The sequence below is a fragment of the Salarias fasciatus genome, chromosome 5 (assembly GCF_902148845.1).
Source record: "Salarias fasciatus chromosome 5, fSalaFa1.1, whole genome shotgun sequence".
Taxonomy (NCBI): domain Eukaryota; kingdom Metazoa; phylum Chordata; class Actinopteri; order Blenniiformes; family Blenniidae; genus Salarias; species Salarias fasciatus.
In genome coordinates, this window is record NC_043749.1 from 22,483,120 (window position 1) to 22,553,890 (window position 70,771).

Below are 70,771 nucleotides of genomic sequence, written 5' to 3' on the forward strand. Positions count from 1 at the left end.
AAATGATACATACGTTGGAAACGAATGGAAACTCCGGACACGAGCTTTAAGTAACACACCTAGGTATTTTATTGTTTTTGAGTTCCATTTGAATGTATATATGCTTGTTGGGTAGCATGGGAAGGAGTATAATTTATGGGTAATACTTGTGTCTTTGTCACATTGAGTTTGTAACCTGACAATTTTTTTAAGTACTCCAATTTTTCCATGAGTTCAGGGAGGCAGATGTCTGGTTGTTTCAAGCTAATCAAAATATCATCAGCGAAGAGACCGATCTTATGTTTCATTCCCTTCACCTCTATCCCTACTATGTCCCCGCCTTCCCTTATTGCTTGAGCTAAAGGTTCGATAAAAATTGCAGAGTGTCGGTGATAAGCAGCAGCCCTGTCTCGTGGATCTTTCTAGTTGGAACCAATCTGTGAGATTACCATTTATTTTTATTCTGGCAACTGGATCTTGGTAAAGTGTTTCTCTCTGTATGTCTTTGTAGACGGAGCTACAGCCTGTTCACTTCATACAGTCACTTTTCAAAGTTAGCAATCCGTCATGTTTTGTTTGCTGTGGCGCTCTGGTGCATGCGTATACCGGCGCGACCGGCAACCCGGTTCCAAAATCTGTCCTGCGCACGGACGTCCACGGACAGGAGGTCATGACGATTTTCACATCACAGTGACCAATGCGCACCCACGCGGACGTGTGAAGCATGGACGAGGCTCCTGGCAGTAGCCATCACGCACGGGCTGCAGGTGTAGCTGCACATGTTAGCAGCAGAACGTAAACACACACAACACCCGTGCACAGCCCTGTACCGAACCGAACGTCACACACCGAAATGGTTCAATGCAAATGCATGTATTGTTACATTGTATTGTACACTACAATGTAACATGTATGTGAAACTCCAAATGTCTTTTTAAAAATTAATGGCTAAACAGTCTCCAGCAGACTGCTATGTGTTGTTTCCCTTTGTCTTCGAAAGTCAATGACAACCTCCTCATTCCTGCTGGTGTTCAGGAGCCAGAGAGTTCTGTCATGCTGCAGGGTGGAAGGACCCATACGCAGGCGGTACAGGTTCTCAGGGCAGGGTTGAGCTGGTGTAGACACGGGAAATAGAAACACGCGGACAGACCCACAAGGAGCCAACAAGGACAAGTGAGGAAAGCAGGGCTTAAATAGGATAGACACAGGTGTGGCACATTAGGGCGATAACGAGGCAGGGGACCAGGCGAGAGAACATGAAGAGCAGACAGAAACAGGTGGGACAGGGCATGCGCAAACACAACACGGCCCCGAGCACCCCCATCTGGCCGCAGAGGTCCGGGGTATGACAAGTTCAGACACCAGCATGTGAGGACCCGGGCCTCCTCTCTGTAGTCGACCGCCTCCTCACTGTCGCTTATCAGTCCCACCACAGCTGTATCAGCATAGCGGGATTCAAGAGCACAAACTAGCATGGACAGTTTGCGTTGTGATTGGGAGCCTCAAGTGGAGTGAGGACTCAGCGCTGGGTGGTGTCAGTGTTGAGGACAGAGCAGGAGGAGACCAGGTCTAAAAGTCTCACATATCGTGGTCTGTTGGAACGGGAAATCCTTCACCAGCTGCAGAGGTGTTTCATGGAACTATCGCTACTTTTTTCCCTCATGGACTGAACAATAACATTGAGGACATTGCTGATTTTTGAAGAAGTATTTCCTGAGAACCTTTAAAGGGGCTGTATCATGCTTTTTTAGCTAGTCCAAACCCTAGAAATGGCATTAACATGGTAATAGTTTATTTTTGGCACGAAGGAAAAGTAATTTTGTGTGAAATAAAAGATTTTCTGGGGCTAATTCTGAAACCCGGAAGAGAAAACGCTCCGTTTCACTGAAAATCCCGCCTCTCCCCCTGTGGACTTTGACTGACAGCGTACTTCAACCAATCAGCGCTTCAAAACAAATACGCTAGCTAGCTTTAGCTCTTTAGCTCTAGCTTCTCCACACGCAAAAACGTCTTTTCCTGTGAGAAACTCACCAAGCGCAGACCCATCAGACCCTTCAGACACTTGCTCTTGCTTGACTGTTGCTTTCAGACGATGGTCAAAGTTTATCCTCGAAATCGGAGTTACGAAAAGCAGCAACGCTGATTGCCGAGGGCCTGCGGGAGGGGGGCTCGGGGGAGCCATCTTCACCGTGTGACGTGAACGTGGGAAAACAGAGCGTTTTCACAGGTGCGGGAGGGGCTGCCCCTCTGAGCAGCACAAACACTGGGAAAGCTGAAACACGCGGGCACAAAGGAAAAAAAAACGCTTTGGGGGTGTTTTCGGTGAGTACATAACTATATAACAAGGTTAAAACATACAAAAAGTGAATTTTGCATGATACAGCCCCTTTAAGCGTATCTCATGATCCCCTCCATCCCAGACAGTAAACAGTTAACAGAATGTTTTGTGAATTTGAGAGAAGCTGAGTGAATACACCACCTAGAAAAGTTTCATTGTGGTATTTTTTTTTTAAATTTGAAAGTTTTCAGTTTCACTGCTTCATTTCCACTTATGTGACTTATCTTTTATCTTGTACTTCGTTGTCCCTGCAGAGCTCCTTCAGCACCAATACTGTAGGGAGGAGCAGCTCTTTAAACAGGAAACAAACTACTGTCTAGAACAGGAGGAACCAGAACCTCCACAGATCAAAGAGGAACAGGAAGAACCAGGATTTCTGCAGTTTCCAGAGGACCATAAAGAACCAGAACCTCCAGAGACTGAGCACAAGGATCTCGGCACCAGCAAGATGGGAGAGCAGCATGTACTGAAGTTTGAAACTGATACCTTTAAGATTCCTTCTGTTGAGGAGCAAAGTGACCTGAGAGAACCAGAACAAGAAGCAGACACTGAGCAGATTCAGGACTCTGAAGTCCACCATGAGAAAAAAAGGATTGATTTTCCTGTTTCAGAGACGCAAGCTGGATGTGAAAAGCTTCTTTGTGAGGAAAGATGTGGTGAAATTGTCCAAAAAAAACGGATATCATGTCGGAATGCAGGAAAAGACACTGGTAAGAAAAGAACATGTGAAACATGTGGGAAATGTTTCAGTAAACAAAATAGTTTGTTGGTCCACATGAGAACTCACACAGGTGAGAAGCCGTATCCTTGTGAAACGTGCAAAAAGTTTCAGTACACGGAGTAATTTGTTGGAACACATGAAAACTCACACAGGTGAGAAGCCATATTCTTGTGAAACGTGGGAAAACCTTCAGAACGCAGCATGATTTGTTGGTCCACATGAGAACTCACACAGGTGAAAAGCTGTGTTCTTATTATTAATGTAGAAAAAGTCGTTCATTCTTGTTCCTCGTGAGAAGACATGTAGAGTTTTGTGAAAGAAGATTTAGAAATTTCATCAATTGTAAATAAAATGTTGACATGAATTCAATGAGTTCAGAGTTTCTACTTCAGTCAACACAACTGAGCCATAATTTAGCTTTTCATTCTTTTTCTGTTTCACAGAAGAAGAAAAAAAATTTTTTGCTTCTATGCAACACATGACTGCTGACATACAATGACTGAAAACTTGTGTGGAGAATGTCTTTAAACTGATTACATTCGCCATTGTATGTCATCCACTTCTCAAAACAAAAGTTTTTTTGAAATGGTCAACTAAAATGTCCACACAAGAAGTTTTCCAGACATCTGTCACAGAATCGAGAAAGCAAGAGGATATGAGAGCGATGACACAGAGGGAGTGGTTTATGACAATCAGAAGGAGCATGGAGGACAAGATGGAAAGAGCCAAGAGGAGAGCAGAGTGAGATGACGGAGGAGAAAAGACACATTTCTCCAAATTAATTTGATCCAACCAGCTACAGGAAGAAAGAAAAGGTAAAGCTGATGAAAATAAGTCGTTTAGCTTAAGTTCAGCAGTTGTAACCCTAATTATCCCAACTCAAAGGCTGTTAAAAAAAATAAATAAATAAACCTCGCCATAACATGAAGAAGGAGGAGGATTTCTACTTCAACTGGCTTCATCGTATCTTATTCACAGCACCATACTGACCAAAACACACAGTTTATTACACTCCACCAATAAAAATAAAGGTTCTGAGAGGCTAAATGTGAGTAAATTGAGACAATGATCATTTAAAGAGGACACACTTTCTCATCTTTCTTCACAGCAGGTACAGGCTCCCATAATCCAGTGCTTCACGTTTTATCAAGTCTTAATTATCATGTAATTGAAAAGCAAAAACATTAAATATGAAAAAGAAAACTTAAGATTAACATAAAAGATTAATCGTCTGCATAGAAATAATTGGGTCATCAAAGAAATAAAATAACATGCCATTAAAATTAATGTAATTAGAGCAAATAGCACAGACAGAAATTAGAAATGGTTCTTTCATGAGGAGGAGAACAGTAAAGTAACTCTCCATTTCTTCATTTCACTCACATTACAACAGTCTGAGGTTATTTCACAAAGCAAACATGGCTGAAAAATGTCCTTTCAGGATCAGAGAGTGACCAGTTTTTCTTGCTTGATGACACAGCAACACATTTATTCATTTACATCTGATTTTATTTTTTTAATTTAGTATATTTCAACGCATTTTCCAGTCATAAACAATATTATTCATTCATTCAATATTCATTTACATTTGACTTTATTTTAAGGTCCCACTTTTGGAGTCGTTTCGATAAGAGAGGTCAGACGTTGCTTCACAAGAGATCTCTGACCTCTCTTGTTGAAATGACTCAGGGTGAGGCCTGGCAGTTGAGAATATCACCGCAGTTATGACGAACTGGTTGACACTCTTGGAACTGTATCTCATTCATATATGAAATTATCATAATTTATTGAAACTTTCAGTTGTCACTCTTGATGCCCTGCAGAAACTGGCCTTATTTTTGGCATAATGTATATATTTTCCATTGATAGGGTTTTCTTTGTAGTGCCATGCTGTGTTATTGGTTATTAATATGTGCGGGCTGAAGATCAAACATGCTTCCACTTGTTCACAAACCGCGTGCATACATCCGTACCATTACTTTGTAAGTAAAAAGAGTCTAAACTCGGTCATTATCTGAAATTCAACCATTTAGTTTGTCTAAAGTGAGTTTTCTTTGCAGCTTTTCAAAATCACCCAAGACGGCAATAAGTCTATTATTTCCTTTGCATTAAGCGAAAGTATCCTTTGCTTCATGGAGGGGGAGTGTGTTGACCCCACTTCTCTCCTGGCTCATCCTGACATTTTTGTGGTGCTTCCCACTGTCGGTCGCTGCAGCAGGTGGAGCAGAGCGAAGATGTTGGAAACACAGAGAGAGAGAGATAGAGAGAGAGAGAGAGAGAGAGAGAGAGAGAAAGACACTTCATTACTTTCTTCACCAAGATCTCCTTGTCCAGGTCTGGTATTGACCCATGTGAACACCGGAATCTCAAACATGTAGACCAAAGTCAGTCAATATGGTTTATGGCCCAAATGTTGTATAATGAACCCAGGAGTCGCAGCCATGGGTTTGGCTCCAGCTGCTGCATCACTCATAACTTCTACTGTGATTGTCATTGACTACTTGATATCTAGAAGACTGCCAACAAGCATGTATGTGGTTTTTTTTTTTTTTTTTTTAACATATTTACTTGTACATGTTCTTGAATATGCATTGTCAATTTGTAAATAAATAAATGGAACAACCTTGGATTAAATTGGAAGTACAGAATAAATTTAGTACTCTATCTCTGAAAGTCAAAAAAGGAAGAAGAAGATAAGAAGAAAGATCCAGTGAATTGAAAGAGATATGTTCATTAAATCAAAATATTCAAGACAATCATAACAGCGATCCTTATTTTTGTATTTTTGAGACAGATTATCTTATAAAGAGTGAGGAGACTTGCGATAAACCTTATATCCTAATGTTATCTGAACATATTTTTGTCTCAGGCACAGCTGCTAAACCACACGCTGTGCGTGCAGTGCATTTTAAAAATAGCATTATGGAGTAGTAGAAGCTTTTCTCAGGAATAAACATAAAGTCCTGATATCTATCGGCCAGTATTAGCTCAGATATATATTGGGCACCTGAAGAAGCTGCGAATACAATATTTCTTACTGTGTTGAACATCTGCAGTGCTGAAACTCACATTTTCTTCGGAAGCCTCTCTGGGGATTGTCACTAATGTAATAACAGAGCTGACAAATTGAGTTCCTTTTATTGCATCGAGCCACAATGGCAGTGAGTGAGCGTGTCCTTGACTCCATGGAATCACAGGTGTGAGCCTGAGGATGTGTCAAACCTGCATGCATGCAAGGCTCAGGAGAGGCAGCCCAGCAGCTCCATATTAATCAACAGCTTGTTGAGGTGCTGGCCATACCTTCCTCCTCCTCCTCCTCCTCCTCCTCCTCGTGCACCTTCACGCCCTCCACTCTTATCCTCCATTCTTTGGTGCAGCCATAGCTTCCTACATCCATCAGGAGCCCAACGCTAAAGAATAATTTACAGAGGTTACCTATTATTTCAACGTTCTGTCCGACATTGTCACAGAAGTGAAGAAAACGTAACAATTTCAGTTACGAAGATGTGAAAAAAACTTTCGTAATGTGACTTTTGGCTCAGTCCGAACAACCACATGTATCTAGCTTCCAATTACAAGAATCCAGTCGAAGATGCAGAGAAAATCATTTTGGCATGTGAAACATGCAGGGTGAATCTTCCACATTTATGCACTGCTGTTGGCTGACACAGTTACTGGCTGACCTACAGAATGGCAAATAACTGATTTACTATAAATGAGAAAACATGCTACCATAGCTACCGGGTTTGGATAACTTATTTATTGAGCAGACCATCAATCATTTTTCTTTCGAGTGGATGATTAAATGTATCTAAATATATTTGTGCAAATTGAAATCTCAAGTCATATATATTTAAAAACGTGAGATATTTTTATTGAAAAGAGAATGAAAAGTCACAGAACAATTTCCACACTTGTTGATTGTTGATTTACAGTACAAAGTTCAGAGTATCAGGGAGGAGTAGAAAGTGACCAGCCATCCTTCTTGTTAAGCTCTAGCTTTATGTTTTGACTTAGGGTATATGAGTAGAACAGTAAAACCACTGAAGATGTGCAAATAGACACAGATATTGATACTTTCAATACCACCTGTTCCCTCTCAGTCATCCCCATCACACGTTCGGAATCAACAATTACACCAACAGTGATTATAAACTTCTTCAAAACTTTTTGACAGCTCCAAGAGGGTTTAGATTTTAGAAGGTTTGGATATTAAAGTTCATCAGTTTCGCATAGCACATTTTATTAATTCTAACACTGATCGATCTCCAGCTTGGAATCGGGAGGAGCTGGAGCCGACCACAAATTATTCAAGACACACACCTCAAGGAAATTTAGAGTGATCCATTTGATCTGAAAAGTGTGAGAGAAAGTTGGAGTGAGTAGAGGGAACCCTCATACACGGGAGAGGATGGAAGCCTCTGAATCAAACCACCACACTACTGGGGATCCCTTATTGATCGAATTGACCGGTGAAGAAACATGAACTTCCAAACTCAATGTTAAAAGGTGGAGAGTTCACTGAACTGTGTGCTGTGTTGAAGGCAAAGGCGGTGCACTGCAGCACAAGATATGTGTTGATGCAAAACGGGTGATAAAATTCCCATTCATGCTTTCATTTAGGGCCCAAGAGGCAGAGCGATGTACAAACAGATGACAAGGATTTTACCTCAAGGGCTCGGAGCCAGGCAGCCCACGCACACGAGGACAATGCACCATTTAAACTATCCACGGTTACAACTGCACCATAATGAAAGCCTTCAGGGACACAAGCCTGGAGTGCAAGTTCACACTCTGTATGTGCACGACTTACACATTTCATGTCATATACAGAATTCCACTATTCTGCAGGGGGTTTACATTCCAGCGTGTGCAGTTATTGCTATCAAAAAGGGAACAGAGAGTAAATCTTTAACATTTTCAGTCATCTGGATTTTATTAAATTCAGGTGGATGATGTAAGTTGTTTATGGTAAAAATGGGTTTTGTTGAAGGTGGGATTTGTGAATATGCACATTGGGGTGCAAAAAAAGTTCACAGAGGAAAGAAATGAGATAAATGTCTTGTTTGGCTGCAAAAACAAAGCTTAATATATCAGTGAAAGATAAGGCAAAAAAATTAAGAGAATTAAAGAGAATGAGTTGAATCGTGTCATGGTCGATGTGCAGTTAGACCCAATTGCAGAGACAGAAGCAGGATTGATGATTGAACAGGTTTATTCAGTGCAGGAAACCCACGAGGGCTGCAGCTTCGCAGCAGCACCACAGGTTAGCTCGAGGCGAGGTCTTGGTGAGACCGTGGCAAGGTTGTGGCGTGACGAGGTCCTGGCGAGATGAGGTCGTGGCGTGGCGAGACAAGGCAAGAAAAGTCAAAACAAGGCAAGGCAAGACAAGACAAAAACCTCTGCATCAGCAAGGGAGCCTGGTAAGGGTAAGGATCGGCCAAGGAGCAGGTGGCAGGGGGAGGTTTGTATAGGCAGGCAGAGGGGCAGTCCCCAGGTGAATGCGATCAGCAATCAGCGGGACCCAGGGAGACTTCGACTGCCTTCCCGACCAGGGTCCTGACAAATCGGGCTGAATTTAATTTCAAATCTTTTTCTTTTTTCCCGTAGAAAACCCAAAAGTATTTCTCATTCTTCACTGAAATAGAAGTAAAAAGTTCTAAAATTTGCTAAAAAAAAACCCAACAACTTCATTTTGTTGCATTTTTCACAACAGCTTAAACCTTTGTCCGGTGATTGGGGTCATAGTCACTTACATGTTTACACATGTACATAATGTGTGTAGATAATCATTAGGTAATACACAGATGAAATTTAAAAAATAAATAAACAGATATGACTTGATAGAAAACATTGGTTCAATTTCAAACTTTCTTATTCTTTTACTGAATAGTCTCCAGAAGCTTAAGGAAGTGACATCTTATAAAATGTGATTTGTGGTCATGATTCACTCCAAACTCCATTAAAGGACAGACACCGCCACCCCCAGCAAGGCTTCCCTTCGAAAGAGAGTTTTCCTTTCCGCAGTCACTTTTGCTTGCTCATGTGGAACTGTTGGGTTTTTATCTGTAAAAGTGCTGAGACATGACTGTGTTGTCTTTGGCACTATATAAATAAAACTGATTGAATGGTGGGTTGAGTTTTACATATTACAATGTCATAACTTAAATGAAAGTGCATAATGTGAAACAATATTTACATTAAATGATTATAATTAATTTAAATATCATGCATTTAATTATGTTTTGTAAAATAAAAAAGTAATGTTTATTTTAAAACCGATACATTCTTGCCAACTCCTCAGTCAGGAATGTTCTAAATAACTTCATCTAATTTGTGTAGCTGTTCGCTTGAAAGAAGGAACCATATTGGTGTAAATTGATGGGGATACCGCCTTAGAGCTCGGTCATTCAAAGGCAACTTTTAAAGGGAAGTACAGACATCTGTTGGCATACATTTATTGTGTTTTATTATTCTTTTACAAATATAGAAATGCTATCGTACAGTTACAAATCAAATTTTGATGGCGTCTTGTCTCAAAAGATCACACAGCAACATTTCAGTAATTTAGCTTAATGTAGAGTTTCTTGTTTGTAATTTATTCTGTAAAGTGTCCATTTATTTAATTAATCATATAATCAGCTTTATAATAAATAATTGAACATGAATCTTAAAGTTCCATTAAGAGGAGATCCAAATTCTTTGACATATTTCAACATGCTTTTTTAAAGTAATGCTGATAAAGTAATGTAATAGTTACTCTGTCAAGAAATTGGTTACTTTTTAAAATATTGTAACTCAGTTACTTTGTTGAAGTCCCCAAAGCACTTAACAATGTAAACTGCCTTCACACACCAGTGCAGGCGTTTGGCATGCAAGGCACTCAATACATCCACAGGGGGCAGTTCATTGTTCAGTGCCTTGCTCAAGGACACTTAGACATGCAGACAGGGGGAGACAGGGAATCGAATCAACAACCCCCCAATAGCGGGATGACCACTCTACCACGCTAAAACTTGAGCTGGCACACGCTGAACAGCTTTATTATTTGTTCTTCAGGTAAAAATTTGACAGAAAATTTCAAATGAAAAAAAAAGTAACAGAAAACAAAAGAAATCATCACACTCAGTCTGGAGTTAAAACAATATATTTGGTCTGACATTGTTTCAATACTCTGACAACTAGATGTTATGAGTAGAAGAACTTAAAAGATTAAAAAAAAAATTGTTCCAAAATTCCACTTCCTTCAACATTGATGTTCCAATCTCTCCAGTTCTTTAACAGAGCTGCACTGTGAACACAATAAATGATTTTAAAGATTTTAAGTGCCAATGGCTTCATGAACCCACGAGGTTATCCACTGGATTAAGATCTAATTTGAAAAAGAATAGACGTCAGTAAAATGCCTTTCATGAGTCATGTGGGAGTAATTTCACGTGCTTAAAGTGTGACAATAACAGTTACGACAGCTCTGCTCTGTCACGCAGATCATCGGGACCGTGGATTGAGGAACTGTGAAGTCAAAAAGGTTACAAAAGAGAAATGACTGTGAAAACGTCCAAATGACACAATGACTCAGTGCAGATTTCAGCCCCCAGTGTCCACTGCCTTCAGATCTGACAGTTATGACTGTTTGCACACTAAAACTGAGGACACACTTCATAAAAAGCCTAACAACCGACGTGAGATACTGCCGTTTTGCTCTGCGCTGTACTGACAGAGCGTCTATACACATTCAGAGGTTTAAAACATTTCATTTAACATCTAGAATGGGACCACTCTGTCATATGGACTGTACTTATGATGCTGAGGCAGACCGCTGGTCGTCTCAAGCTGTTCAGTAAGAGAGCTGTGATTCCATGTTGTAATACTGTGATCAGCTCGCTGTTCAAATGACAATATAAATGTGTTGCTTTTGTGACGATTTGCAAAATGAGCACTCAGGATGGCTTTCTATTTTTGATTTGAGAACTCACATCAGCTTCTGGAGGAGGACGTAGGTTGATGAATAACTTCGCTGATGTAGAATAAATTATTACATCTGTTCAAGTTATTACATCTTCAGTTAGGTTTTAAGTTTTTTTTTTTGTTTTTATTGAAAAAGCACAAAGTAGTTTTAAAGACACAAAACTGGAAATGAATTCCAGCTTGAGGAGAGTTCAGTGTTTTCAGTAAATCTAAACAAAGAGGAGTTGCAAAATATATTACGGTACTTTCATCCTGCAAACAGGGAGAACACATCTTACAGGACACACGTAAACATGTACAGTGCCGCATTTGTCGTCAGAAAAAAAAAAAAAAAAAAAAACTTCCGGGTAAGAAGTAAAAGCTGGCTACTAAAAATAGCAGGTCTAACAACAGCAACACAGCATGGGCCTGGTGGAAGCACATTATTTAGCAGGAAAGTGCCAGCTCAGCAGAAAGCACCGCCAGCTTTGAACTTAATTTGAAATTAAAGTGTTTAATTATGCCACATTTCTCGCTTGAACACAAACCGATCACGACTGAGGAGTCTGCTTTCAGTGTCGCACTCTGCAGAGGGGTACCTGCAGAAAACACACGTCCAACACAAAAACTGTAAAACTGCGTCCCTGTGCACTGCAATGCTGCACAGGAGGTGTGAGGAAAGGCGGTGTTGTCCGGCGCCCGCTGCGCTCAGTATGTGCGGACTCCCGGCTTGCTGTCCTGGGCCTGGTTGAAGGGATTTGCCGAGGAGGTGGACTCATCCTGGTTGTCGATGGACTGATAGGCGTCTCTATTTCGCGATACGGAGGGGAAACCTGCAGGGAACACAAAAGATCTTAAACACACACACACACGCACATATAAAACACCCCCCAGGCAAATATGTCATATTTATTCATGTGTAATCATGGCTCCTGTTTGCCTGGACTACTGTTTGTCTTGCATACTGTATGTGAAATGTGTTTTCATATGGAAAAAAAAAAAAAAAAATCCTTGAAAAGCTTCCAAACTCAAATGTTTGTTCTTGGTCTTTCACACTCATTTCCCCTTCAAAAGCAGACTCATAACACAGTTGGGCAGATTTGTTATCTCGACTTAAGCATCTGGCTGCCTCTGGATAAATATACCCTGTGCCTTTGGAAGCAATTTCTCCCAGCATATAGTAAACACTGCTCTTGATGAATGTTGGTTTGAACAAACATAAAATTCTATTTTAAATTCTACTTTGAGTGGTGCAAAAAAAAAAAAAAAAAAAAAATGCTGCTTCTTTCATCGCCGGTGATTTTAGAACCACCGCTGTCTGACGGGAGAGTTTATCCAGAGGAACTGTGGACGGCGGTAGTCAGGTGATACGTTTTCTTTTGGGATAGTTGTACGAAAAGTTAATGCAGACAAGATTCTGTTGCATAATGCATCATGTAAACATAGTAAATATGGAATTATATTAGGCTAAAACCATCTGAAATGTTTTATAGGACTGAATGTGCCACAAAACGCTCCCACTCTGACATGGTCAGAATAACAATCGCATGTTTTTAGAGGTTCAAAGTCCACTCTCCTACCTCTGCAAGAATGACTGTGACAACCAAACAAAATACAAATCAAACAAGCCATTTACATTCAGCGCAGAGGGTTTGGATTATGTGCTCAAAAATATAAGCAGGTTTTTCTTAAAACTATTAAAAACAAACAAACACCTAAATTAATTAATTAAGTCAAACAACCAATAAATGGCACCAAGTTAAGTTCAATCAAGTGTTTGCATATAACCAGGTCACACTCATTGTCTCATACATTGAGTTTAATTAGGCTGATTTTAGGATGTGTGCCACCGAGCAGCTCTGCTTTAAATACATGCAAACAGAATACAACTGCACAAATGAGGTATCTGGAGACTAAAACTCTGAATTAAACATACAGTAGATGCGGGACTTGTGAAAACATCAGCACATATAATGCTAGAGAAGCAAAGACAAACAGTTTTACAGGCAGGTATGAGGAAGATGATGACGATAAACAGATGGCAAGAGACATGACTAAAGAGATGTGAACTACGACGTGAAAGACAACAGAAAATTGACAGAATAATGATTGAGAATGAAATATCCTGCAGCTTGTTTGTTCTGCAGCTTGATTTGCAATCTTACTTTCATCATGGAAGGGGGGTGAAAAAGGATGGATGGAGCAGAGAAAAAGCAAGAGGAGGGAAGAAGAAGAAGCAGCCGGGGATCAATAGCGGCGGGCAATAAAGGCACTGTCAGCACTGTCCGTAGTGCATCGACTGTCCACAGAGGTCTCTAAGTCTGAGAGGTCAAAGATCAGAGAAAAAAAAACAGACAAATGATCAAATCACAAGAGGAAAGAACAGAAAACAGCATGGATATACAAAAACAAAACAGAAGACAGTGGAGTGTGTCTCATGGCGAGGTCACACACACACACACACACACACCAGGCTGGGTTCAAATGAACAATTGTTTCTGGCGCGTTGGTGTCTCCACTGCGCTCAACTCCAGTCATTTTCAAATAAGCACAAACAAAAAAACAAAAACCGGCTGCAGAAATGATGTAATCCTGTAGCAGATGGAGGCTGTCAAACTTACTGTTGTGCTAAAACAGTCCAGTGACAGAGGGACGTGTAAAAATGACAAACAAGACAAGGGGAGGGGGGCAGGATCAAAACAGCACAAACCAAGAAGTGACAAGCAGAAAACGACAGAGATGTGACAGCAAAAGCAAAATGGCATCAGCAGTAGATCAGAGCGTCAGGTTCAGTTCCTGAAAACATGCTGAAGGCTGTGAAGACCATGCAGCTACAGAGGCAACAGGCTTCGTCCACAGAAACACTGTAGAGGAGAGGATTTTTTTCTTTTCACAAGAAGCAAAGTCTACAATTAATCAAAGTGATTATTTTCAGGATGTATCAAAATTTATGGAAATATTTAGAGTTTTCACAAGTTAAAATCTATTATTGACTGTTTATTTCTTTGAGATCAGACTAAATGGCCACTGATCACTGCTTGTTTTATATTTTACAGCTGCTTGGTTAGTTTGTAGCTGATAAAAAAAAAAAAAAGGAAATATACTGGTGGCAGCAGTTCCACTTATTGCATTTACATTCACAGTTCCCATTGCTGTTGGTGTATCATTAACTTACACGGCCAAACATTGCAAGTACAAAGTACACAATATTTTGTTTTATCCAGCTGATCACAGTACAAGTATGAATGTGTTCTAAGTTTGACACATATGCTGCAGTTTAGCGTTTTGGAAAAAAAGGTTGCACAGAATTTCAGTTTCCTTTACACTCACTCTGGCTTTTTTTTATGTTTGACCAAAATTATTCACTCTATGTTCTGTTATATATTGTTGCAACTTATATTTTGTTGCTCGTCATCCACAGCAATGCTGTGTGTTTGTCTAAACAACACAAAACATTCGGCGTTTTTTAACCAACTAAAAAGCATCAATTCATCTATTGTGCTCAACTGCTTCAGTACGCTACGAGATTATCAAACCGCAGGACCCTTTGGTCACGCCGGCTGTGTTCAAACTTCAATGGAACAGACCGGAACGTCTGAAGATGTCTGCGAGCTGCTTTTCAGACAGACGCCGTTCACTTGCTTGTTGAGCACCAGGATTATCAAAGTGGAGTTCACACTTCCAGAAATAGACCGCACAAAAAGCAGGGACGACTCCGGGGTTTGTTTTAATCAGAATGAACATGACAAGTGTGAACACACCCTCAGACGGCCATTTCTAGTCTTGATCCAGATACTCTGCATGATACCAACCCGCCTGAATATATTACACTTTTACAATAATTAAAGAAAAACTACTTCATGTAGCATACATAGCGTTTAGGACTGTAAGTTTATATGCTGAAGAGAAATCCTGAAAATATCTGAAATGACAGATGCTGCTGTAATCACCACCGGTCAGATTGGAAATGTAACCACACAAAAACTATGGAAATGAAACAACTTGGTGAGAACATATCGGGTTTGGCTTTAAATTGTACAGGCGGCTTGACATAATGAGACACTCAATTTCAGGCTTTTTTGGAGGCAATTTGAAAGTTAAACCGAATCCATAAACGCAAACCACCATAAAAAGGCCTGAACAGCTCCCAGCATCAACAGTTCACTCACACACACACACACACACACACACACCTGATTGTCTGATTCCCAAAGCGCTCTGTGCAGCAGGGAACCATATAAATGCCAGCAATGCAATCAGGCTGCAATTAAAACAGACATTGTCTGAAGCTAACATTTAGCTGCTTTCATCAGTCAGTGCAAAGACTAATGGCTGTACCTGCTGTGTCAATGTGGCAGAATGGCAAAACCACGGAGAGAGCACATTCATCAATATTCAATTATCCTTCAAACGGTCGGGAGATGTTCTTTGTCAGCTGCACGTTTGGGTTGCCATGCAGGAGTAATTTCATTACTTCTCCCAGTCTGCAGTCAAATAAATGAACAATTTAGCTGATAATATTCTAATAGTATGCACATAAGGCCAATTTTTACTTTCCTGTATTGGCTTCTGGTCTGTTTTAGTGATGATTTGATTTTGCTGTTTACTTTTCCACAGTTCAATCCAGGAATGTCGATTTCTCCTGAGCTTGGCTGCAGCCTCAGAGCCTCAGATCCTCGCTGGCTGTGCAAGAGGCAAGCTGAAACTAAAATATGACCAAGCTTCTGCTCCCAAAGCCTGTATCCTTTGGAACGGATTGTTTGAGGAGAGAAACCTGCAAAAACACATTTAAGGAAGGGAAGGAAAAAAAAAAACACTGCAATTTTTATTTATTCAATAAAGCTGAAGTGTTTCGGAACGGTCTCGAGCATTTAAGTGTCCACTCCACCTCACAGCTCTGCTGGATTTCTAATGGAAAACCTCTCAGAAGAGTAAGTTCAAGCCTCCAAATCAATGTCCTCACGTGGCCCATCGAAGTGAATCCTTGAGAGTAGCCAGCGCACTTACCAGACACACTTTATAAGAATGCCTGTACTGTTAGAAAGAATGTTTTTAATCAAATTATCACATGAATCCAATTGTAGCAGCAACACAAAACCCATTTCTTTGGCCCTTTGACTGTCTTTTGATATTTTGTTTGTTCCTTTTCACCCGTAAAGCAATTTATAGCTCTGCAGTTTCACATCCCTGCTGTCCTATTTCTGTGCCATCATGACAGCCTGCATATGTTTAATATGTTCCTTGATGCACTATAAAGTGGCGGCAGGGATGACACACAAGTGCTAAAAACAACTCATGGAAAAAGGGCTTCTTCGCCCCGCTTAGACGTTTCACTGTGTTTAAAGTCTTGTGACTGTAGCTAATTAGTTTGACGGAGGAATCATCTGCCAGTGGTTTAACGCACAGTCTTCCCAGTTTGTGCTGCGCTTGGCATGTCTTTTGAGACGAACTGCATGAAACAACTAGGGGAGGGTGCAGACGTGCCTCTGGAAACATGCGACAGACCATACCATGTGCTTCAGTCACACTTACATCTGTAGATCATTTCTGCGGGAAGCCAATTTCTCACTGGTTTTGAATTTACACTTATAACAGAATGTATGCATACAAGATGTGTGTTGATAAATGATTGAAGTGTGCGATTCAGAATGGAAATAGGAAGCACTGGACATATAATTTTTTTTTTTTTTGCTGTATAAATTCCACATATTAAAGTGAAAAACGTGTGATCTGTACTCGGGAACAATCACACCGGACTCACCAAAGTTGAAATTGTAGTCGCCTCCTCGCTCGCGGTACATTTGGTAAACAAAAAAGCAGGAGGCGGGTTTGAGGAGCAGGTTGAGGATGGCCATTCCGGCGCTGAAACGAAACGCGTCACGTCCCCTTTCCGCAAACTCATTGACGGGGTAATAGATCCCGAAGTGGATGATGTCGGTCAGTATCGTGACGACCATCCCCATCAGAAACTGGAGCGAGAAGAAAGGAAGAGGACACACATCAAGAGGGGAGTCTGTAGCTGAACTGTCCATCCATGGTTTGGACGCAGTGACCGTGGCATTTAGGGGAATGAACGTCTTGTTTGTTTGATGTTGATGAGTTTGGGTTTAATCATAGCGTCCACCACACCACTTGGACTTTGTGTGTGTGCTTTGTTTTTACAATGAAGACATGAATACAGTGCTGAGTATTTGAAATTCAGACTCTGAAGGGTGTTTTTGCGCGACGGCACATTGGAAAAGACTTCTCAACGTGCCAGATGACTCTGTTTCTTTAGACTGCTACAGTGTAAAACATTGTTTGGCTTGTGATTTCAGGGTTTCTGTGAAAGAGGACACATTCCTCTTGAAACCAAAGTTTCTCTTAAAGCAAAAAAAAACAACTAATTCTCACATATCAGTGGACACATTGTTGTGTATCTGTCAGTCAGCCATCTTTGAAAAGGATCACTTTCCTTTAACAACTGAATTAAGTAGATGTAGAAGTGTTGATGCCTCATTGCAGGACAGTTCCTGGCTAAATCAAATCAAACCAAAATGAATGTATGCAGATCAATGTATGAATGAATGGATGTTCTCCTGTGCCTACAGTCAATGGTAAAAGTAGAGAAAGCGTTATGTGATGCCGGCCCCCGCTGCAGCCGGAGAACTAAAGGCCTGAAAGGACTGCTCGCAAATTGTCCTAGATTCCACACACAAATAGGTTATCACGGATGCACAGCGCTGCGTCTATAGTTAGGCTCCTGCGTGTGTCACATGATGTGAAGATTGCGTGAAAAAAGAATTAAGGCAAAACACTCACCATGAGCACCGCATCAATCGAGTCCCTCTGCGCAATCGCCCACACCCCAACGGCTAAGACGCCAAAGTTGCCCCAGGCAAAAGACTCGGGCAGCCACGCCATGCTTCCCCTGAGGAGAAGACAGTTTCACACAGGTGAGACGTTCACGCCTGATCTTGGAGTGACGGAGTGTCTGGCTGTGTGGGACGTGAGGGTGCGGCGGGGAGACTGGACGGATGGAGACGGGGAGAATGTGTGTCAAAAGAGGAGCTAAATTCCTCAGGTTTGTGGAGAGAAAAAAAAAATTCACACTCACCACACTGTGAGCAGCCAGTGCACCAGCACTATGGCCTAAAACAGAGCAGAGAAGAGATCGTTCCATTCTCAAATGAATAAAGGTTTCCCCTGTGGTCTCAGATTAGTTTTGTCATGGTTGATCAAACAAGCCACAGACTGAGTTACTACAGTTTTCTACAGCAAATGTTTAAGTTACATGTTGTCTTTTATCTTAACCATTTTTGGGACACAAAGTGACTTGATTCACAAAATCACTGTGAATGCAATCCACGACAAATGATCAAATCAAGTAATTAAATGATGCTGAGTTCCATCAATTTGAGTTCACTGACAGTAAAATTAAGCAAGAAGCATGTGATCACATTAAACATTTAGTTGGAGTTTATAATTAGAAAATATAATTAGAACAAAAATATTACAGTATGAGCCCCTTGATATACTTTAATCTTTGAGGGTTTCATTTTCCATATTTTTCTTTTCCTTCAGCAAGTCAGTCTGGATGTCAACTGGAGGAAGTTAATAAGAACATTTATTGCAAGACAACGAGCACACCTATTGGAAATGGCATTTAATAAAGCTAATGAAATGTTTGTTAACCAAATATTTATTGTAATAAAGTTTGTTTTAAACTATGTTTCAATGAGCATTTGCTTGATGTAATCATCTAATCCATTTAGTTCTATGAACAGTGTTCATTCTTTAATCCTAAATCCCCTCTAACATGTTTTATTCCCTTGATAATGATGTATTGTCTAACTTTGTGAAAAGCAACTGTTCTTCGAGATCTGTGAGCTAAGTAGAGGAAGCTGGTCACACCACAGAGGAATTACCAATGAGAAGTGGAAGAAAAAAAACACCCCAAAACAACAGCTTCCTATAACAGATTAAACCCCGCGTGCAGTGACATTCTCTGATAAAACATTAGGAGCAAGCCTCACCTTCAGATTGATGGCAGGGATTTCCATGATAGGCCGTCTGGTCTCCAGCAGCTCCCCCTTGATCCGACTCGTTTCAACTTGTTGAAAGACTTCATGAAAAGCTGAGGCGGCCTGTGTGTGTGACTGTGTGTGTGTGTGTGTGAAACCCCTCCTCCCCTCAGCTCAACCTGCAAACGCGAGCCATGTGACTGCAGCCTGACCGCCGCCATGTGACTCCCTCCAACATGACCAAAACATTTCTGCAACAGTTCACAATTACTCATTCCAAAAGTACTGAAATCTTTTCACTGGTTACTTTTTTTTCAATTTTTATTTTTAATTGTCATTCAGTTTCATCCTCTGCACCTCTTTAATCAACTCAGACCTGCACTCCTGCAGTCACCAGTCCACCACAGACACAAACATCTGTTTTGATCTTTTTTTTTTAACTTCAAATGCATTATTTTAGATTGTGAGAAGAAAACTTAACACAAGAGGGAGAAAATGCAAACTGCACAGGGAGGCCCTCCAAAACAGTCCAGTTATCTTTAAACCATTAATGAGGTAAGTTACCTCAATAAAGATTAACTTTTCTTTTAATGCAATGCTAATTTAAACATCTGCGCTTTCAATCATAAGTCAAAAGTGAGACATATTTAGATTCCCATGAGCACATTATGTTGAAAGACAGTGTCATCCAAATACAGCAGAGGGAGGCAACTCTGTATGCATGTTTAAAACGTCTCCATCCTCCTGCATCTCCAAACTGAATGCAGGTGTTGCCATTGAGCTTTTCAAAAAGCCAGATAACGAGCCTCTTATTGCCATCAGGTGTGCTGCAGAGACCTGAAACATGACTGAAATCCAGAGAAGATTTCCCAACTTTTCAGGGAGAAATAATGACAACTGTGTAATTTTGGTGAGTTTTACACTTCTTATTCTAGATCTACATGATAAAAAACTGTTAATTTAAGCCTCAGAAAGTGGAAAAAAAAGTCTTAGTGATGCACTCTGATAATGTCAGTCTGTGTGAGTTTGTCAAATAATCAATACAAGGTCTGATATTATCAACTGCAGGCTCTCCTGCTTTGCATGGCAGCGGAGTTTGACAGAAACTGAAGGATGAACGACCAACATGTGGAGACGTCAGCTGATGTTGAGCTGAAACTGTGAGTGCATTTCAGGTACAGTAGAGGCAGGTGAGTGCAAACAGAGAGAGACAGCAGCTCTGCAACTGTTTTTACAAACAAATGTAAGAAGTAACTGGCACATAGAACATTTATTGACAACAACTTCATTTGTTTCCCCACAGTAATCAGCTACTGCTTATCAGTGTATCAACTGAATTTTACCTAGATATACTTTTACACAGTATCACAATACATGTACATAATTATTGTGTGTGTGTGTGTGTGTGTGTGTGTGTGTGTGTGTGTGTGTGTGTGTGTGTGTGTGTGTGTGTGTGTGTGTGTGTGTGTGTGTCCTTTGTACCCTCACTGAGATAAAAATAAAATATCTACAGAAGATGGATGAACGGATGGAGATGATCCATTTTTATGCCTCAAGTCTGGCAGATGGCTTCTGTAGGAGCCAGTGTGAACCCTGACCTCCGAATGACCTCTGACCCCCGTGGCAGCAGATTTCTCCCTCTAATTGAAGCGTTGAAGCTTTAAAATCTCCCAGAAGTGAATTTGGGAGCTGTGTGGTGTGGAGATGTGATTAGACTGTGGGACATGTTACTGAGTTTTGAGCTAAAATGTCTTTAACCAGATCGATCACTGAGGAAAGCTTCAAATTTTGGTGAACAAAAACACTTTAATTTTACATTCTGACCTGAAGAACTTAGTGTTTTACTCAGTTTATGAATATAATGTTAAACAGAGTTGTTTTCTTGAGTTCATTTCGATCCGTTATGTCCAGATGATTTATGATCGGTTTTAGCTGAAGTCTCGTGGCTCTTTGTTTGTCCTCATGTAAAATTCTCCTCAGTGCCGTAAGAGTTTCCCTTTGAGAGTCCGCTGATTGAGAAGTCGTTGGATTAAGACATGAACTTTTCGAATTAATTTCTTCCATGAAGCCTGGAGAGAAGTGGAGGTGCCGCTGTTTCAGCTGCAGCCTGCCGGGACGTGGTCGTGCGTAATCTATCACTTCGCTGGCGGCGGGCCAGGTTTCACCAGGAAGCTCCGCCGGGGCGCTCTGTCGGGGGCCAGGACCAAAAATAGATCACTGCTGCTTGTATTCCGTGGCCCCAAATCAGGATGGCAATCTCAGTTCCAGGAAGCTCAGGAAAGCAAAATCAGTTGTAACTTTCTAATATTGACATGGATGAATTTTCAGGGTGTGTGTGTGAGAGTGTGTGTGTCCAGGTCCAGCTGATTTGTCTTGCTTTAATGTGTCATAAGCTTTGTAGTGTTGGGGCTGGTTGTCGTATATTACAGGCACATAATTATTATTATTCATAAAAAATTAAATTTTACTGTTAAGATTATGTCTTTCCAGCAGATTTGTGGCACTGAGTCTGTTTTAAAAGGTGCTCATAGCGCTTGCAAGAACTATTAATTATATAACTTAATGAATAGGCATGGATGAAAGCAATGGGGTATTTCTTTTATCATATCCTGTACATGAGGACAGTATTGCGGCAGATAGCTCTGCCGATGGATTGGGTCAACATCCAGTCAGAAGGTTGGTAGTTCAAACCTTCATTTTGGCCTCTCCATGTGACAATGTTTCCTTGGGAATGAAAGTGAACCGCAAGTTGTTCCCAACAGTGAGCAAGCATGTTGCATGGCAGCCATCAGCGCCGGTGTGAGAGACTGTTTACTGCTGGATCATTGGGACAGATCGTGTAAAGAGAATTGACTCTGCCAAGTGATGAATGTATTGTATGAATCAATCCACTGCCCACAACGAGACTGTATTGCACTATTTGAAGTAAAATCCATGTTTTTTTTCTGACAGATTTAACATTTAACCGATTGATTTCTTTTTAACATTTATCTTTTTCTTTTTGGAGGCATTTCCTCTTTAAAATTCTGGAAATTTTCCTGAATTCAGATCCACTTCGATTCCAGCGATGATAATATAGAGTATACTGATGGGATGACCATTACTGGACAGTTGGTATTGGTCTGTGAGTCCACAGTTACCCTGACCAAAGCTAGAGAAGCAGTTGAATGTCCAATTGTCCCAACTATCAAGTATTCATCGGGATTTTTTTAAAACAATTTTCTGAACAAAGTTTAAACCAAAACAAAGAAAACTTTCAAAACAAATGGATTGCAGCTCACAAAGTACTGGTTTTGAAATATGTTCAAAACGTTTCGACGTCAGGAGGGAAGCCAAATGCCATAATTTATACGTGCAATCCATCAAGAAGTGATTTTGTCCCATTTGTATTGATCCTGAATGTGTGTGGGTGATTGCCTGTCTTGTGATGGACGAGTCGTCTCTCTTGGCCGTGCTGCCTTGAAGGCAGGCGGCACAGCGAGCAGCAAGCTTTACACCACATCACACTCGTCGTTTTACTAGCAAGTGTTTAATAATCAAAACAAAACTGCAGAAAAAAATACAGCGGCGAGACAAATGTGAGAGTACAGAATAAATAAAACATTTTAAGACACGTAAAACCGGAGGTCAAACAAGCATCTCTGTTTTTAATACTACTGTTAAGCACATTTGAAAAATGACGTCAATTAAAAAAAGGGCCATTGGAAACTGAAAAACATTCATATTTACAGCGTGGGGCAGCAGACCGGTTCAAACTTTTACAAATATCATTACGGACAAGTTCAGCTCAGCAGCCCAGAGGCTTCATCTGGAAGAATGTCTGGACCGTTCATGTGTTAGTGGCACTCAAATCAATCTGATCTGTCTCCAAGCAGAAAGAAAAAAAAAAAAGAAGATTGGACTGAAATAATACAAAAAAAGGTGGGAAAAATCAGTAGTGTTTTATTCAGATCAACAGCATGAAACGGAACCAAAATGTAACATTTACTTGAATTAAAAGCAATAACTAGAACGTAATATCCGAGTGACGTCTACAATTGTCGTCGATCATGTACTATAAACAAATCCACCAAAAAAAGAAAAAAAAAAACAACAGAACTTTTCTCAAAGCACCTTTTCCCTGAACAGTTCATTTTAGAGTGGGCCCATCGAGGAAAGTCTCTCTTTCTGTGAAATAAAACTGAATTCACACTGATTAAATTCTTAAAGCTGTTGAGTCACTGGCTGCTTCCCACAATACTAAACTCAAACTGTATTGTTTTTATTTCTGAGGCTTTAACCCTCCACATGTTGGCATCTGGATGATCAACGCCGTGGGTTTGATTTGCACCGCCAGCGACCCAGCACCTTTAACAACCTGATCCGTCAGCAGAGTCGTGCGATGTCTCCGTCGTCCTGGCTTTGATATCAGAGTGGCGTCCCGTCCTTCATGTCCTCCTCTTCCTCCTCCTCCTCATATAGTGATGAAGCCGCCCTGGTCGCTGCTCACGGAGTCCGGCACCACGCAGCGACCCCTCCTTCTGGTCACGCGTCGTTTCCGGTGGAACTTAGCATAACAGCGAAGCCCTGAAAGATCACATGGAGCGAGACGCTGACCGTGTGAATCAGATGAGCTACAGATCTTTAAGCTACCAGAGGAGGAGCTTCACTCCGCAACAACACAAAATTTCAACCACATTAAAGCCACTTTTTACTGTTGAAACTTCTAAGAAATAAAAAAAAAAATAAAAAAAAATAAAAAAATTGATTGATTCACTTTCAACACTAAAGTCGAATCATCAGTATGGCGCCATGTTTTCCTCACTCACCTTCCTCACACATGCAGTCATCGTAGCATTTGTTGTTCAGGCCTCTGTTGTGAGGTTTACACTCGTGTTGTCTCAGGTCACAGCAGGAACCTGGAGTGAAAGAATGAGTCCAACTTTTAACAAACACATTTGATGTGGCAGTTCATGACAGACGAAGCATGGTTGTGATTTATTACTGAGAAAAACAGTTCAACGATACATGAGACCAGCGTGGTCTTCTGCTGTTGCTGACCTGGGAGACAGTCGAGGTGGTGATCACAGGGCTCAATCACGTCAACGTCTGCAGTCACGTTTCCATTGCTGAGGTTTTTACTGCGCCTCTTATCTGCAGGGAATAAAAACTGTTTAATTTTTCTGATCAACAACAAAAGTATGGATTACATTGTCATTCAGCCGCAAAGCTCTCTCTTTTTGACCATGTGTTCACATACAAATATTCTAATATGACAGTGAGGATATAAAGCTACGACTGCTGCAGATCTGAAAACAGAGTCCTGTGAATTCCATTGTTTTAAAACAATCTGACTCGATAACAAAAATGAATGAAAAAAATTCTCATCAAAATGAAAAGAACGAGCCTCATTTCGAACCTTTCTTCCGTGAAGCCGGCCAGGCGTCCACAGGTTTCATGTCCTCGTAGTCTGTCCAGTCGAAGAGGGCCATGTCCAGCGTCGGCATCACCTCGCCTTGACCTCTTTCTCGTCCCGATCTCTGAAAACAAGCACTTTATCCGAGTTCTGGGGCACATGTTCATACAGTTACATCCTCTACACAGGAAATCCACAGAAACTGGCTCCGACATGCCGACGTGCTCGTCCGTAAGTCAGCATGCCACCTGCTATATTTCTGCAATCAAATTGTGATCAGAATATGAAACTGTGCATTAAAAAGTAATCCTGAATCTGATTCCATCCGAGTTGCGAGCTGCAGCAGAGAATCCATTAAAGAGCTCGCCTCGTCTGACGTCTGCTCGCTTCAATTAAACCGCGGTAACGACAGATGACCGCGGCTTGATTTGTTCTCGGTGTTTTTTCAGGTATAAACGCATTCTGGGGACTCGTAACGAAACAAACTGGACCACTGTTGTGACCAGCAGCAGCAGCGTCGCCTCATTGATTCATAAAATCCCCCTCCCGGAAACAACAGAGACGACAGCAGGGCTTTAAAAACCAATCGATCGGTAACTGAGAACATCAGCAGCCGGGACTCGCATACAAATATACATTACACATAAACAGCAGAGATTACAGACGTAGAAATCGATCTCACAGTTTATTACCAACAACCGCGGCGCTTAATCCTCGTGAGTGAGGACAACAGGCCTCTAACGCTGCCGGCAGGTTAGAACGTGGACGTGTTCCTGTACCTGCCCAACTTGGTTCATGCCGTCTTTATGGAAACAGTGAAAATTGTATTTGTAGCGCACTGCCTAATTTATTTCAACTCAGAGTTCAAGTTCAAATAAAAAAAATAATCCATGTATTTGTGTGTGTGTGTTTTTTTTTTTTTTTTTTTGTTTTTTTTAAAAACTCTTAAAAGTCTGTATTTCACAAGCTTTGTGATAAAACAGTTTTTCAGCACAGGACTGCTGTTAGGAAGAGCTCCAACAAGTATTATGTTTAAAACGGCCCCAAACTTTTTCCAAGGACATTTCCCACTCTGGACACACACACACACACACACACACACACACACACACACACACACACACACACACACACACACACACACACACACACACACACACACCAAACAGACTCAAAAACAGTTTTTATCCCACCATAATAAATAAAAAAATTCAAAACAGAGCTGCTGACTTTCTCTGTAACACTGAAGGGATCAACTGTTCTGTTACTATTTCATTAAACAGTTGTTTCCTGGATGAAGCGAACCTCTCAAATCCTGAAAACACCCAGTTTTCAACAAGTAAAACTGTGAATAAATAAAATAAGCAGCAGCTTGCGTCCATGGCAGCGATTCATTTGGTTTATGAGGATAAAACTGTTGTGCTGCCGTCTGCCTGTTTGAAACAGAAAAGCTGTCCCACACGGTGCACCGCCCACCGATGTAGCAAAGGTATGTAGATTTTATTATTGCATTTATTTAATTTACCATAATGTTCGTGTCACTGGTGACTGGTGCTGATTGAATATGGCTCAGGGTTGAATATTTCAAAATCTTTACAATAGACTACTGAATGAGTTTATTTCAATATGAAAATAAATATTGCTGCAAATATGAAAACTTCTAACTATTGCCATCATAAGTGTCTTTTACAAATGACCACTTTTCCTCCTCTCCTGTCACGGCTGAGAGTGTCGACGCGCATGCTTCTCGTAACTCTTAGTTTATGAACTACAGAACATTCACAAACTTCCAGAAAGTATATAAACACAGTTCTGCATCCAGATACAAGTCATTAAAGAACACCTGCAGAGAACCTGTGTCTCACATTTGTACGAGACACTCAAAACAATTAAACAGAAAAAGATACTGAGATGTCAGACTCTCTTTCCCATAGACATATTTTTGGACCCAATTTAATTCTGTAGCAATCACGTGTGTATTTGATATTATTTTCTGTTTTGTTATCTGTTGTTTTCCATGTTGAGATGACAGAAACGCAGTGAACCAAGTCAATTCCTACCTGAGCTCTTCATAGTTAAAGTCTGTATTTTTTGGATCCTTTTCATGAAGCCATAAATTCCTACAAAATACGGGTGCGTCATAACTTTACATATTTCACCTCAGTAAAATGTGATATATTCCAAGTGACTGCTTTATGGCGCTGTTGTAAAACAAAACTTTTGGGGTCGCATCCTTGTGGCAATAAACGGCTATAAAAGCCGTAAAGACACGGCTGCTGTCGTTTCCTCACACCAGGGAAACAAAAAAAGAAACATTACACAGTATAATGAAGCCAGCAGGAGTCTGAGATGTCTCTTCAGGAGTGCTTCATCCATCAAAAAAGAAAAAAAAGAGGCTCGTCATGGAAACCTGTGTTTGTTTCTTTTCACCCGCAGGAAATAAGTTTATGGAAGTATCAATTAGATTAATTGCAGGGAGCTCCCTGCTTCTGCTCTGCTGCTCATTAAACCATCAACAGAAGATCGAACATTAATTAAGGGGCCTTGCAGTGCGCTCACGCCACGGAGTCGCAGTCCAGGAAAGGCCATCATTTATTCCTTCTGCCATCCAATAATATCTGACTGCTTTAACACATCTTCTCCCGGCGTCTTTACATTCTCAAGACATCAAACAAACACACAGAGCAGAGCGGAACGGAGGACTGTAAAGCATTCGCCATGTCATATTCCAAATGGAACAATGGATTATCCTCTTTTGGAGACTGTCCCTGCTTCAAATAATAACAGAAGTTGGAACTTTGGAACCATAATTACACACACACACACACACACACACACACACACACACACACACACACACACACACACAAAGACCGTGAAGACTCACTATGTTGATGAGCTGCTTCTCTCCTATTCATCATGTGGAGCTGCTCCTTCCATGGACGATGAATATTTGCGGTTATCAACACTCTTGATTAGTATAAAATGAGCAGATTTTCATAATCTGCTCCTAATTAGTGACGACTCTGAGTCTCAAGGAGACATGTATGACTTTCCCTGCTGAAGATCTGGTTAAATAGCATGCTGGGTGGATGTGACAGGTGGTGAGTGGTGCCTCACGGACCCCCGCAGGTTGTTCACACCATGTGCCCACACACACTCGTACACACACTCATGCACACACACAAAGGCAATCTTTGCTCACTCCGATTTTGTCCTGCCACGGTTTCCAATAAAGGAACCAAAAGGTAATTACAGCGAATGTGCTGCCGGACTCTGGACTGTGTGGTTTTCATCCCGGAGGCGTCGTTTCATTATTCTGAACGTGGTTGTATCTATCACGCGCGCTGTGACCGAGAGCCGGCGAGTTCGGCCTGCCGGAGGACATTCTTCAGAAGCAGCGGTTTACTGTTCGCACTGCCGAGCGTGAGAGTGCCATTGGTAAGATGAGTCATGAGGTTTGCGGCGGCGTAACGGCAGAAGCGGGGCCCATTTTCACTCCATTCCCCCCACCCTCCTCGCATCCTGGAATCACACTGAGGCACAACAGACCCGGCCTTTAATAAGCGCTCCAGTCTCGCCGGGGTTACCTGGGGTTTGGTGGAGGCCGGGGGCAGCGTTGGGGGATGCTCGTTCATCACCGTGGTAACCATGGAGGAGCCGGAGCCAAACGCACCAGAGATGGGGGAGGGGGATTCGCCGGGTGGGGTCAAACCGAGGGAGGGGGAGGTGGCGGAGGAGGAGGGAGGGTCCTCCAACATGTCTCTGTCTTTCAGGGCAGAGCTGAGCTCCAGCTCAGGAGGGAAACCTGCAGACACAGACGCATTTATATCTAAAGATCCCATCAAGAAGACTTTCCAGGATTTGTCAGATAAAAACACATGCAGTGGTTTTCCTTTTTTTTTTTTTTTTGATTAAATTTTAGAAAAATTATGAATTGGCGTGTCGGGTTTTTTGTCACAGGTGTCATTTCGTTTTGAAACGTGCCATGTTTCAGGATCTGTGGAAATTTCACCTTTCCTGTGTCGGCCTTTGTCACGTCTGCTTCCCTGTCTCCTGTGCTCGAAGTGGTGCCCGTGGCCGTGACCTCTGCCCTTGCGTGTCCCCAGAAGGTGGTTTTCCCGCGGTTCGGACGGACCCTTCACACCCCCGCGGCCCCGGTCCCTCTCCCTGCCCGGGCCCATCTCCAGCCTGACCGGGCTCAGACCTTCCAGGCCCGTGCCGTCGTCCTCGGGCCGGGCCAGCGGGTGCAGGGGCCGGTGAGACAGCAGTCCGGCTCCGCCTTTGGCGGCGCGGCCCCCCTGGCCGCCGTGCGCCCCGCGGTCCCTGCCGTATCCGTGGCCCTGCAGAGGGTGTCGAGGGTACTGCAGGGCGTTGCTGCCGCCCGCCGAGGCCTGCGCCTGCCGCCTCTTGCCGTGCGGCGATCCGGGCTCAGTGCTGCGCGACAGGGACAGGCTGGCAAGGAGGAGCGCCAGCAGGACACTCCAGGACAGAGCCATCATCTGTCAAGAACAGCGCCACCTGCAGAGAGGAGGGGCCAAACACACACATGAAATAAATCAACACAATGAGCTGTTTTTGGAGAAAACCAGGCGTGTATCAATCTCAACAAGTAGACACTGACTTAAAAAGGGTTTGTCTGGATTATTTATCTGCAAATCAAATGGAAAAAGTGAATGAATACACATTCTTTGATGCTTGAATTTTATAGAAATTACTGTCCTAATAACGTTTAATAGCTTTTTTTAAAATCAGCAATTAAAATTTAAAGTTTTTTACAAAGTAAATTGCACCTACAGTTTAAAAACTCAATGTTATTTATTACATTTTCTTCCAAATAAATGTCATGGTTGTCACTCTCACCATGTAGTAACAAAGTTTGATTTCCATGTTCTCCCTGTGTGTGCACGTTTTTTCTCCAGGTAGCGTATCAACCTCCCACAGTGTGAAAGCATGTTATTGTTTGTATATTTTTGTGATGAACTGATGTGAACTGCAGTGTTTACTGTTTTTTCACCCCCAGAGATCTGCTCCATATGGATAAGGATATGGCTCTACATCTCAAAAAAAATCTTTAAATATTAAAACGTGTCCTCGTTCCAATGTTTTTTGAAAGGACAAGCATCCAGTGAAAGCAGAATATTGAACTGAATACATTCTGTGTAATGTGTGAATGCAACTTTTCCCTGTTTCCTGTTGTTGTACCTCTTGACTGACCGACAATAATTCCATCAGACGTTCATGACCCCCCAACACCACATATCCGAAACCTTCTCATCTAATATTTATGGAATGGATTGAAATTTGTGCTATGACCTTTAATAGCAATTCCCACCTGGATAAAGCGTGACCACCTTTCACCACCTCCACTCTGACAATACAGTCTAACTCAACTTTATTTACGGTCTGTAAATCTTATTTAAACCTTAACTTTGCTTAGATTTTTGTTGATAAAAATGGGATATTTGCTTTTCAGGAAGACATAATACATAAGTCAATACACCTTTCAGTGAATGAATATCAATGAGTCTCTTTGAGCTTTGTCAGGCCTTCAATCTGAGTGTGCTTTGTTCTGTGTTGTATTCATCATTACCCCCAGATTCAGTACATAACCTCTCAGGAGCACACATTCAATTTGGCACATTTGAGGAGGCGATAAAGAGCCGGTCAGGAGAGTGTTCTTGGTTTTAGAAGCGATTTTGCAGCCTTTGTGCCCCTGTTTTCAGACCGTCCTCAGTATGAGACGCATCCTTCATCGCTGCCTTTTCAGCGGTCTCAGGAGCTCCTCCACGCCAGCCTTTCATTACAAAAGTCAACATATCTGTGAGGTGTGACTGAACTGAAGTATGAGGCTCAGTATATCTGCATCAAAGGACCGGCACCTCATCTAAACCTGAGCAAAACGCTGTTTAGAATAAAAACCAAAAACACTCAAGCACAGATCTGTTCACTCTTTCTTCTTTTATCTGTACTTTTAAAATCTCAAGATACCAGAAAACCAGACTCAATTTAAACTGTAATCTAATGCCACTCAACAATTTCAGTCTTCATGCCGTTGTTTTTTTTATACCTCTCTGGAGTGTCAGTTTTCCAAGACAGCCACAAAAGAAACTTTCCTGTTTATCTTATTTTATTTATTTACTTTACATTTAACTCATACATGTTCTAAATAAGCCTTGACATGATTTTAGAGTGACAGAATTTGAAGCCAGATATCAGAAGTGGACAGAAATCATTTGGATTTCAATTTTAAAACCAAATCAAATTCAACAATTCCCCTAAAACACCATATAGCTCTGCTAGTTGCATTTTAATGCACAGTCATATTTGTAATTTGTTGTTCTGTGTCAGACTGGAATGGTTTTTATACCAGATGCTCTTAAAATGTTGATGTTCATGAAAAATAATGTTGAGAGGTGAAGTGCACAGCTGTCAATGTTTCAGTTTATCTATGTATAAGGCAGAGACCAATTCAATACCAAGCTGATCTGAAGCTGGTCTTCATTCATTCATTCATTCATTCATTCATTCATTCAGCTGCAAATGGCGAATTGACAAAATCAATCGCGTGTGCATTAAATTAGGGTAAATCGACCAGAATTGATTAAAAGTATGATGGGAAGCTGTACTGAACCAGCCTTCCGCATGTCAAAGGAATAGAGGATGGTGTAAAGATTCAGTAAGTTTCTCTTCTTCCTCTCTTTCACCATGTTGATTCACGAACCCACTTTCCACATGTTTGAATAAAAGATCTGTAGAAGAACTTCAAACCACCGCAGCCGCTTTAAAGTACTACCTGTTTATTTATTCCACAAAATCATGACGGTGTTTAATGCTTTTAATTGAGAACTATATTTTTAAACACGTTCATAGAAAAGAAATAGAGATGATCACTTTCTAAGAAGCAGTAAAATTCTGAAAGAGGCCAAATGTGCAGGAGCTTGAGCACCACGTGGCGTCGACCCGATAGTGTACTGTAGACAGAAATACATGTCTATCATCCCCAAAAAAAAACTGCCGTATGGCAGTATGTGAAACGGCAGGAAGTGTTTCTGAACGTGACTTGTTTGGTGTGGGTCCCTCCTTTAACATGGCCACAAACACACACCGCTCCATTGTGATGCTGTGGGAGGCAAATCCTTTGTGTTAAAAGACAAACGGCGGTGCAGGGCATACAGAAAATCAATGAGGGAGAGGTATTGAGCTGCTGGTGATGGTGTGTGCGTGTCCTGTGTGTGTCTGCGAAGTGGAGTCGGGGGTGTTGATAAGGTCTCTGCTCTTTCATCACACTGACACACAGTAAGTTGAAAAAAACATGCCCTTGGCTTTACAGTGGGTTATTTAGGTGATTAAAAAAAAAAAAAACAGGGTGCAGGCTGTGTGTCTGCGTGTGTGAGGGCCAGAGAGGATGTCGGTGATGTCAGGGGAAATTTGCAGTGCCAGTGCGAGCTCCGTCCCCGGGGGATCTGAGAGGCGGGCGGCCTCTGGGAGGTCGGCCAGCTGTGCAGTCTGCAAACAGGAGCGTGAGGCAGGCTGCCGAGGTGAGACCTTTATCTCCAAACAGGCCGTCGGGGCGTCGGAGGGAAGGGTAATCGGCCGTGTCACATACACACCGGGATTACACTCCGTCTGCTTGACACATGAGGTGCTGCCGGGGCCGTGCGGGCCCGGCCGCGGGCACGGCACCGGAGGGGGATTCAGGAGAGAAAACCAATCAGTCTGAACCGTGAGGCGGGTCGCTGAGGAAAACTCCCTCTTGTCATGAAGTATCTGAGAAGATTGATACTACTTTCACGATTGGTCAGTAGAAGCAGGTACTTAGAGAGAAGAGTGTCATGATTCAACCCTCCAGTTCCATTTATCTGACAGTCTGAGCCCCTTCGAACAGGAACAGACCGGGTGTGGGGGCGCCGGGTTTCAACGCCAGCTCGACGTCCCATCCAGCCGCAGCCAGACTGCGACAAGAAAAGGGAAACAAGCACACCCTAGAAGTGAGGGATGAGAGCTATAATTAATTAAATAAATCAATAAATTTAACAAGCAGGAGTCACAAAAGGCCACAGCTGCCATTTGGTCTGTCTGGGAGGCACAAAAACACTTCAAGGGACGAATTCCTCTTTCACTGTGGAGAGGGAGGGCTACAGGTCGGCACTGTCATCCCACACTTTAATACTGTGTTACAGGGCTTTCCCACGTGAATTTACATGTTCTCCTTGTGCAACTCTGCTTCCTCCGAAAACCCATTGATTGATTTTGGTCTCTTGTGCTTGAACAGGTAATGCAACAAACTTTAAAGCAGCAAAAGAATCCAAGAAATTGCTTACAAAGCGTAAATAAAAATGTCAAAACAGGAGCAGTCCACATCGGTTCCAATTTTCTTTGAATACAAGGAGCTTTGGAAACCTGCCTCAGCCTCTTTGCAGTCTGTCGACAGCCGTTTCGTCCAAACTGTGTTTATTTTTCACCCAAACTTCAATCGAACTGCAAGCAGAGTTCATTTGTAAAGAGCACTGAGATGAGTCTCCCAAACAGACTCGCCTCGTTTTGGTGCAGCAGATTTCAGGATTCACACAGCTACAAACAGATTGAGGCACCGCAGCCGTCCCATCAAGTTCGTTAGAACCTCACAAGTGTGAGCACACCTTTAATCTGTGTGTCGTATTGACTCCTTGTCAGCCTCGACTGCCTGTCGTCCTTCTTTTCTCCCATCTGTGCGTCGCACTGTCCGTTCCCGCAGCCTGCTCCCCAGCATGGATCAGCGATGGACTTTGTGTTTGCTCCGAAGCACCTCTGTGAGACTGTCTCCACCCCCGCTACGGCGCAAACACAAACACCAGGTGACTTGTCATTTCTAAGTCATTGTTAACTGTGGTTTTTGTCTCATGACTCATGTTTTGGTTCTTTCTTTTCTTTTTAAAGAGCCTGATGAAAATAATACAACTTTTGATAAATGGATGGATTTTAAGTGTCGTGGACCCCAGGTTTGGTCAAACTGGGTACAGACTTATTATATTTAAGTGACAAGAGAATAAAGAAAAATCTGGATAACTGTTTATTTTCCTGTCATGTAGCTCGGAGAATCACCTCAACAGGAGACGAAATCCAGAGCTAACTGACACCACAGTGGCGTGACCCTGCAAAAAATTAATTTTTCCAAAATCAAAGGAAGATGCAACGCCTCCACAGAAACAGGAAAGCATCTTATCAAATCTAAGATCTGAACAGAGGAAGCAGGCGATGATGGACGGAGACCGAGTCGCTCGGCACAGCGGTGCCCCGCTTTCCCCACGCAGGCTTTCATGTGCTGCTAACAGGTGGCCCTTTGAGGAAACACAGGATGGAGACGATAATAGAGCTCCCTGGGTGGCATTCTGGGGTTTTAAGCTCAATCTCCTGTGTGTGATAAACAACCTCTGTGAACAACACAGCCTCCTGCCACAGCCCGCATTATACCAGGCTGCGTGTTGTAGGTAGAGCACAGCGGGGCGAGCGTCTGCTACGGAGGCGACGGGAGGCCGAGCGAGTGGGCCGACCGGCCTCTTTCCCCAACGAGATAATCTACCGGCTGAATGGAAACGTTTCAAAGGTGACTGGCGATACATAAATAGTACAAATTACAGTTGGACTTCAGCTTCAACTACATGAATGTAGCTTTCAGTTTGTGGATAAAAAAAGTCCCCTCAAAGCCGTTTGATCATTTCCTGAATTACAGTCCTCAGTGGGCGATGAGGTTCAACCTGAAGACAAGGATTTCTGTCAATGCTGCGCGACGGTGGTTCTGACCCGTCCCAGTTTTATCCTCATTGGATAGTTTTCATTTGTGTTTCATTTTACTGGCGTGATCTTACAGGCTCAGTAGTTTTAAAAGATTGTATAGCCTATGTCTCCGCTACATCCAGATTTAAAGCAAAATTGAAAAAATTAAAATTTTGATAATTTACATCAAAATGTTTTCACAGAAATAATGTAAAAAAGAAAGAAAGAATGTTTAGGATCGTTTGTAGTGGTTGTTTGAAGATTGATGGTAACCTGTGACACTTCAAGTGATCCACATGTTTGTCTGCATGGACAAACAGCTTCATTCAGTTCCACATATTACCTCAAACTCTACTGTAATGTACTGCTTTTCAAGTCAAATCATGTAGCAAATGTGTGTTTTAATATTTATAAAAATCTGTGATTTCTCATCTCACACATTCAATTGAAATAAATGGATTTAATGTGATATAATTTAATATAAAACCAAGAGTTCTGACCATAATTTAACTTCGCACAGTCCAAAAACACCATCCATACATCACTGAACTCAGTATGTTGTTTATGTGCAGCTACAACAGAGACATTTGTTATGAAATGAAGAAAATGCTTGCGATGCTCATACTGTCATGACTAAATTAAACTACAGAGGGTAAAGCAGGGTGCAAACTAAGATATCAATAAAAGTTTCTTCAACAAGATTGTGACGCAACTTTAGATGTAACTTTGACCCCAGTCTAAATTTCTGATGTGACCTCCAGCTCTGGAGGCTGTAAAGTTGACTTCATGTCTCAACAGTGCATGCAGGGAAATCATGTGATATGAAAAGTAATACAATTTGAAAATCAGTTCTCTATCTTGAAATCAGTTCTCTATCTTGAAATCAGTTCTCTATCTTTAAGATGCCTGGACAGGAAAGATGAGATTGGGTTATTATGGTTTACAATTTTGCCGAAAACACAATATATATGTGCGCGTCGGGATCTTTTATAAGCAGTGTGAGAGGGCCTCGCGGGAGACGTGAATCAGAGCGGAGTGTGATAAGTATGAAGTGAAAGGTAATCTTGCCAGAAATTGCAAAAGGGGCACTATTGGAGCGCTGGATGATTAAGCTTTGATGAGATCAGAGACCTCTCTCCAGTCTGTGATCAATCGGTCAGTCCCTTAAGCAAGGTGGTGCTTTGGTGACACATAAAAATATATAAAGAATATAAATATACTTAACAGAGTCTGGACCCAGATCGGTGGCTGATACTGGGGAAGCGATAGTGAGGCAGAGCAGAGAGGCATCTCTGCTATTAAACTGCTGTTTGTGTGCATCTTTTAGCTTTCACCTGCTGTGACACCAAACCTCCAGGAGCCATCTGCTCCTGTTGTTTTATCTCTCATAGCAACCAGCAGGGCCATAAGGATCCAGCAAACAAAGCCTCCCAAAAACAAGCTGCTGAAGCAGAGCCGTCATGTCAGGCAGAGGCCACCTTCAAGGGTGTGTGTGTGTGTGTGTGTGTGTGTCTGTGTGTGTTTGTTCCTGGCCACATGCAGCGATTTGAGGTTTAGATCAGGAATGCTTTCCTGTTGATTAATGTCAGATTTACTCAGAAGATGTTATCTACTGGAGCAGAAAGTCGTCACCTGGCTATTAATCAGGCTTACGCGCATATGCTCGATTCGCAAGTTTATTACAGGCTGTCAAAAAAAAAAAAAAAAAAAAAAGAAAAAGAAAAGACCACAGGTCACTTTTGGAGTGTGCAGCTGCCCAGGATTAAGGAAAATATCTCCTTTCAACTGCATGCTCCTTTGAGCAGCAGGTCACACACATCAAACACACAGTACACACACATAAGATCATTTCAGGGGCTTGATGTGAGAACTGACACTATTTCTAAAAATAATCTATGTATTTAAGGATTTAAATTAATTTCATATTTAAAAAAAAAAAATGTTAAAATTGTTAATGCTTTTTTTTGTTTGTTTTTATCACCCTATTTAGTCCTGGCTATTATTCTGCCTGGCCTCACGCGGCGAGCAGCAGCAGGTGAGGTCGATCATTTGCGTTAAAGACTGTATTTGGAAACTCTATTATGCAATAATTCACTTCCTCAAGATTATTTTTGGATGTTTGTTTTGAAACTGAAAAAAGTAAAAAAAAAAGAAAGAGATAATGATGAGAAAAGTTCTCAATCCTCACCGCACTTCCTTCATGTCAGGCATAATGTTTCTCTCGTTTGATGAATTGACCCTTCACCCCTCCTCTCCTATCTTCATAAAATAGCTTGTGGCCATGAAACTATCACAAATATCATCTCAATAATAAGCCTTGAATATACTGCTCTGGGTAACGCTCCTGTTTTTGCATAATAAACATGTCTGGGAAGCTGCAGTTTACACCATAAAACTTGATTTCCTGAAGGGCCAAAGCCACCGACTTCAGCTCCACAGAACTGCCTTGTCTCCCAGATCCTCCAGCATCCCAGGGATTCACACAGTGACTGTGAGCTTTTTTTTTTTCTTTTTTCTTTTCTTTGCAGCTTTAGGTGTGTGTTAGATAGCAAGGGACCCTGGAAGCGGTAAAGGGTGATAAAAGGGAAAGAAAAAAAGAGCCATAAGGAAGGTCCATCTGTCGACAAGTGAGCCGGAGCAGAGAGCGAGGGGACACCGAGGATTCGCCGCGGATTTGGTTCGCAGGTGAAACAGATGTGGGGCGAGACCAGAACCTTGTCACTGATGCAAAGTAACATCAGCAGCATCCTGCGACGCGGCCCTCATCTCTCGATTGAGTGCACACGCACACACACACACTTTCCCTCTGTTACAATCACTGCTTGCACACAAACACACACTCACAGCGGGGAAACCTCCTCCAGACACCCACATTGAGGCATGTTCCAAAAATGCTGTGAGACACAAACTGCACCAGAAGCACAGCAAGAGGCATCCCACAGAGAGGGGAGAGAATGAGAGAGACAAAAGGGAGGAGAGGAGGAGGAGGAGGAGGAGGAGGAGGAGGAGGAGAATGATGGAGGGGGGGGGGTGAGCAAAAAGGAGAAAATAAGATGTAATGCTGAGAGAAACAGAAAGAGAGGAGAAGAGAGTGACACAGAAAGAGTGAGGGAGGAAAAAGAGGAGAAACAGAGGAATCAAAGCAAAGGAGAGAGAGAGAGAGAGAGAGAGAGAGAGAGAGAGAGGGAGTGAGAGAGAGAGGGGGGGGCAGAAACACAGAGAGGATTTATCCTGTCTTAATTAGAACAAAGTGTCGGTGGCATCTTTCATTTGGTGGCAGACAAGGACACCAGCTGAATCCCCCTCAAACACACACAACAAAGCTCTGGCTTCTTCAACCACCAACAAAACTTGTTCTTTGCAAAGCCGTGAAATCTGGACACCTGGGTCTGCGTTTCGGCATGGGAACAGTTTGACCGGTCAGCGGGGGGAAACACTCCAGTTTACAGATAATCAAGTGAAGCATGCAAACGCATTATATGAACCCAAAGTTTCTCCCCCCGTCACCCACCCCCCCCCCCCCCCCCCCCCCCCTTCCCTCCCGTGGTGGACGCGAGCAGCACTCACTGCCTGCCAATGTTGAGAGACTCTTGATCAAACAGATGCAGCCAGGCTTGGCAGTGGCGTTCAAGGCGAGGTTCACAACCACGGCGGAGGGGAGGCCGGCTTGATGTTAAACAACGCCGCTGTTTGGCTGAAAATCAACTTAAAACAAAGGAAAAAAACGGAAATTGGAAACATTTTCTAATTCTCAAGAGAGAAACAGAAAAAAAAAACCCAGTCATTTATTGTCTTTGGAAATATCTTTCCCGTATTTGTGTACACACAAGAAACACTAACCTGAAACAACACATCAGTATCTCGAAGATTAATCTTTAAAGGAGAAGAATTCCATTCAAACACCGAGTGATGCAAACGTGTCCTTGGTTTTTAAGGTCATTCTTAGTTGATTCTGTTTTGGTCTGAGGTCAACTCTCCATGGGGTCCCCGCACACCCCTTCTGATCACTGCTAATAGGTCCCTGCTGACTCAGTAACAATTAATATTAAACCTTAAATATCTCCTTTAGAGCATGCTTTGCATTTAATCCACTGTGTCCCAAGTCCTTCTCTCTCTCACACACAGGCACACGCACACACACACAATAATTGGCCTCATCCTTATCCTCGGTGAAACCTTGAACATGGCTTCACACGAACATTCTATTTTTCTTCTTGTGAATACTTGAATTTTGCCCCGAAAGAGTGATAAAGTCCTCATAATGTGAATGTCAAAGCAAATTAGTTCTCTGTAACGGCAATAAGACGCGCGCGCACATACAAACACAAGCACGCGCACACTTTAAAACCATTTTTTTTTTCGGTGCGCAGCGAGCAACAATGAGCTGTCAGGAGGAGACAATCGCTCCGATCATTTCTGAGTTTCTCCACTATTCATGCAGTAAATTCCCTTGAGGGGCTGATCTGATTTGGAGAAGCGTGACCGCAGTGACACCGCCGCCACAAAAGTTAAATTGATTATCGAGCCAAATCTTTTTTTTTTTTCGGTATCTAACCAAGCCTAATTCGATGTTTGGAAACACACTCTTGCTCTCAATCGCCGGAGCGACGGTGTCCCTCTGTGCCAGTCAGGCTGTTCATCAGGGGAAAGTACAAAAGAAGCAATTTGCATTCATCGGTTTATTAACTTTCGCGACATAAAGCAGGACGCGATGCGTATTTACGCACGAGGACAACTGTATCAATCAAAGGATGCAGGTGTGGAACAATTAATGTTACAGCTCTTGAAATGCTTTTAGGTCAATTATCGCGACACCTAAAGACAGCCTGCTGCTTTACTGAAAAGAATAAAGCATGAAATAACCGTGAAAAACAAAATAACCACAAATCACCAAAAGTCGCTCCAAACTCGACTGAGCGTCAGACGGCGGAATCAAACAGCCACGATCAAAAGGGGCATCCAAGAAACATAAGCAGTCGCTATAATGAAGCATGAGAATGATTGCAATTCCATAATGAGAGATTTCCTTACTTTATGAGAGACCGTCTGTGTTTTCCTCTGCTGCAGTTTCAGGTTTAAAGAGCTCAGTGTGCGGGCTGCAGCGACACAAAGCAGCAGCACCTCCTCTCTGCTCCTCTTCCCGGGATGTGCCGAGCATCCGGAGCGTCTCCTGCTTCTTATGATGAGGGAGAGACACCGGCTCCTGGTGCGCGCTCCCGAGTGCGCGTCAGCGGCAAGGCTGGATGCAGAGCGGAGGGGCTTGTCCCAGGTAGGACGAGAGCAGGGGGGATAAGGGATGGGGGGGATGGGGGGGGGGGGGGGGGGGGGGTTCTGGTTCAGTCTGGCTGTGAGGGTAAACTTGTGACTGTAGAAGAAAATTCACAAAGACGTGTTTCATATCATCCTCACGTTCTTCATTGTTCTTCAAGCAAAGATTCAAATGTTCTCAGTGCTCCAAGAAGAGTATTAAAGTTTATTAAATGGTTTTACATATTTCTGTATTGATTTGTATGAGTTGCTTGGTGATCGGTGTCAATATCATTCTTCTTCAATTGTTTCATGTATTTATAGTTTGATTTTAGAGTTTTTGTGCTTCTGTATTGCCAAGGCTTCATGAGGCTGTGCTGAAGAGCTAAGGGCTTCAGAAATACATGAATCACAGCTTCACAGTACAGTGGAGAAGCATTCAGCACTCTCATCTCAAGGTGACGATGTAAAATGATCTCAGGTTTGAATGCAGGCTTTGAATTCTGTTGCTGTTTGCATGTTTCATTTGTAAGTGTTCTTTTCTTTTAAGATTCCCCACCCCAAAAAAATTGGATCAAAACACATAAAATGGCATGCTATTTCCAGACTGGTAGAAGTGACCAGAAGTGAGTTAATTTGTGCATTTATGTACTTTGCAGTCCCACAATCACTCAGTGCCTGCAGCACAGTGTTTGTATCTCTTCACACATTTCAAAACGGATGATTGCATCCTTTATAAAATCGTCCTTTTGAGTGAAACCCTTGAACCATTAGTGATCTTAGTTACCTTCTGAGTTACCTTCTGGTGGATATGTTTAACCGTTAAATGCAGTGCTTGCATCTTTCTTTCATGAACTGTTGTTGCTCAGTTTCCTCTTAAATGTTGAGTATTATTATTCACACTGTGGGCCTGTTGTGTGCCGGCAGATTTAAAACTGAGTCTTTGCAGAAAGATTATATACAAATCACTCGGGGGAACTGCCTGACATTTAGAAATGTAGTCGGCTATTTTGCTTTTGTTTGTCTGCCCTGAAAAGTTTGCTTGTTAGCTTTATTGAGACCAATAAACACGCTTTATACTCATTTGTTGCGAATGCAAACAAATGGTGACAAGCCACTTTGTAAGCTGTGAGTGTAACACAGAGGGACCGAGTCTGCCGAAGGGAGATAACTGAGGGAAATTCAAAATGACTTTGGAAATGAATATTGAGCTCAGAAACATCTCACTTTGTGAAGGACTCTGTATTGTCTCTGACAAATGCACTCATTGAGTATAGGAAATGTTCTGTTCACATTTACTAACAACTGGAGTCCTGTTGAACACGCATTTCATGAATCAATTGAAGTGTTTGAAAGATGACAAGGTTTGATTGATCGATTGGATTTTATTCGTGATGGTGTTGACAGGATTATTAATATGATCCTCGCCTGCTTCTTTCCTCTGTATACAGCACCGTGCTTCCTCTGTCAATCACCTGGATAAGATATCAACAACCCGGCGCTCTGGAGCTCTCATGTGGCTTCAGACAGACGATGCTTTTGTTTAGAGATCATGACGAGAGTCCATGACACATGAACCATCACCAAAAGGAGAGATAAAATTCCCCATTTTATTTCATTTTATTGTTTTAATATTGCTGCGACCTTGGGTGTAAACATCCAAAGCTGGAAGTAATCCAGATTCCCTCCATTCTGAATGCAGGTGGAGACTGTTTGTCGTCGTGATTTTCTCGACCCACTGGGGTAGAAATGATACTTTTAGTTCTTTTAACCAATGAAATAATGGCTGCAACAGGCTGACAGGTGGGTCCAATCCCTCCAGCAGCTTCAGCCAGTATTACCTGTTATTGAAAACGAATGAAAAAAAACACATGAAACAACCTCTGGGAAAGAAATGGAAGAATTCAAAACAGGTAAAAGCAATGCATAATAAATTATTTTATCGAACTTGCTGAAATGAAGAAATCTCAAGAGCTCCGGGACCGTCATGTTGGGGATAACTGTGCACTACAGGCTTAGATAAGAGGAAACAGAAGAGAACCAGTGAAACGGAGGACAGTGTTCCAGCTGAAGGTCATAGCAGCATTTCTTTCCCTCTGAAAGTTCTTGTGTGTCACTCCATTCACAGAAGTTCTGGAGGTGCGATTACCTGAGCAATAATTTCCTCATCTGAAGACAAATGACACAAAAACATGCACCGCACAGAAATGTACATGGATGAGGAATAGTGAGACACATTGTGTGTTTGGGGTAACCTGAAGTGATGTTTTTGGTACTTGGCGAAACAAAAGCCTTCAGCTATGGCGTTGAAATGAAGGCTCAAGAAAAAAAAAAAAGCTCCTTTGAAATCTGTGTTTATTGTAACCACAGTAATTAGTGTTATGCAAACAGCTACAGTCAATGCTGCTCTGTGTTCTCAGGGCCTGTTATCACTGCATTATGAGCCTTGTCTATAATTAGAAAGTTATACAGTGAAAAAAAAAAACAACAACATGGAAGAAAGTGGAGTGTTCCTCAGCAGCTGCAGAGACCAGACCCAACAAAACAACGAGTGACCGGATCAGCTGCACGCTGACAGACCGTCCTCCATGTGCTTTTAGCGGTGGAGCAGTGGCGAGCAGCGCTCAGGCCGGGGTTCCTGTTTGTGAGGTTTGCATGTTCTCCCTGTGCGCGTGTGAATTTTCTCCATGTACTTTCCCCCCCACAGTTTAGGAACATGCCTGTTTGTGTGTCAGTTTGACTTGGATGCGTGTGTGTGTGTGTGTGGTGATGGACGGTGGAGCTGTAGCTTGCCATTTTCCATCACTAGCTGGAAAAAAAGAAGTTTGAATACGGCAAACGAGGCAGGTATAAAAGCTGAATTTATTTTCCTTTGCCTGAAAACAAGATTCTCATCATTTTGCAACATTAAGTTTATTAATAATAAGAACGGTGTCAGACGTGCAGAGGCAGCGGCGGTCTGGGGGTTATCGAGAAGACTCTGGAAGGGAGCAGGCCGAACACAGCCTCCCTCGGTAACCTTCATCATTTTGATATTTTCTTTGTGAGCATCATGAATGCTGTGTTTCAGTTCAGCTTGTATCCTGAATCTTGCATTTTAAATTGTGCAAGCTGTCAAAAGATACACTGAATCACCAACAAACATATGGAGCGTTCATACTGGCTGACCCGTGAGCATCTCTCTGGACTGAGGGAAGATGCTGGAGTTGCAGAATAACGCCACAGTGCCACTGCGAAGATTTCAGAAGAGATGTTCAGTGAAAAGCCCCCAGTCTAAATGTGAACAAGAGTCTCTCTACTGTAGATTAACTGCTAGAAGAGTCACAGTCCATTTGTCTCTTGGCGATTCACTGTGTGTTTTTCTTAGTTTCCTAAAGAATTTACCAAAAGTGGCTCAATTTAGCCCTTTCTTGCTGAAAGCTTAGTGACACATGAAGAAAAGACGGATTCATTTTTGTCTGGAATCAGAAACGGAAGCTGAGCTGCAGGTTTGAAGCTCTCAGAAGAGCGTACTGGAATCAGGATCACTGAATAATAATGTGCTATCACATGGAAAAAAGAAATAAGTCATGATTTATTAGTTGAATTCATTATTTGCCGATTTGAATCATTTTCTCTTTCTGTTCTCTGCTAATTACTCGTACATGTTCAGACAGATTTAAGCGGTTTTCAGGGCTTTATTGTGTGAGGCGCTGACGACGGGAATAAGACTGTCGGAGATGTGATACGACACACGGCAGGATCCGTCTTTCTTTGTTGCATCACTTAGACTGACACTAATAAGAGGTACCGAGACAACATCAGCACCGACTCCAGAGAGAAATCTGCCAGGAGCTGCTCTGGATGTTTCGTAGACGGGCCGAGAATCTGACCGTCGGCAGGAACGCCGGGCAGCAACGACTGAAGAATCAAATAAATGAAAAGCAGACCTCAACATATGTTAAAAGCAGATGTCATGAAAGCCATGGAGGATGTGCTGGAGAAGTGGTGTGTGAGCGTTTCTGGCAGGGGGAGTGATGAGCAGGAGGAAAGGCAGGGGGACCCCCCGCCAGGCCTCCTCATGCATTATCAGCTCGCAGTTCCCCAGCAGGCATCAACCGGCACGTACCAGGGTGTCGAGCTCTCACACTGCCAGGGGCAGGTTCACATGCTGCTGCTGCTGCTTTTTTCTAAGATATATAAATATGGGGCAGGTCTCAACTCTCTTCATTTTTCAAACTGAAACACTCCTGACCACATCCACAAAAGAATAACACCATGCACATACAAAAGAAGATAAAATAGTTTTTTTTTTAAACATTTAATTAAAATTGATTGTCAGAGGAATAATACATAAAATTGTGCTCAGTGCCCTTAACTGAAATTATGCAAATGCATTTATATAGATGTGTATATAGTATATATACACATACATACACACTTGTATGTCACATATCTGTACAAATGACAATTACAATATTGCAAAATGTGAGTCCACAGGTCAAGCGGCTGTGACTTTGGAAGGATTTTCCTCAAAGCTTTTTTTTTTTTTTTAATCTGATCCTTGATTAAACTCAGGTATTCAAGATGAAGTTACTAATACAGTCGGTACTAAGTGTTACGACTCGGTGCCGACGTTTATTGCATTTCAAACGATTGCATTTTTTTTTTTTTGACTGGTGGATGGATTACAGTGTGTACATGCCATTTCATTACATTGAAACTCACCGAATGGCTCAGTGAATTCTATATCCGGAATATTTAACCTGAAATGTAGTGTTTATTCTAACAACCAGCACCAATTAAGAATCATCTACGATGCAGTGAACACCGCCACCTTGTGGGGAAACTGGCGTTAACGTCAATATGGGCTGTGATAAAGTGCTGCTTCTCCCCATTATCAAACATCCGTCCTGATTCCCCTCCGACGGCTCCACGAGGAACAAAAGGATCCATTAGGCTCCGTAATCTCAGCTCATTTACTGGCAGTAATAGAAATCTGCGGACTCTCCGGTTGATGCAATCGCCTCCAACGGAAATTAAAAGCAATCTGAGTGAATACTGTTTACATCACATTAGCCTAAGGCACATTAAAAATGCTTTACTGTGTGTGGAAAAAAAAAAAGTCTTTCAGCTGGCAGAGGCTCATTTTCTGCTCAACGCAAAGTTGCATCAGTGAGAAACTCGCTTGTTCCAGCGTGTGTGTGTGTGTGTGTGTGAGCAGTCGCGTCGGCAGAGCGTCACGGGATTAACCCTCACTGTCAGATTGAGAGCCGAGCTCCCGATGCCGTTTTTCTAAAGTTTACTGACTCCCCCCCGCCGCCCAAACACCTCAGCTGCTGAGGCGAAGAGGCAGCGAGCCGACAGGCGACTGACTGGACAGAAACCGGGACAGAAAGACACGTCCATGAGAGCAAAATCAAGCGGAAGTTAAAACTTCGTTAAATTTAAAGTTGACAAAAAAAATTTTTTTGCTAAATCTTCCCATTAATTTTTGTTTAAAAAAAAAAAAGATACCCAATTACACTTAAACAGTTATGATTACAATCACTCGTTCAGTCTGTGGCAGTACTCGTCTCACATTCTGCTCGTTCCACTTCCACCTTTGACCGTTTCCCCGTGGCGCTCAGGAGGGCGCGCCGCCGCCGCAGCGTCCTCGCTGGCTTTCCCGGGCGGCACCTCGTACTTGAAGACCACGCTGAAGAGCTTCCCCCCCAGCCGGGTCGGCCAGCCACGAGTTCTTGATGACGGCCATCTTGAGGCTCTCGCAGCTCAGCCTGGCGTAGTAGTTGGTGTGGATGGCTCGCCCATCCCCTCGATGATCACCAGGTCGGTCTGGCGCTCGCGGACCACCATGGCCAGGACTTTATCCAGGCGGCTGCAAAACCAAACAACAACAAAAAAACAGCCGTTGTTCGTTGAACCTTCATGCTTAATGTTTTGAGAAGAAGACGATCGATGTGCGTTCCAGGACCGACCTCAGATCCAGGCAGGGAGAACTGGATCCGCTCTGAACCAGCGTGAGTCTGTCCTCATGCAGGCCGGCTCTTCACAGAAACAAAATGTAAATACACCAGTCGCTGGCTGCTCTTCAGCTCCCACAATGCAACTCTTCACATCTTCATGGGTGAAATACTTAAAGGTGCATGGAATGACAGTGATTCACTGACAATTTAAAAAAAAAAAAAAACTCACTGGATGACAGGATCCATAGCGGCGATTCTTTCCGTCAGGATCTGCAGTTCTCCGTTGGTCACGTCATTCAGGGCTGGACCAGAGTTGCTGGCCAGAACCACCTGACCGGCGGGAAAATCGCTGGGATTCAGTGACGTTTTAACAAACATGCAGCATTTATCAAAACCGCGCCGCTTGTTACAAACCTCCGTTCCTCGAGAGAGCAGCTCTCGGACAAAAGGCATCACTCCTAAAATGATGTCTAGTCCGCTATTATCTACGAAAAACAAGGCACACTTGTGAGGAGGACCCTGCAAGAGAAAACCAGCAGCGATTGAAATAAAGTGTTGATCACAACAGACACAGAGAAATGAAAACACTGCTGTATCGCCATGTCTGAGTCTTATCTCTGATAGGAAAACACGATACAAACTATGTACAAAGACTTAAATTTGGGTACTTGCTGATATCAAGCACTGACTGGGTTTCTTAACACAATGCTGTCTGTTTCCTGACCGACAACGCCAGCTGATCCCGAGACGAAGACTTCCACCAAAGAAAGCTTAGACTGAACCTAAACTGAGAGTGTGTGTGTGAGCCGAGTTCTGACCTTTAGTCTCTGGAACCACTGGTCATACGAATCAATGAGCCAGGACGTTCTGAAAGAGGAACCCAAAAGTGTCGCGTCAATCAAGACATTTCAAAACGTCATACCTAAAAGCTCGAGAGCTCTCGATAAAAAGTGCCGGAAGGACTGAAGAATAAAACGAGGTAAGCGCTTACCTTCCAGCTGCCGTTTGGCTTGATCAAACCCAAACTCAGGGTCGGACTCCAGGACACTGCGAGAACGAAATACACAACAGTCACATCAGTGCACGCAGAAAGCGCACTGGAGTCAAAAACAGCTTTGACTAATATTAAAAGTTTACTGAACACGACCGTCTAAATAAACTGAGCTGCCTTCATCTTTAACCAGATGCAGTGGGTAAGTATATTATAGGGACTGCGACATTTTCCAGGTTCTGTGACGGCTGATACAAAACAACAGTTAACAGTTCTGGGTTTAGTTTACATGAGTTAAACTGGCGACTCTAACTTGTGGGCCAGTGATCAGCCATTAGTCTCTGAGACCTGTCCAGGGTTTACCCTGCCTTCCAGCACTGGCTCTGGTCCTCCATGACCCTAAAGTGGATACAACCCTCCCAAGAGTCCTCAGGGTCAGTTACAGAAATTCTTCAATCTTTCCATTAAAATGTATGTGTTATTTAGCGTTATCCCGCTCTTGGGGTTCCTGCTGGGTGAGAGGCAGGTGACACCCTGAACATGAACTCCTCAAAACATTCAGAGTCAGAAATCACACTTTTGCTGTGAGCTGAGAGTCGCTCCACTCACTCTGACACGGCCTTGGCTCCCCAGTCAAAGACGTTCCCAGCCAGGACGCCTGTGACCAGCGCAAACTGCCTGTCCTCCCAGCTCAGCTCCTCCAGGGACTTCACCGTCTTCTGGTAGTACTTGAGAGCGCCGTCATTCTCCTTTTCTTTATCTGAAACACAGAGACATAACTCCACTGTCAGACTGACCGTGAATGCGCCCAAGTTTTACACTGTTACATTTAGAAATGTGAAAAAAATTTGCATTAAAAATGAAACTTAAAACTACTGTAATGGATTTTCATAAACATGCTGGAACAAACTGTGTAGCAAACATAAATGGCTAAAAAGCCAGAAACTGGATCAGTGAAGGCAAAACCAGCTGTTCCAGCACAGGACAAGAAAACAAAACAATAAAGAGAGTTGATAGATTTCAGTCAGACCTTAGAGTAGGGATCAGGAAAGTTGAACTCGTTTAAACAGTGTTCCCTCGTGTCTAACAGACTTCTGACTGTGAGCGATCCATAAGCACTAGGTGAGAAGAGAAGCACTCTACATTAGCCAGAGAGAAACAGTGGAGCCGGGGCGTCATAATGCAAAGCACTTTTCACTGCTGTGTCCTGGTTTTTACTCTGGATTGAAAGGACAATGTTTGAAAAAATGCTGAATTGAGTTCTCCTTGTACTGCTTTAGGGAAGTGTTTCCTCTTGTTACACATCCATCCTTGTGTATTCATTCATTACAGACATTTTTCTTAAACCACTGACTGCAACATGTTAAAGCATCACGGCCCCGATTCCCGGAAAAGAAACTGAAATAACAACAAAGTTTCTCTTTCCTTTTCCGACAGAGCGCAGCCGTTACAGCAGGTATGGAGACATGAGACTAATGCAGACAATGAAGAGAAAGGTTTTAGTTTGGACTACAAGCGACCTTGGTAACTCAAACGCACGCATGCGACAGCGGCGACGGCAGTCCTTACAATGGCTGGTGGCGGAGGGTCTGCAGCTTGTGTCTGTATTTGTGTCGGAACTTCTCGGCCTGCGCGGCGGCCTCGGGCATGTCGGGCTGGCTCGCCGCGGCTCGCTTCGCCACCTGCTCGCACAACAAGAACGGGGTTCAGATGTCTGCCGCACGCACGCGTTTAAAGGAAAGGGAAAAGAAAAATCCATTTAATTGGAATAAATGTTTTAACGTGTCGCTTCACAGGTTAATTTATTTAAGCTTCACGGCTGGATTTACTCAAATGCTTCTTCATCTGCTGCAAAAATCTGAAAATGTTATTTGATGAGAAACAAAGATAAGCGTCACTTTCCACGTGACAGTTCAAATAAACACATTTGTTGAGTCTTTGCAATTTGTCACTTCAATGCGAATCAATACTGATTGAAATATTGACTCTACCCCATCCAGGGTTTCTTCGAAGCACTTGAGCCAGTACTCGCGGGCCGGAGCATCTTCTGTGAGGTCCACAGTGTCGGGGATGTACGAGGAGGGGTCCAGCAGCAGAGGAAGGTTCACCAGCTGCCTCTCCAGACGGTCCATCTCCAACATGTCAAACTGGACACAATAACCAAGCAAATACAGTTTACAATGTAAAGCGATGTCCTTCAGCCATCCCAGTTCCTCGAATGCAAAAGCATCCTTCTTTCAAACATTCATTTGACAAGATTTTTTTTCTTCTTCTTGGCAACACAAGGAGGCTTTCGCTCATGTCAACGCTTTCATTTTTCACCCAAACAACACAAGTGGTGAGAGGCGGAGGCGGCACAGAGGAAGCAGGAGGGAAGGTCAAAGCCGGATTTAATCCCTAAAGCCAGTCGGAGTTAGAGAATTCATTAATTGGACACACAATCAATACTCCATTAGAAGAAGTCAGTTCTTTTTAAAGCACGCACTACATCTACACAAGACTTCACGAGAGGCCGGAGGAGCGGAGGCGAGCTGGAATCTCATTTCCAGCTGTTGCACTAATGGAAAGCAGAGAAACTAAAAACTGTGAAGAGGGTCAGAGGGAGAGGACGCTACTGATGGGGGTTAAAAGCTCTGAGTGACCAGAATGTTCAAACATTTCACCAGATATCAGAAAAAAAAAACAAAAACCAAGAAGCAAAGTTCAAACTGTTACTGACAGCAAAAAACGTCACAAAAATTCCAGTTATTGAGCCACTGTGACCAAAAACATACATTAACTGTACAAGGAAACAGCAAGAGGACATTTAAAGTTAATATAAATATTCATCTCTGTGATGTGGCTTCACATCTCTAAACACACAAGCGAGTGCTCGCAACACGTCAACACATGAGGCCGGCGTTTCCACGAGGAACCGTGAGCAGAGGCCAAACAGGTGAAGCAGGCGAAGGTACTTACGGGAAACTGAAGGAGAGAGTTAAGTAGAGACAGGAATGTGTGGAGAGGAAATGAAGAAAGAGATTAGACTGTGAAGACTGATGTGATGAATGTCTCTGTACGATCAGTGAGGCTTGCTGGTGATCGCATCTACACACACGAATGAAACATTCTCCACAATGGGACACAGACGGATGAAAGGAGTTCAAATCAGCTGAAGTTAAATATCACATGAGACCTGGGGCCTCATTTGTCAACCATGCGCAGCAAAGGTTCTAAATTCTGAATATAAATACAAAAACAAAAGAATCTGTATTCATCAAAGCTACGTGTTGTTTCCATATATGGTCAACTGGAGGCGTTTCTGAAGGCAAACAATCTTGAAAGTGTGAGTGCGATCCGTCGACACTGACTGATGAGGGTCGGACGCACATCTGCACAGTTGATAAATGAAGCCCCTGAAGTGTCATCTGGAGATTTAAGACTCCCCTGATCACCCAGTTCCTCCGCAGACTCACCGTTCCGCTACGCGCACGCTGCATGGGATTCATATCCGGAGAGACGCTCATCAGCCCAGAGCTTCCCGCGTAATTCTCACCCCAACTGTACTGGTTTGGATCTAAAAGGACAGCGTCGTTGATGCAAACATGCTTGGCTTACAAAAAAGGTTTAAAGTTTTTCACAACTGCAGTCATTCAAAGAAAAGTAGTGACATCAACCGCTATTTTTCCTTGTGATTCTATGAATTTTTAATCTTATGCAGGTATTAGTCATTCGTTTTTCTTACTGTCTTCTTCTGCTCCTTTAAGAAAAGCTCCAATCGCTCCCAGGTAGCCTTCATGTCTCAGAAACAATGCCTGGACCTCACCCTATGCAACCACAAAACAAACGGAGGCAAGGATCCAGGTGAAGGGTGAAACATTCCCACGTTTACACGAAAATAACCCAAAGTTCCGGACTACGTTGGGAAAAAACAAAAGATACCAGACAGTCTGGGACTGGTCTGAGTCAGCAGTTGGCTTGCCTTAGTGAAGAAGTTGATGCTGTAGGTGATGGTGTGCATAGTGACCGGGTGCCCTCGGATGAAGAAGCCCCCGAAGTACACCCGGGACAGGTGTGGAGTTTAGCGTAGAGGCAGGCCAGCTGCCCGATGTCGTTGCTGATCATGTGTAATAAGCTCTTGGCCATGTCTTCTTTAGAAAATTCTACAAGTCAGAGCAGAGTCACAAAAAACTGAAGCAGTGGATATTAACACCGTTAGTATGGAGATAGTGGTGGGAGAATGCTAGTGACAACATATTAATAAGCCTTTATTAGTCTCAGAAGTGAGAAACTGCAGTTATTTTAGCTACATGTGCCTCAGTGTTACCTTTGTCAGCAGTCGCAGACTTCCCAAAACTGCTGGCGATGAGATCCCCGGTCAAGCCCAAACACCCATAAGACCCTCCGTAGATGTCTTTCACGAGCATGTCGACACTCGTGTGCTGCCCTTTGGAGGCCAACTGCAGCAGCTCATCAAATCGCTTCACAGAAGAAGGAAAAAGTTGAGAGGGTTAATGGAGCAGAAGCAAATATGTGAAGCATTTCTTCAAAGAGGATTTTAAACAGTTTGACAATGAAAGGAAATCAACATTAAATAGCATACCTTTGTTTTTGTGAGCAAAGCGCCAAGGCCCCAAAATGTCCCCCCACCTATTGAACTTCCCTCCAATTCTTTCAAACTTGTCCTCTGACTCAACCTGTTGAAGAGGGAAAAATTCATATATACATCTTTCTTTTAAGTGAGAGAATGAATAGAATTGATTTAAGCCAAATTAGCATTTAAATGGAATTTTTTCAAAATCCAATCAATCAGAGATTACATTTTCAGTTCAGCACTAGCTGATCCTGTACAAATAAAGAGATATACATCTCTTTTTAGTGTCCCCACTAAAAAGAATTATTTCAGCTTCGCAATATGGCGTGTGTTTTCTTTACGTTAACTGCTCAAAAATAATCCTGATGTGAAAAACATCAAATCCACAGAGAAAATAATAAAATGCAACAAATGGCTTTCAGACGTCAACATTAAATAAACAAAGGCGTTCCCCTTTGTTTTCAGATGAAATAACTTTGAGAACCATGAAAACTTTTCAATAAAATAAAAAATAATTATAATGTAATTGCCCACCTTAACTATGGACACCCCAGAGCCGATGTTAATAAGAAGGTAAGGGAAGATGTCTGGATTTGTGGTTTGAAAGCGAAACTCTGAGTCCGCGTGCTTGGCATACACAAAAGCCTCGTGGGGGATGTTCTTCAGCACGAAATTACAGCCTTTGATGAGGCAGGTCATCTCATCCTCTTTGTCCACTCTGTCAGAAAGAAACACAAGACATCAGTTTGAGTGGCCATCGGTATGTGCTGCCCTCTCTGCGAGGATGAGGGACGAAAGCCGATTAGAGAGTGTCACGTGAGTTAGAACCAGGAAAAGAAACTCAAGAGACTCAAAAAGATTCATCATCTGGTAACTATATCTTTCAAAATCAAAAAAATGTGTTTAGTGGCAACTTCACAGACGCAGTGAAAACAGGAACACAACTTAACTATTGACTTTTCTGAAATTGCTCGGGCTGTAAAATAGTTCTGCTGGGTAATTATGAACACACACACGCACACACACACACACACACACACACACAGTTTAAAATATTTCATGAACGGCTGAAAAATCAGGACAGAAATCACTCTCAAGTCTCAACTTCCCCAAACAAATTGCAGCCATTTGTGTGAAAACAGTTCAAACAGAATACAACCCTGTATGTTGATCATTTAGCAGGCAGATCAAAATGATGTATGCATAAGTAGAAAATGTATAGGTATAGCCAATTTTTATATTATTACCTTGACATCATCAGAATTCCTAAAATCACTGAGGAAAATCTCCAAAAACATATGAATAAATTGTTCTAACGGTGCATGAACCCACACAAAAGAAATTAACACCATGTGTTGCTTTTGTGCTTCCATTTGCTTAGTCGGCAAAGGGACTGCCAAAGTTGGCCAGCCTGTAAACAAAAGACATTTTCTAGAATATTCATCACAAAGTCCTCTCTTGAAACATCATTTGTCTTGCAGTAAAACACACGAGACAGAGGGCTTCTCTTTGAGTGGGACCGTAGTTTAATTCCAACACGGACATCCAGAATATTCCAGAAATGTTACTCCCTTTCACTACTGAACATCCACCCATCTTCTAAGCCGCTCTAACACTTGAGCCAGCCCCGGGCAAAGCAGGGTTGACCCCTGACAGGCCGACATTTCTTCAGATAAAGACACCAAACCACACACAAACTTAACCCACTTCAACAGAAAGCAAGTGCATGCACATTGAGAACATGCAAGCTCAACCACAGCTGAACCTCAGAAACAAACCGTAAAAGATCAATAACTCAAGTTTACATTCAGTAAAGACACAAACATGGCCCATGTACTTACTTGAGTCCCAGTTTCCTCTCTATTAGTTCTTTGAACTTGTGTGCACCTCCACCTGTGGCCTTGATAACTTTGGTTTCGGTGTTGACCAGGTGGTCTTTAATGAAGTCCAAACACGTTTCAATGTAAGCATTTTCAAACTTGATAAAGTGCAGGCGTGCTGTGACCTCCTCCTGCACTGAGATCTCATACAGCTTGTCACTGGTAGCTTCCTGCAAGGCAAACAAGGGGACAGCGTTTCACTTAATGCGGCTGCTGCTGTTATCTGTGTTATAAGTCAGATCAGGTGTCATTAGTTGAGCTGATAAGCGTGCACGCACCTTTGCAGTGTGGTCGAAAAGATCGTACTTTGCCACTTTGTGCTGGACAGTAGAATAGTAGGCGAGCTTAGTCAAAGATCCACCTGTTAAAGCGACCAAACGCCAGAGTCCAATGAGACACAGAGGTTAAACACCTGGCGCAAAAAAAAGGTTTAAAACCACATGCGGTTGATTATATGCAGACACAGGTTTCCATACGGGGCAGCTAGCAGCTAACACACAGGCTGTTGCACTTATCAAAGTTGTTCAGGTTGTGTCGATTGCACGTGCGCTCACTGAGCTCAAAAAGCAATCTCACAAGTTGAACCAGACCTCCGTGGTCAGGCTAAACAGACATGTAATCAACAACCTTCACGGTCCAGACGATTTCGCGGTGACGGTTGTGTTGTTTACTTTCGCTGGGAGTCATGTGCAGCCAGAGCGCAGCCACGCTCATGGAAAAGTGACTGAACAAATAAAGAAAACTTGTCGGTTCTCGGGTACCTATGTCTATGGCGAAGCGCTTTGCATTCTCCAAGTTGCGGAATATTTCATCAGGCGGCAGAGTGATGCTTTTATCCATCGTATGGCCACTTCTGTTGCTGTCAACTCCACCACATTCCGCCATGGTCGGTGATGATTTGGCGTAGCGTGCGTTGCGTGCGTAGCATGCGTATCGTACGTAACGTGCGTAGCGTGCGTATGTTGCGTAGCTTGCGTGCCTCAAAATGACCAATCAGCCCATACGCACAGATATCTAAAAATAGGCGTGGCTTTGTTCATGAGCTCTTCTTCTTCTTTTTAGAGTTTTACTGCGGTTGGCAACCAACTCAGGAGCATTACTTGTTCATGAGCTAGAACTGTGTCTTAATTTGTTTCTATTCAGTGGATACGGTATCTTGCAAAAGGACTGTTCATTAAAAGTCCCCGAAGTTCGCTCTGAATTCCTTTACGTACTCTGCCCCCGCTGCCTGAAATTTGGAACTTTCAGAAACCTTGTTGGGAAACTGGAATCTGTGTCACATCATTCTTGCTTATGCTTTACATGATAGCTCCATTGTTTAACTTTATTACTCTTATTTGTCTGTATGATTATTTTTTGCCTGTTTTGTTATTCGTGACCCCTGCACAGTCTGCTCTACTTGAAACTGCTCTTGGCCAGACTTCCCATGAGAAAGAGATCATTGTGTCTCAATGGGACTCATCTGGTTAAATAAAGGCTAAAATGAAAGAAAAAAAAAACAAAATTTTGCACTCTCAGTGTATGGAAATGCTGCTTTCACTCTCTGGTTTTGAGTTTAAATGTCTGTGGTTTATGTTGCAGTTTTTTGTTTTGCAGTATTTTTTTTTTTATTTCTAATATAATGGAAAAAAATAAACATATTCAAAATCATCAAGACGTCCTTTAGCAACACAAATGCTCAAATAATTGTTCAGAGAAAGATAAAGTTCACAAAATCAAAATATATCAAAGGTAGCAGGTTGGCAAAAGTCAACATATTCTTGCTTTGAGGTGAAAGTGCTAATCTTTACCTTTAGTACATTATTAAGTCAAATAAGCAACCTTTATGGCTCTGTAGAGGATGTCCACATTTTAATACTTTATGCAAAATTGACCACACCACCCTGGGACATTTAAGTACACATATTTATAAACTACAACTACAGTTCAGAAATACGTGTAGCCACTGTAATAAGTGAGCCGCTGGAGAGAGATGAGTGAAGGAGAGCGTCCTGCAGAATGCCCATACATTCTATCTTCATTCAACAAAGCTTCTCTTAAAACAGTATTAGAAGCATTCAGTCATGTAAATATGAAAAATGATTCAGATCAAATTTCAATAGTTCTTTTAATTATTTTTTGATACAAAAGAAAGCAAATCATACCTCCACAGAGATAGTAATGTTGATGATACATCACAACAGACACTTGTGGACAAGACATGTACTCAACCAGAGTAGAGTTACCAGCTTCAACATCTTAATAAAAGACAAGAGACTCGATTAGTTAAAATTACACAGCGAAACAGCTGTCATACACAGAGACAATATTTTTCACATATTCATACATGTTAATGCAACAAAACATGCCGATGATGAAAAAACATAGTGACCCATTATGGGTCAAAAAACTCTCACAACAGAGAAAATATATACAAATGAATAGAAGATGTATGTCTTAACATAACAGGATCTCAACTAATGAGAATGAAATCATGGAAATTGTACAATATATACACGTTTTAAAACAAACAAAGTCTTATAATTTGTTGAAAGTGAGGCAATATGCCTTCAATATACTTCTGACCAATATGGTCGCTGAGTTTGTCTGCAGCACCTTCAGGGTGTAGGTGTCTACCAGGGCCGCCAGAGGGCGCGTTGGATAGACTCTTGTCTTTGGTGCTGCTGGTCTGGACTGTGGAGCTCAGGGAGAAAGTCAGCCTCTCTCAGACTGTGATCAGAGGACGACTGCAGCTTGTTGAAGTGCTGTATGATTCTTTCCTCTCAGTCCTGGGTCTTCGCCTCCTGCTCGGACTGAAGTGAACGGCCTCTTGGACACACCTGAAGTATCCCTGCTGGACCGCCGCAGAGTCCACAGCTCGGTGCTGCTGCAGCTGTGTCAGGAAGCAAACTGTCATCTCCAGGATGTCTGCTTTCTCCAGCTTGGAGTCTGGCTGCTGTTTGAGGAACTCTGGACCCAGGAGAGACTTGAGCTGCTCGATGCTGCTGTTGATTCTCTCTCTGCGCAGCTTCTCCACCAGAGGTTTTCTGATCTGCAGAAACAAGGACAGAGTCAGTTATTAACTTGTTGAGCAGCAAAATGCCAAGAAAGAGCACATCTGTGATAGTTGATTGAAAGTTGCTGAATCTTCAGTTACCTTGTGGTTGAGAGAGAGAAGATCCTGAGAGTTGGCGATTGCTGCAGTGATTGTAGGAGCCATGTTTGGGTCTGTGTGCTGTTGAGGTCTCTGAAGAGAGAATCTGAAGTGGCTTGGCTGCATCCCTCCTATTTATACTCCTGCCTCTCCATATGAATGTGTGGGTCTCACTCTGGTTGTAGTTTCTCACAGTTTCAGCCAATCAGAGAGCTCTTCAAGACAATACATGTGGAGCAGCAATCCACTGAATGCTGCAGTATTGCCCCTGGGGACAATAGTTAATTCTCAGGGGAACAGTGGAAGACTGCAAGGAGGGTGGAGGGAGACTCAAACAGAGCTCTGTGTGAATCTGAGAAAGTGATGACCCTGTAGAGAGAGCAGATCTGACACTGGGATCATTGAATCCGGCGAAGCACACGCTCATCATCCTGTCACACGTGGGAGAAAGAGCAGGAGATGCTGTTCAACAATGGAATACCTCCACTTTCTGACAATAGCTGTGCTTCCCATTCATCAGTCCTCTTTTATTATTAAAATGAACCATCATGATTTCATTTTCTTTAAAATTCCTTCATAAACCTTATATTTCATGTTCATGTGAAAGCTGGCTCATATAATGTGTGTCACATTTAAGAGTGTGAACATTTGTGAGGCTTTAAAAAAAAAAATATATATATATATAAGTAGCAGCTGAGAAGCGCAGCAACAAATCCCAGTCATCTGATCGCGGTCCAGATGTGCCCAGTATCTGGTTACAGGTTGGTTCAGTGAGTACAGCGCAAGTCAAGGTTTCCCACGCCAAACCTTTGAGCTGTGATTGACGTAACAGGAGTTTTAATCAGTATTGGCTTTGTGTTGTTCAGAAGATACCTGACAGTGCTGACAGTCAGGGAGGGCGAAAGTGGATGCTATTTCTTCAGAGGTAAATCAACTTACCTTCTACTAAAGCTACGCAAAACCTCTTCACTTGTATGAAAATGAAGGTTTTTGAAAGAAATCACTAGAAGAAGCTGCAATTCCATTATCTTCAAACAAAGTCAACGCACAAATGGATTTATGTCCTTCTATCTGTTAGTTAAAGGTTTCCTGCATGGCTCAAAGACTTTTACAAAAGTTTGTATGTCAGAACAAAACGTCTTTCTAAACATGATAAGACTGACACAGCCCTGACAGTTTGGCACCAGTCAATAGAAAACATGAATAAAAAGCTTGATGTATAAATAATGATGCGCAGTGGAAGTTAAGCAACCAAAATAGGCAGAGTTGGCACAAAAATTGATGTAAAAAGTGAATGAAATACAGAAAAGAAAAACGTTGACTGGTGATGGAAAAAAATAAAAGCCTTCCTCTGAAGTGTGCCAACTCCCTTTGGAGAATAGTCAGGTGCTGGTGGGGCTGAGGATGCTAATCACACTGAACTGTGACTCTCTCCCTCTCTGCTTTCCCACACTCTGTCCATTGATGGAGCCTCCGCTGAACAATGGACATGTGCCTTGTTAAATGCTAATTCATCCACACACACACACAAGCAGCTCGCTGCTCTCCTCCCAGACCAAAGTTTGTTGTTTAGACACTCTTCTCCATTGAGATGAAGGGATAAGAGAAACACAAATGTTTTGACTTGAGGTGTAATTTAACGATCAGTCACCAAAATATTTAGAAATAAGATCATTAATGAACATATTAAATATGTATATGTAAATGAGAGTTTTTATTGAATTCTTAGACACTCCTTTTGGTCAGCGTTAATTATAAAATTGAGGCATGATACATCAATATCAAATTTTCAGTCTGATTCTATTTGATTGATCATTAAAAGCAGATGTATCGATGTGTTAATGTATTTCAAATGCATGATGAATGTTAGGAAACATTAAAAAAATACATTAATCTCAGTTTCAATTCCACACAGTTGCTATTTCTGTTTAAATATTATTTGCAAACATTCATGTAAACCAGCTGAAAATTGAAATACACACTTTTGTCAGTGATAAGAGTAAATAAAATGTTTTTGATTAAAAATAACAAAGGTACAAACTAAAAAGAATCAAAAACAATTTAAATTAACGGTTTAGGGTATTTTACAATTCTTATTATTGATATTATGATCACAGAATAGAATAGAATAGAATAGAATAGAATAGAATAGAACAGAACAGAATAGAATAGAGACTTTATTAATTCTAAGGGAAATTTTTCTTCGTCTTCTTCTTCTTCTTCTTCTTCTTCTTCTTCTTCTTCTATAGCGGCTGAGGTTGGGACATTTGAAATGACGTCATCTGAAAAAGCAGTAATTAACGTATTATTTTATATAATACAGGTAATGCATCTAATCATTCAACACATACTGAATACTTGCAAATAGAATGCAATATTATAATGTAATTAATGCAACTTTATTCAAACAAGCATCAGTGATCCAGATTTTAAAAGAGAGAAAAAAAATGTTGTGTCTTATATTTTAAAAGACATGAACAATATTCGGCCTAAATATCTAAGGAGATATTTTCTCAGCTTCGGTGAGTAAAATATGTAAACATTTAAATTTCAGTAGTAAAGAATTCCGCCTCCCCCTCCACAGACATCTTTGTCTGGCCGTGTCTATTGTCCCACTGCGGCTCTGTGAGTGAGTTTTCTCTGGTTTCCCACACTCTGTCCATTCACTGCTTTCAAGAACAAAAGAAGTGTGTCTGGTTGCACATCACATTAATTATGGAGTCAGTTTACGAGTTTTGTCTCACCTCCCCTGAATGGAAATTCCTTCCATCAAGACTCGTCATTACCAGGCTTTTGTAAAACGTCTATGAGGAATGCAGACATGCTAAGGATTAATGAACATTCAAAAGCTCCTTTTCCCCTCCTTTACATTCAGATTGTCCCTCTGCATTCCTGGTGGGTTATTTTGATGGGGGCATAGAAAGTGAGTCCATTATTGAATTGATCATGTGCTGATCATGATGCTAAAGAGCTATGAATTTCAAGTTAAAGCTTATCTGAAACAACTGAAACTGAACCTAAAAGATAACCATCTCATCATCCAGCTGTTGTTTGTGATCTATTCAAAAAGTACGTTCTGTCCTGAACAGTGGGACTTTTTTTGAATGTCTGGTAATGATACCACCTTCAATAACCTGAATAAGCAAAAGGAACAATGTACTTTACAGCACTGATGTGTCCATTTCAATAGATAGCTGGATATAAAGATGAATTATTATTATTGTTGTTGTTTATTTTAGCATTTGTAAAACTAAAATTGAATCTGTTCTCATGATCTGCTTCTCGGGTGCAGGATGGGATGATGAGCGTGTGCTCAGTCAAAGTCATTGATCCCAGCATCAAGCAGCAGATCTGCTCTCTCCACAGGGTCACCACTTTCCCAGATTCACACAGAGCTCTGCGAGTCTCTCTCTGTCTCCCCCTCCCTGCCCTCCAGCTGTTCCCTTGGGATTTAACCATTATCCTTAAGGCAATAACACCATTCAGTGTCTCGCATCCTTTATTGTCTATCTGAGCTCTCTGATTGGATGAGACTGTGAGAAACTCCAGACAGACCAAGACCCACACATTCATATGGAGATGTAGGAGTATAAATAGGAGGGATGCAGCCAGCACACTTCAGATTCTCTCTTCAGAGACCTCAACAGCACACACGTCCAAACATGGCTCCTACAATCACTGCAGCTATGACCAATTCTCAGGAGCAGCGGACACTGACTCACAAGGTAAATTGAAGATGCATCAAATATGGGTTAGATACGATATCTTTCTGAAAGCAAAACTCTTGCAATGACAAAACATTTTGATTAATGACTGTCTTGACTATTTTTGCAGATCAGGAAACCTCTGGTGGAGAAGCTGCGCAGAGAGAGAATCAACAGCAGCATCGAGCAGCTCAAGTCTCTCCTGGGTCCAGAGTTCCTCAAACAGCAGCCAGACTCCAAGCTGGAGAAAGCAGACATCCTGGAGATGACAGTCTGCTTCCTGAGGCGACTGCAGCAGCGTCGGGCTGTGGACTCTGCAGCCGTCAGTCGGGGTTACTCCAGGTGTGTCCAAGAAGTGGTGCAGTTCATGTCCAAGGAGGAGGTGAAGACGCAGACCCAGAGGAAACTGATCAACCACTTCAGCAAGCTGCAGTCGTCCGCTGATCACAACCTGAGAGAGGCTGACTTCTCTCTTCTGAGCTCCACAGTCCAGACCAGCAGCACCAAAGACAAGAGTCCAGCCTGCAGTGTTCTGTGGAGGCCCTGGTAGACACCTCAGGACTTGTGTCAAAGTGATACACAGAAGTAAACCTCACTAGTACTGTATAAGTACCTGTGTAGCTTCTTAAACCTCTTGTTTTAAAGAGTTACATCCTTGATTTCAACAAATTTGCTCTTTTTTTTCTTTTTGCCTTTTGTAAAGGTCTGTGTCTCTGTGATATTCACAGTTTGAAAATGTTTTGAATTTCAAAAAAGTCTGTAATTTTGCCTACTCTGTGAGGTAAACTTTTATTCTCTCTGGGAATTCCTCTGTATTGCTGGTATTACTGACAGTAATTGATGTATTTTTTTTTCTCCATTTGAGGAGACAGACTTATACATGTCAAACATGTTTTGAGATTTATATGTGATGTCCACATATTGTCTTCATTGAAATGCTATTTTCTAAAATCTTTTGAATATTATAACTGTCTGCATTTTTAGCAGAAGAAACCTGAGACAAATGTGCTGCTTTGTAACTCTGTGAGTGACAGCACTCATACCTTCAATGAAGGATCAATACTTTTGGATAATGTCTCACACTGAATGTATCTCTTCAAGCCAAGTGATGCGCAATAAAACAATCAGAAAAAAACAACAAATATTGCTCTCTTTTTTGTTGACCTCTCATTGAATTATTTTCTAATCTATTATGTATTCATTCAGTTTCTGCAACAATAATAGCAAGCAAAGACTTTCAGTTATTGTCACTGCTGTTTGAATCAGTGATTGTAAACATTTCCATAGACATATTGAGTGACTGCATTACTTATGATTTAGCTTCTGTTTCAGTTTTAATTCTCTGCTTCTGTTCTGCTTTGTACATATTTCTATACCAGCTGATCAATTCTTTGTAAAAACCAAAACATTGTTCCTTTATTCTCATTGTTGGATCATATGTTGGTGAATATTAACCCAAACAGAGAGCTGCTGGTTCAACCATTCAAATGAAATCACATTTACATATCAACATCTCCACTGTTGAGTTGCATTAAAGTTACTTAGTGACATGCGTTTCCTCATTTAGGGCTGATGGTGGTGCACTGCAATGCTTCAATATGCCCCATAGCTGGTGTTTTAGAAATAGTTAACGATTAATGCAGCTTCACATTCATCCTATTCAACCAATTAAACCACATAAGTTGTCTTCAGAACTTTCATGAGAGTGCATCAGTTATGTGGCTTAATGTTCTTGCTTTAATTCCCCACCTGCCTGCACATTTATTCACAATTGTCGGTATAGACTCTGTCTTACAGTGAGCAGTGCTCTCACTTCAGACTGGAAAAGCCAATTTGAATAAATTCATTTTTTCTGACATACTAAAATACTAAACTATGAACATCTGAGGGCTTAAGTTGCAAAAAAAAAAAAAAAAAAAAAAAAAAAACTATTCAAGAAGAATGAGCAAACAACAAAAGAAATATGTTTTGAGCTGTTTATTTTCTTCACATATGTAACAACACAAAAACAAATTTAAATCCACTGTGGATGAATAAAAACAAAACCGATGAATAGAACAACATATGCATACACAGCATACAAAAAATAATGATGAATCCCTTTTCAGAAGAAAGGTTGGATTTTAAAGACATAAAGCCTTGAAATAAGGCAGTAAGATAAAATAACCTAAGCGAAGTCGTACAATGTCAGCCTTTCATTTCACAGGAATCACAGGTCAACACTGCTCTTGTTTGGCTTAAAATCTAAAACTTCATTCAAGACAAAAGGACAAAATCTGATGGCAAAATAAAAAGAACAGTTCAAATGTTCTCTAAGTCACCAACAACTATTATTGCATAGATTAGAGATTGGGTTTACATTCTGTTGCTTTCTCTGAAGCACAAGAGTTTTAAACCCCAAAAAATAGCAGCACAGCATAAATATACTACAGTCTTCAGCGGATCCAGTCCTCTCCTCCGGTTTGACCCTGCACCCGGTAACTTTCAGCTTCTTCTGAAAGCTGGAATGAAACATATCAGGTCTTTTGTAGCATGAATGAGTATGAAAAACTTCTTTGACCTCTGAGGATCTCTTCATCGTGACTTTTCTATAGATTTCCATCACAGACGCTGATGGTTGTGACGCCCCGATCATGAAAACTGCAGCAGCTTTAATCCACTCTTGGATGATCGAGCTCTTGCTTTTAGAAGCAGAGCGGAGCCACGTCGTCTTCTGCATCAGGGAAGAGACGCAAGATGTCCCTCGAGTATTTGGAGTAGCCGTTGTGTGACAAGAGGGCTTTCCTCAAGGTCAGCAGGGACTTGGTTTTCTCCAGGATGTCTGAAAGAGGGATGCCATTCTGCAGGTGCTCCCCTATCAGAGCCTTCGCTTCTCCACTCCAATGCTGCATTTCCTCTCCAGCGTCTGAAGTTTGTACCTGGAATTTTTGAAAAAAAAAAAGAGGAACTTTTATTAAGACGTTCATCAAATAGATGCCAGTTTTGTTTTCTTTGTTGGTGGCAGAAACTCAGTGAATGAATGAGGAAATGTGATTTGAACTGACCTGAAGAGCTGCTCCTTCATGCTGTCCTGAAGAGCGAGGTCTGTGTAGAGGGCCATGTCGGATCTGCTTCTTCCGGTTGTGGAGGAGTTGCTTGCAAAAGTCCAGAGGACGAGTCTGTTGACGTCTGTGTCTCAGCTCTGCTTTTTTATGCTGCCTGCACGGGGCCCTCGCCGCCGTTCGGGGCCAATCAGGGGCCTCGGAGCTCTGGACATGGGCTGAATTTAATGGCTGTCAAAAAGAACAGGTGGGATGCTTTATCTGTATGACACACATCGCCGAGGTCAGTGGGAAAATATTTTTTTCTCAAGTGCACACGGGAAATGATGCTTCCTTCTGTGGCGCTCAGGGGTTGGAGACTGACCATGAGGGGACAGAGGAAAGTCCCACCAAAGAAAGTGAAAATGAATTAAAAGATAACAGAGAATGATTGTGCAATGCAAAGTAAACATGTTCAACATAGTAATGTTTAACTTCAGCAGCTCATCTTTACTATAGACAGTTGTACCTGACATGAGCCGTTTCTGACTTGAATTGACAGGAAATGGAAAAAAAACAATAAATTCATTTAATTTTTGCATAAAAAAACACTTGCGTCTTTAAATGTTTTAAAGCTATATTTTTCTATGTATGTGTGTGGCTCAGCAGTGAGCTGCAGCCAAAGCAGATGGTTTATCTCTAAAGTGGCCTTCTGCGCTCGCCCTGCCTGAGAACGGCCCTGAGGCTTTGTCGGGGCAGACACACTTCCATTGTGTGTGCGGCTGAGCAGGCTGCATACTGAAGTGTGGGAAGCCGTGTGTCCCCGTGGCTCCCAGCAGCAGCGAGAGAGGGCGTGTGACCAGGGCACGCTCAGCCTTGTGCAGGGAGCCTCGGGGGCTCAGGGGAGGGGCAGTGGGAAACCTGAGCCTCCGCAGACAGTCAGGCAGATGGGAGGGAGGTGGGGAGGAATGCAAACACACCTGAGGCTGGTTTCCCATCAGCTCCCAGGTGTTTGACACATGCAACTGAGCATTTAGGGAACAACATGAGGGGAAAATGAGAGGAGACAAAAAGCCTTGTTGTGATTACTGTATCCACACACTGTCATCAGTGAAGACATCAAACAAATGGATCCTTCAGCTTTCATACTTTTACCCCCAGAGACTGTATTATTCATGTTTTTTTTGTTTTTGTTTTTGTTTTTTAAATTTCATCCTACATCTACAGATGTGATCAGTCACGAGAAATCAATGCTTTTCTCCTGCCTTATATTTGAAACAATGATGCATGTCTGCTTTGCTGCAGTTAAATCTTACTATTTGATTACATTGTGTATAAAATATTTACTTGAACCCCAGTTTCAAAGTTTCCATGCCTGATGGTAACAGTTATTGAATCAAACTGTTTTGTCTGTACTGACATTCATCTGAAAGTAGACAAATGCTGGAAACAGCATTGACAGGATCATCAATAAAGACAACAACTATACACCAACAAACACAGACACAATTTAGCATTACAATTAGGTGCAGCCTCAGATTGAGGGAGGAAGTTGGATTGCTTGAAACCCACATCCCCATTGGAAAACATGTTGCCTCTGCACAGAAAGGTAGCCAGAGCAAAATCACACGTGGACGTTCTCACTAACAGTGAGAACGACCTACACAAATGTGTGAGTGAAGAATCCAACCATCACAGCTTTATCAAACTGATTTATCTGTTTGATAGGGTCTAGTTTTTGGTAAGTGACAGCAATAATCACAATTTAATTGAATGAAATTCCTTAAAAAATGTAAACACATTACCACTGAATAAGATCAATCAGAAAGGTAAGATGTTTTTGATTGCATTAAACCATTCAAACGAGTTTTTCTTTTCTTTAAGGGAAAACATGGAAGTTGCAGCTGAATGTTAACAACATCATATTTGAAAATACATTTGTATTTCCAAAATACAGTGCAAAGAACTTTATATATTGTATGATCTCTTTTCACAAAAATGGGACAAAAATAATCTGAAAGATTTGTCTAATGTCCGTCTTATGTCATCCAGACTGTTTCTACACTTTGAAATGCCAAAGATGTAACAGCTGGACATGTTGTGATGAAGTGATTTCATTCATGAGCTGCACATTGGTGCAGTGGTTAACCCAGCCGCCCCCTTGTTTCATCCCTGGCTCCATTATGGGTGAAGCTTGTGGGCCTTTCTATGTGGAGTTTGCATGCTCTCCCTGTGGATACAGTGGTCTTTCCCCCTGGTGCATTACTTCCTACCAGGTCTGTGGTTAAATGGTTTCTCTTGGACCACATGTGTGAAAGTGTGCACATGTAACTCCCTGTGTGTGTGTGTGTGTGTGTGTGTGTGTGTGTGTGTGTGTGTGTGTGTGTGTGTGTGTGTGTGTGTGTGTGTGTGGAGTGTACCGTGGACATGTCACTGGGCCAGGGTGACATTTATACAGCATAACACGTGTGCCACGAGACACTGAGTTGATTAAACTGCAGTGGAAGGTTGATGGATGGTGGGATAATTTCCCTCCTAATACACGAGGAAGCTGTGGAGTTTGAAGGCTGAACTTAAACTTGATAAATATTCTCCAAAATAAAAAATAAAATTCAATGTGAACTCTGTATGGCATCCAGAACTGAGACATTTTTGACTGTAAGCTCATGTTTATTTGACACAGTGAGCGGGATGAAGTAGCTCAACAAGAGGTGATGATACATCACAACAACAGCTTGTAGATTTCTACAAGACACGCTGTACTCCAAGAGAGAGAAAAGGAATGACTGTCTCTATAAGAGACACACGTCAAACAAATCTTGCTTTTAAGAACAAAAAGCTGATAAAAGAATCATTTCAAAAAGTTCAGGTGTTCAGTATAAAACGTGGTCTGTCACCTACTGAATACACAAGTGATGCTGAAGAACATTCAATACAGAGTCGCTTTAAATCCGTGATGCATGGTTTTCAGAAAAAAAACACAATATCAAAAAATGTGAGGCCATAAACATAAAGTAAAAGAACAAACAAAAAAATTACAAATCAAAATGATCACACTGAAAAAATATATGATGAGTACATCCCATTAAATGAATATAAACAGACATTGCTCAGCAATTATATTTGAATATGTACAAAATGCACAAATAATTAATAAATTGTTCCAATTGTTTCTTAATTGTTTCTTAAGAAAGTTTTATACATTGACTAAAAGTCTCTGTTTATATGAAGTAAGAAATCAATATTTAAATCAAAATGATTCAGTCCAGAGATCTTTGACCAATATGGTCTGGTGAGTTTGTCTGCAGCATCTTCAGTGTGTAGGTGTCTACCAGGGCCTCCAGAGGGCGCTGCTGGATAGACTCTTGTCTTTGGTGCTGCTGGTCTGGACTGTGGAGCTCAGAGGAGAGAAGTCAGCCTCTCTCAGGTTGAGATCAGAGGACGACTGCAGCTTGTTGAAGTGCTTGATCAGTTTCCTGTGCTGCTGGTTCTGCTGCTGCAGCTGTGTCAGGAAGCAAACTGTCATCTCCAGGATGTCTGCTTTCTCCAGCTTGGAGTCTGGCTGCTGTTTGAGGAAGTCTGGACCCAGGAGAGACTTGAGCTGCTCGATGCTGCTGTTGATTCTCTCTCTGCGCAGCTTCTCCACCAGAGGTTTTCTGATCTGCAGAAACAAGGACAGAGTCAGTTATTAACTTGTTGAGCAGCGAAACGCCAAGAAAGCAGCACATCTGTGATAGTTGATTGAAAGTTACTGAATCTTCAGTTTACCTTGTGGTTGAGAGAGAGAAGGTCCTGAGAGTTGGTGATCGCTGCAGTGATTGTAGGAGCCATGTTTGGATCTCTGTGCTGTTGAGGTCTCCGAAGAGAGAATCTGAAGTGTGCTGGCTGCATCCCTCCTATTTATACTCCTGCATCTCCATATGAATGTGTGGGTCTGACTCTGGTGGATGTTTCCCACAGTCTGGACCAATCAGAGAGCTTGTTGAGACAATGAGCCATGTGGAGCAGCAACATGCTGCCTTTAATGCTCTGGGGACAATAGATAGATCTCAGGGGAACAGGTGGAGGACTGGATAGAGACTGAGTGCTCTGTATGAATCTGAGAAAGTGGTGACCCTGTAGAGAGAACAGATCTGCTGTTTGATGCTCAGATCAAAGATTTTGACTGAACACACTTTCGTTATCCCACACATGAGAGATTAACATGTATATTATACAGCAAAATATGATATTCAAGTGAAGGTTGAACTGTGCACATGAAATTCATTGAAAATAGCAATTTCAATTATATTTTTATCAGAAACAACCTCATTTAATCATTATTTTCTGTGAGAGTTTGCTTTCTTGTTAATAGTATAAAAACTCAGGCTGTGGAATTACTTCAGTCTTTACAGCAGACAGACAATCTTCATGCTGCCGTTCAGATTCACTCATGTCATCTGACACGTGCCTCCCAGTTGCTGTGAGTAGCTGGTTGATGTCCGTTTCCCACACTTCCTCGCTGTGCTGTGGTCAATGATCCACAAAAGGACTTAAGTGACAGATGCTGGCTGTGTGTGGTTGTAGTAAAAGAGCATTACATCACCAACCATCTGGGGGGAAACAATCCTATTCTGAATTTTTTTGAAAATTTGAAAAAAATATTGTAAAATTTCTACAAAAACCATTAAAATGTTTGTCAAGCCACAGTCAATGCAGTCTGAGGGCTGAGTCATAGTCACAGTTTTGACCATTAAACAGAATGCAAGTGAAATTGGAAGTTTAGTTGGGAGGCAGCTGTTTCCTGAAGTGTGCCAAATATCTTTGGGAAATAAAGGGCTGCTGGTGGAGTGGATTTCTTTGACAGTTATTTCTGCTCTCCAGAGTTTCCTCACACGTTGTTCACTAGGATAAAACAGGCGTACTCATGCAATGTGATTTAAGGATTGAGATTCTGTCCGACCCAAGCAGTGTTTCTCACCCAAATTTTAAAATCTTTTTTTTTTACTTGAATCATGGACTTTAGAGTTCCACAGAATGTGACTTTATTCCTAAACTTGAACCCATCATGGCACAGAGCTGCCCATCAGCAGCACAATTCTTCCCATTGCCAGTGTCTATTCCTCTCTCCATTCATTTCACAACAACCCGCCCGAGCAGCACAATGCTAACCAAACACAAAACTGATCATAACAAAGCAACAACAAATGCAGAACAGTCAACACAATAAAGTCAAACCCCAGAAACCAAACCCCTGGAACAATGTCCCACTATACCTTTTGCAAAGTCACCCCAAGCTGTTACTGAGTTTGTGACGATTTCATTTATGTGACCAGAAAGGCACCAGATTTTTATGACCTGTTAAAGAAATACACAGATTAAAAAAAGAACATGCTTTTGTTTCAATAGATCAGTTTTATAGAAGAGTTACAAAATCAATTTTCGGTAACACTTTATTTGATGCCCCCCTGTATAACACATTATAAGTACATGTATAGAGAATTATAATGCCATTATAACACGTGTAGCTATAGTTATAAACATTCATAGATTATCACAACCCTAACCCTAACCCTAACCCTATGCTGTATTGTGAGTTATAAAGCATTGTGATCATTTATGAGTGTTTATAACTACTTAAAATGTGTTATACCGGGTGCTTCAAGTAAAGTGTTACCCAATTTTCTCTATAATTCATTTAAAACTACAGTGGGCATGTGTCAGGCACAATAGCGGTTTTCGTAACGACCTGATGTGATTCGGTGAGTTTTTCAAGACACACGGATATTTATATGAAAAAATTGTTCCCATAATGCATTGCTCTGTTTAATTAGCCAATTGAATTTCGTCATTGATCTGAGGTACTGCATCCAACCAGGAGGCTTCTTTGAAGGTTTAGAGAAGAGCAGAAAAAGCCAACAGCTGGAGGAGAGGCACGTGTGATTGCGGGAGAGGAGCGACGTTAATTGCAACCCAGTAAAACCAAAGGAAACTTTAGCTACGTGCGGCCTGGTTACCTGCGTCAGTTGTAGCTAGCTTTGTGAAAACGTGTTTTGAGTGTGAACATTAGAAAATGGAGGTTTCAGCCGAGTTACCGACAGGAAAGTTTAGTTATTAACGCCAGCCGCCGCTTTCACTTGAGGATCGGGAGAGATGAGGACTTCGCTGGAGGACCGGGCCGCTCATTGGTTGGAGGCCGCAGCCCGAGACTTCACTGTGGGACCCGCTACCTGCCCCATGCCCTGCTTTGTTGCTGTTGTTATCCAAGGTTTCCTACTCCGCTCACCTGTTTCTTCATCATTTTCTGAATCGTGGAAGCGTGAGTAAGGAGTTTATTCTCCCTCTGAGACATGGAGCGTCTTTGCTTGCGTAAGAGATATTTTTAATGTGCACCAACTTAAAGGTTCCATGCTATGCAGAATTCTCTTTAGAATAGTTTTTCAACCATCAAATGTGTCCTCAGCCTGTCTATAGCCCCTGAGAGTAAGTCTTGTCTTCTCGTTGTCTTGTTTGCTCCCTTTGTGAAAACGTCAGCTCCATAGCGGTGCTGAGGAAAAAAGCTCAGTGCTGCACTTGACGAGCAACTCCCCACAGTGAGTCAGAGTCAGTGTAACTGTCCATGGTGCTGATCATTTGCCACAGCTGTCCATGTAACTGTGGTGCTGAACACAGAGCGCAAAGGCTCGCTGTGTGGAGGCAGCATTTGAACAACTGTCCTGCGGCCTGCATCACACAACTCCAAATGTGGCCTCCCTCTCTGGGTTGGCGCTGATGAAGCTCCTCATTAGGCTGCCAATGTCCACACTGTCCAAATATCTCCATGGACATGCATGAGAGCAAGGTGCATCAGTCTCTTTTGTGTCATAGTTGTCCGTAACCATGTCTTCAGGCGGTGCAGAGTGGAAAATGTTCTCTCTGATGATGTAACTGAGATAGGGAGGCATAGGCACAGATGAGGTTTTTGACTTCTTTGAAAACAGCCCTCGTTTGTGGATGGAGTTTAGACATATTGGCAGCTATGTCCTGTGCAGTGTTACCGGGAGAGCCGCTGAAGACTTCTCCCATCATTTTTAGCTGCGTCTCCAGTTGGTCCCTGTCAAAGTGCAATGGAAGGTGCAGGGAATCCATATCCATCTACTCAATCTCCTCTTTAGTTTCTCTGTAACCAAGTCCACTGCGTCATAAAACTCACATCGCCATGAGTGTTGTGCTGCTGCCTCTGGCTCTGTTGTGTGCCGATAGCGGAGTGGAGTTTTTTGTCATCCTGTGCTCATCTGGCATTTTCAGACCGGCTATGGATACCTTGCGCAGTATGTTCTCCGCCACTGCATCAAAGCGCTTCCATGCGCTTTCTCAGCAATTAGGTGCATTGAAGGGCACCCAGTGCACTGGCTTTGGTGTGCTGTAAACTCCTGGCCACCAACTCCCATGGCTCAAAAAATGCTTCACAGCACAGGAGGCCAAAGTAGGTTTTAACTTTCAGCGCCTTCTTGCACAGGCGGTACTGTGGCTCTGACACCACCAAGCCCTGCTGCAGCCTCCATTTCCATAGACTGCACAGTGAGTGTCAGGAGAAGCCAGGGTACATCACCGTCACAGGAGAATGCGTTTCCTGAAGTGCAGGCGTTTTCTTGGGAGGAGCAGTAGAGCTGATAGGATGGTCTGGCGCATGCGCGTTTTTCAAAAAGCGAGTAACAGACGTTTGGCTTCGACTTTTGAGAAAATCGTCCACTATACCTTTAAAGGGATACTTCAACATTTTGGCAAATTGGCCCAATTAGCGCAATTCCTTAGTCATTTCGAACAGCATACTTACTTTTTTTGTGAGGACGAGCTATTATTTATTCAGAGGTGAGTCTGGGAAGGTTTTCGGGATGGACACAATGGAAGTGAATAATATTTTTGTTCCCCCTCGTCAAACTCATCAAATACAAAATCCAACAACCCCAAAACACTTTGGTGGACACGTTATAATCTGCACATTCACTACGCTGTGGAACACCAACAAATAATATTGTAGCGTTACGACACTGAAGCAAATACTAGGAACTACTTTTTCTTTTGAAATCACTACGCCCAGATGCCATATTTAGTAAGTAGTTCCGTCTTAGCAATCTTCGCATGAACAACTCAATCTCGTAATTTTGCATTAATATTTCA

The 70,771-nt window shown here is 42.2% G+C and overlaps 5 protein-coding genes and 1 pseudogene across 5 annotated transcripts; 1 reads left to right on the plus strand and 5 right to left on the minus strand.

Moving 5' to 3' along the window:
* Positions 1-11,103: 11,103 nt before the first annotated feature.
* On the minus strand, positions 11,104-19,120 carry agtrap (angiotensin II receptor-associated protein). The gene is made up of 5 exons (XM_030092067.1): positions 19,001-19,120; positions 18,082-18,116; positions 17,787-17,895; positions 16,747-16,954; positions 11,104-11,818 (listed from the first exon to the last, which is right to left on the minus strand). The coding sequence occupies exons 1-5, from the start codon at positions 19,025-19,027 to the stop codon at positions 11,694-11,696; spliced, it is 504 nt and encodes a 167-aa protein (XP_029947927.1). The 5' UTR covers positions 19,028-19,120; the 3' UTR covers positions 11,104-11,693.
* A 4,303-nt stretch (positions 19,121-23,423) lies between these two features.
* draxina (dorsal inhibitory axon guidance protein a) lies at positions 23,424-39,197 on the minus strand. Its single transcript, XM_030091839.1, has 7 exons — positions 39,169-39,197; positions 28,399-28,902; positions 27,974-28,191; positions 24,387-24,507; positions 24,029-24,121; positions 23,797-23,886; positions 23,424-23,554 (listed from the first exon to the last, which is right to left on the minus strand). Exons 2-7 carry the CDS (start codon positions 28,883-28,885, stop codon positions 23,442-23,444), a joined length of 1,122 nt encoding a protein of 373 aa, XP_029947699.1. The 5' UTR covers positions 28,886-28,902; positions 39,169-39,197; the 3' UTR covers positions 23,424-23,441.
* Positions 39,198-43,862: 4,665 nt separating this feature from the next.
* On the minus strand, positions 43,863-53,662 carry pank4 (pantothenate kinase 4 (inactive)). The gene is given in 24 exon segments (XM_030092640.1): positions 43,863-45,086; positions 45,088-45,176; positions 45,179-45,243; positions 45,344-45,412; positions 45,561-45,661; positions 45,746-45,850; positions 46,150-46,193; positions 46,317-46,378; positions 46,932-47,101; positions 47,353-47,440; positions 47,892-48,004; positions 48,314-48,469; positions 49,281-49,286; positions 49,778-49,878; positions 50,047-50,128; positions 50,284-50,375; positions 50,378-50,464; positions 50,629-50,782; positions 50,905-50,964; positions 50,966-50,998; positions 51,430-51,613; positions 52,737-52,945; positions 53,054-53,136; positions 53,537-53,662. Coding segments are annotated over 24 exon segments (2,421 nt in total). The 5' UTR covers positions 53,661-53,662; the 3' UTR covers positions 43,863-44,942.
* Positions 53,663-55,387: 1,725 nt separating this feature from the next.
* Positions 55,388-55,974, minus strand: LOC115388899 (transcription factor HES-5-like; annotated as a pseudogene).
* Positions 55,975-59,553: 3,579 nt separating this feature from the next.
* LOC115388053 (transcription factor HES-5-like) lies at positions 59,554-60,162 on the plus strand. Its single transcript, XM_030090989.1, has 2 exons — positions 59,554-59,633; positions 59,743-60,162. The coding sequence occupies exons 1-2, from the start codon at positions 59,571-59,573 to the stop codon at positions 60,160-60,162; spliced, it is 483 nt and encodes a 160-aa protein (XP_029946849.1). The 5' UTR covers positions 59,554-59,570.
* Positions 60,163-65,903: 5,741 nt separating this feature from the next.
* Positions 65,904-66,485, minus strand: LOC115388055 (transcription factor HES-5-like). Its single transcript, XM_030090991.1, has 2 exons — positions 66,401-66,485; positions 65,904-66,293 (listed from the first exon to the last, which is right to left on the minus strand). The coding sequence occupies exons 1-2, from the start codon at positions 66,461-66,463 to the stop codon at positions 65,961-65,963; spliced, it is 396 nt and encodes a 131-aa protein (XP_029946851.1). The 5' UTR covers positions 66,464-66,485; the 3' UTR covers positions 65,904-65,960.
* Positions 66,486-70,771: the final 4,286 nt, after the last annotated feature.

Bases quoted from the DNA above. Each gene is read 5' to 3' on its own strand.
- agtrap (XM_030092067.1), bottom strand. From the start codon at position 19,027: ATGGAAATCCCTGCCATCAATCTGAAG. The intron at 16,955-17,786 runs GTGAGTGTTTTG...TTCTCGCTCCAG, and splicing joins CGATTGATGCGGTGCTCATG to TTTCTGATGGGGATGGTCGT. The intron at 11,819-16,746 runs GTGAGTCCGGTG...TGTTCCCTGCAG, and splicing joins CGACTACAATTTCAACTTTG to GTTTCCCCTCCGTATCGCGA.
- draxina (XM_030091839.1), bottom strand. From the start codon at position 28,885: ATGATGGCTCTGTCCTGGAGTGTCCTGCTGGCGCTCCTCCTTGCCAGC. The intron at 24,122-24,386 runs GTTCGAAATGAG...TATTCCCTGCAG, and splicing joins GCCGGCTTCACGGAAGAAAG to ATAAGAGGCGCAGTAAAAAC. The intron at 23,555-23,796 runs GTGAGTGAGGAA...GTGATCTTTCAG, and splicing joins TGACTGCATGTGTGAGGAAG to GGCTTCGCTGTTATGCTAAG.
- LOC115388053 (XM_030090989.1), top strand. From the start codon at position 59,571: ATGGCTCCTACAATCACTGCAGCTATGACCAATTCTCAGGAGCAGCGG. The intron at 59,634-59,742 runs GTAAATTGAAGA...CTATTTTTGCAG, and splicing joins AGCGGACACTGACTCACAAG to ATCAGGAAACCTCTGGTGGA.
- LOC115388055 (XM_030090991.1), bottom strand. From the start codon at position 66,463: ATGGCTCCTACAATCACTGCAGCGATCACCAACTCTCAGGACCTTCTC. The intron at 66,294-66,400 runs GTAAACTGAAGA...TTGTTTCTGCAG, and splicing joins TTCTCTCTCTCAACCACAAG to ATCAGAAAACCTCTGGTGGA.